This window comes from Zalophus californianus, chromosome 11 (assembly GCF_009762305.2).
Source record: "Zalophus californianus isolate mZalCal1 chromosome 11, mZalCal1.pri.v2, whole genome shotgun sequence".
In the NCBI taxonomy this organism is placed as follows: Eukaryota; Metazoa; Chordata; class Mammalia; order Carnivora; family Otariidae; genus Zalophus; species Zalophus californianus.
This window is the reverse complement of record NC_045605.1, coordinates 99,687,940-99,738,515: the sequence shown is the minus strand read 5'-3', so window position 1 is coordinate 99,738,515 and position 50,576 is coordinate 99,687,940. Positions and strand designations below refer to the sequence as shown.

Here is a 50,576-nt window from a genome sequence, read left to right as displayed (position 1 = left end):
GAAATTTTTGCATCTATGTTTATCAGAGATATTGGCCTATAGTTCTCTTTTTCTGTAGTGTCTTTATCAGGTTTTGCTATTGGTAATGCTGATCTCATAGAATGAATTTGGAAACTTTTCTACCTCTTTTATTTTTTTGGAATAATTTGAGAAGAATAGGTATTACCTCTCCTTTAAATGTTTGGTAGAATTACCTGTGAAACCATCTGGTCCTGGACTTTCGTTTTTTGGGAGTTTTTGATTATTGATTCAATTTCATTGCTGGTAATTGGTCTTTTCAAATTTTCTGTCTCTTCTTGATTCAGTTTTGGGAGGTTACATGTTTCTAGGAATTTATCCATTTCTTTTAGGTTGTCCAATTTGTTGGCATATAATTTTTCATAATATTCTCTCATAATCCTTTGTATTTCTGTGATGCTGGTTGTTATTTCTCCTCTTTCATTTCTGATTTTGTTTATTTGAGTTCTGTCTCCCTCTCTTTTTATGAGTATGGTTAAAGGTTTATCAATTTTTTGATCTTTTCAAAGAACCAGCTCCTGGTTTCATTGATCTGCTATATTGTTTTTTCAGTTTCTTTTTTTTTAAGATTTTATTTATTTATTTGAGAGAGAGAGTGAGAGAGAGCATGAGAGAGGAGAGAGTCAGAGGGAGAAGCAGACTCCCTGCTGAGCAGGGAGCCCGATGTGGGACTCTATTCCGGGACTCTGGGATCATGACCTGAGCCAAAGGCAGTCGCTTAACCAACTGAGCCACCCAGGAGCCTGTTTTTTCAGTTTCTATATCACTACTTTACTATTTCCTTCCTACTACTTGTTTTAGGTTTTGTTTGTTCTTTTTCTATGTCCTTTAGGTGTAAGGTTAGGTTGTTTATTTGAGATTTTTCTTGCTTCTTGAAATAGCCTGTATTGCTATAAAATTCCCTCAGAACAACATTTGCTTCATCGCAGAGATTTTGGACTGTTGTGTTTTCATTTTCATTTGTCTCCATGTATTTTTTGATTTCCTTTCTGATTTCTTGGTTGACCCATTCACTGTTTAGTAGTATGTTATTTAATCACATGTATTTGTGTTCTTTCCATATTTTTTCTTGTAGTTGGTTTCTCATTTCATTGAATCATGGTTAGAAAAAATGCATAGTATGACTTCAGTCTTTTTGAATTTGTTGAAGCTTCTTTTGTGGCCTAACATACGTTCTATTCTGGAGAATATTCCATGTGCACTTGAAAAGAATAATATGCAGTCTGCTGTTTTGGATAGAATCTTCTGAATTTATCTGTTAAATCCATCTATTCCAGTGTTATCATTCAAACCAAAAGATTTTTTGTTTGGATGATCTATCCATTGATGTAAGTAGGGTGTTAAAGTCTTTTACTGCTATTGTATTACTAGGGATTACTTCCTTTACATTTGTTACTAGTTGTATATGTATTTGGGTAGCACCAAACTGCTGAACACTTTCACTGTGTTGTCCTCTGAGGAGCTTTCGTTGGTGGGCAGGGCCTGTGGTTAGACCCAATATCTGTCCCAACTCCACTTCTGTAGTCAGACTGATGTGTATCATTATCCTGCCCTCTCTCACAGGCAGGAGTCACTTTGGTGTGGTGCCAGCCCCTGTCAGGCTGCTTGCACATGCTAGGATTGTGGCACCACTTTGGATGGACTCTGGCCAAGGGCATATTGGAGTGGACAGGTTCATGGGAGAATGTGGGGGCAGGGTACTTGGTGTTAGCAAGGACCAAGACAGTCCACTGCAGGAAGGGACCTGAAGCCACATGGGAAAACTCCTGTCCAGCCCAGAATGGAGATGCTCACCTGCAACTGAGTATGGCATGGGGGCACTGTTAGCAAGCTAGGTGGAGAGTGTTGCTGCTGCACTGGTTCCCACAGGTGTCCATGTATCTAGGCTGGATGTGTTGGGGGGATTGGGAAATGGCACCTACCAGGTCTTTTGTTTTGGGAGACATCTCCCAAATATCCCTGCTCTTCCAGCACATGCTCTGAGATTAGTAAATAAATCTTCCCTTATACCTCAGGCATTTTTCAGATTGCTGCTTCTATGCTGTATCTCAGCAGGGTAATTTGTTTTGCTGTCTCTTTAAAGATGGGGACTCAGTTTCTTCTTGCCCTCAACTCCCCGAGCTGAGCCCACTGATTTTTAAAGTTCCAGGTGTTAAGCACCACTGACTGTAAGAACTCACAAAGAGAGACCCCTTAGATTTTCAAAGCCAAATGTTATAGGGATTTGTCTTCCCCATGTGAATCCCCTATGTCTGAGGTGCCTGGTGTGGGGGGTCCGCTCCTCTCCCCTCTCCGCATCTACCATGTCCCTCTATCCTGTGGCCTGTTCAACAGGTCCATTTGTCTCTGGACTGCATTTTCCACCTACCTACCCTCTTCATTGTGGACTTTTCTCTACATTTAGCTGTGGAGAGTCTATTTTACCAGTCTTTGGGTCATTTTCTGGGTTATTTACACTGATGAGGCTGTGATCTAGGTGTATCCATGGGTTGAGGAGAGCCTAGGACCCTCCTATACACCATTTTTTCCCAGGAAGTCACTGCTTGTCTTTTTAATTCCTACCATTGAGGTGGTGTGAAGTGGTATCCAGCTGTAGTCATAATTTGCATTTCCTTGACAATTATAGATGTTGATATTCTTTTCCTGTCATTATTGACTGCTCATATATCTTTTATGAAGTGTCTGTTCACTTCAGATTTTTTTTAATTGGGCTGGTTTTATTTTCATCCCTGAGTTGTGGAGGATGTGCACATATTCTGAATATAGGTCCTTTGAAGAATTACTTGATGTGAATATTTTTCCTAGTCTGTGGTTTGCCTGGTCTTTGTGCTCCTCAAATCTCTCACCTACTGTACCTTGCTCTTCTGTACTCTCATTACATGATGCCACCTCAGGGTTTACAAGGAAAAACAGGCTTTCTAATTGGAATTCCCACTTTATTATATTAAAAAACAAAACTTATCTACCTTATTTTCCTCCTTTCATAGTATTAAAGCTGATGGCTAAAATTTTAGATCATGCTAAAGATTTCACAAGCAGAATTAAGTAGTGTATGTGTAGGTTAGGTAGGGATACTGGGCTCACAGGAGAATTCAGTTTTCAGAGCATCAGATTAAGGTTATACCCATGAGGAACAAAAACTCTTTTAATTGTTTTTTTTAGAATTATTCTTTATATACTCTATGGAATATACTTAAGAAATACAGTGTAAATCTTCCCACTTTGTCTTTACAAAACATGGTAAATCAGCTTTTTGTAGGTAGGTCACATTCTACATTTGTTCACCAAAAATATGTTATGTTCTTTTTTTTAATGTTGTGTTCTTTTGTGTGGACATTAGTATCCCAACAATGTGGAAAAAATTGCATCTAAATATATCCCTTCTTCATAGCACTTGCATCTAACTAACAGAATGATATATTTCTTTGTTTAGGTGTTTAAATCTGTTCCTTCTCCATGAGGTTGGTAGTGTGTTCACTGCTGTAAACACAGACCCTAGAACAGAAAAAAACAGTTTTTACAGTGTAAATGAATAGAGGGATGTGTGAATCTACAAAACAGAATTCTTTATTCTGTAACTTCTTAGTTAAATATCAAGAGGTAAACTTCACTAAATAAATGTTTCTGAATGAAATTAAGCCAGATAGCTATGGGTTTCAAGTAAAATGCTGAAACGACACCTTATCACAGTTGGTGGGACCCTAGATACCCAAATTCCTTTTTGTTCACTTGAATCACGCCAAATTATGAGTGGTTTTGATATCTGGATTTTGTTCCTTTGGCTTTTTTTTATCTTAAAGTGTGAAAAAAACATTAAATATGGGCTTCCTCAAGAAGACAGGTATTAATGTATGAATATGTATATACGTAAAATATGCAATATTATTACATTATTACACTTAATTAATACACAATATGCATGTATATTAATATATATATACAGACACATAAGTGTGAGAGAGTATGTTTGTGTATGTCAAAAGAAAGAGATAATGCAGAGACAGAATAAAAATATTTATGTAGATATTTATGTAGATATTATGTAAAGCAATCTAGGTATATTTTTCAGGTGGTAGTTCCTAGATCCAATTTATTCTGAGTTAATAGTGTCTATCAATTGCCTCTGTAGACCTAAGAATGCCCTGAAACAGTATACAAGTGAGAGGTACATCTGTATCTTTCTGGAAGAGAACATCCAATGTTTACTTTGGTTCATAAAAGTGTCTGTGACTCATTATTTTGTGTATAAGGCTGTTAACAGTAGTTCTCAAATTTCTATTGGGCAAATTATAGTAAACAAGATTATATGAAGAGATGCATAATTCATCCACATTATCACATTAACCTATGCATTATTAGTCAAGTAGATAGCTGCATATTGAAATATAAAACTTTGTTTAAATTGCCTTAAATATTTGGTATTCTAATATTGTATGTTCTTTTTTTTTAAGATTTTATTTATTTATTGGAGAGAGAGAGAGATAGCGAAAGAGAGCAGGAGCAGGGAGGAGAGGGAGAAGCAGGCTCCCCACTGAGCAGGGAGCCTGACACGGGACTAGATCCCAGGCCCCTGGGATCAGGACCTGAGCTGAAGGCAGATGCTTAACCAACTGAGCCACCCAGGCGCCCCTAATATTGTGTGCTCTTATTTTAACTAAGACCACAGTACTAAACACTTATGAAATCAATTCCTATATTTACTGTAATGTATTCATATGATTTTCTAGAACATCACCTAAAGGACCTCCAGTTAGGCTCCATTCTTATGTCTTAGTAGATTGAATAAGGTTGATTCTGTCAAACATGTTTACCATTCATACATAAAATAGATGTGAAGGAGTGACATTTATTGGTGATAAGTTCTAAACCAATGGGCAACTTTTGTTTGTATTTTGTTATATTTTTCTCAATGAATTGATATGTATGCATATTCTTATACTTCATGAAACAAAATTAGATTCATTTGCCATTTATAAGGTTAAACATTGATTTTTCACTTGATAGTATAATGTTTGTATTTTCAGACTATTTTTAGTGACCATCACTTTTAAAGTAGTATTATACACAAAATTAAGTCATACTTTTACTTAGTTACAAAGATATTGCATATCAATTGCAGAGAAGCAAATTAAAATATACTAAAGGGTGTTTCCATTTTGGAATAAAAGCAAAAGTCACGGTGATCTCTTATTAAAAATGTATTTGGTGCATTTTATTTTTACATACTTTGTGTTGCAAGCCATTATTCCATCATATTGTTGTATTCTATTATTGTTATGATTGACTCATATTTCTATGAACATACCTAATTGTTTCTTTAGGATGGGGAATTGCTGAGTTAAATGCTCTGAACAATTTTAAAGCTTTGGTTAATTTTTTCTAGGGGTAAATTTTCTCCAGGGAGTAGCAACCATTTACACTTAGGGCTAATTGTGTGAGAGTAACCATTTCGGTTTGCTTTTATTAATATTAGGACATATCATTTAAGATTGTTTGCTTCTTTGTTGTATCAACTGAGACTCTTAGGAAAGGAATATGTTTTATTTACTTTTTGATTAATTTATTTATTTGAGAAAGAGTGAGAGTGGGCTGGGGGGGCAGAGGGAGAGGGAATCTTTTTTAAAAAAATTTTTATTGTTATGTTAATCACCATACATTACATCATTAGTTTTTGATATAGTGTTCCATGATTCATTGTGCATAAAACCCAGTGCTCCACGCAGAACGTGCCCTCTTTAATACCCATCACCAGGCTAACCCATCCCCCCACCCCCTCCCCTCTAGAACCCTCAGTTTGTTTTTCAGAGTCCATCATCTCTCATGGTGTGTCTCCCCCTCCGATTTACTCCCCTTCATTCTTCCCCTCCTGCTATCTTCTTTTTTTTTCTTAACATATATTGCATTATTTGTTTCAGAGATACAGATCTGTGATTCAAGACTCTTGCACAATTCACAGCACTCACCATAGCACATACCCTCCCCAATGTCTATCAACCAGCCACCCCATCCCTCCCACCCCCCACCACTCCAGCAACCCTCAGTTTGTTTCCTGAGATTAAGAATTCCTCATATCAGTGAGGTCATATGATACATATCTTTCTCTGATTGACTTATTTCACTTAGCATAACACCCTCCAGTTCCAACCGCGTCATTGCAAATGGCAAGATCTCATTCCTTTTGATGGCTGCATAATATTCCATTGTGTATATATACCACTTCTTCTTTATCCATTCATCTGTTGATGGACATCTTGGCTCTTTCCACAGTTTGGCTATTGTGGACATTGCTGCTATAAACATTGGGGTGCATGTACCCCTTCGGATCCCTACATTTGTATCTTTATGGTAAATACCCAGTAGTGTAATTGCTGGATTGTATAGTAGCTCTATTTTCAACTGTTTGAGGAACCTCCATACTGTTTTCCAGAGTGGTTGCACCAGCTTGCATTCCCACCAACAGTGTAAGAGGGTTCCCCTTTGGGAGAGAGGGAATCTTTTTTTTAAAAATTTTTTATTGTTATGTTAATCACCATACATTACATCATTAGTTTTTGCTGTAGGGTTCCATGATTCATTGTTTGTGCATAAAACCCAGTGCTCCACGCAGACTGTGCCCTCTTTAATACCCATCACCAGGCTAACCCATCCCCCCACCCCCTCCCCTCTAGAACCCTCAGTCTGTTTTTCGGAGTCCATCGTCTCTCATGGTTCGTCTCCCCCTCTGACTTCCTCCCCTTCATTCTTTCCCTCCTGCTATCTTCTTCTTCTTCTTTTTTCTTAACATATGTTGCATTATTTGTTTCAGAAGTACAGATCTGTGATTCAACAGTCTTGCACAATTCACAGCACTCACCATAGCACATACCCTCCCCAATGTCTATCACCCAGCCTCCCCATCCCTCCCACCCCCCACCACTCCAGCAACACTCAGTTTGTTTCCTGAGATTAAGAATTCCTCATATCAGTGAGGTCATATGATACATGTCTTTCTCTGATTGACTTATTTCACTCAGCATAACACCCTCCAGTTCCATCCACGTCGTTGCAAATGGCAAGATCTCATTCCTTTTGATGGCTGCATAACATTCCATTGTGTATATATACCACATCTTCTTTATCCATTCATCTGTCGATGGACATCTTGGCTCTTTCCATCATTTGGCTATTGTGGACATTGCTGCTATAAACATTGGGGTGCACATACCCCTTCGGATCCCTACATTTGCATCTTTGGGGTAAATATCCAGGAGTGCAATTGCTGGATCATAGGGTAGCTCTAATTTCAACTGTTTGAGGACCCTCCATACTGTTTTCCAGAGTGGTTGCACCAGCTTCCATTCCCACCAACAGTGTAGGAGGGTGCCCCTTTCTGGGAGAGAGGGAATCTTAAAAGACTCCAAGCTGAGCATGGAACCCAGTGCAAGACTGAGTCTCATGATCATGACATGACTTGAAATGAAGAGTTAGACACTTAACTGACTGAGCCACCAGGCACCCCTAGAGCAGCTGTTACTTTAAAATAGTTTGTGGGTAGACAAGAACTGAAAGGTAATAGGTAGAATTATAGAACAAATAATTGTCAATATTGTAGGAACAAAATCATAAAACCTTCATATGTAGGCAATGAAAATTTTATATACAGAATGGATATCTCCCACTCACATAGGTATCTGTTTTGATTAGGGGAAACTAATGAAACAAATCATTTGGGTAATTAAAGTGTAAAAAATTTGGTTATTTGTGAAAATAGTAAAACACAGATGGTTTTCAATTCAGGCTTAGTTGACATAACAATGCTTCAAAAGTGTGTTGAGAACAAACATCTGAAATTAGAACATTGAGCCTTTTTTGAGAAGATAATCAGGTTTCATTAAAGGAAACTATGTAATATATTATATGGATGTAAGTCATTTTCATATTCATACCATATTTCATACCTCACTTTGCTGGTAAGAATAGCTCAGTGATGGTCAATATTGTTGACTTATGAACTGAAAGAAAGAACTTCTCTGCCTACTAATCAAGTGGAAGTGAGTTCTTGAGTGAGACTGAACACAGGCTCTGCTTAACTGTAACAGAAGACTTCTGGTGATGTATTTCCCAACAGTCACTATTTCCTTACAATGGTCCCATTTATTTTTTCCATTAGGATTATCACTTGGTCCCATGCTATGCATACATAAAAAATTTTACTGTTACTCCAGAGAATTGTATTCAGATACAACCAATATGGGTTGCTTTTCAATTGTTTTTGAGATTTTTTTTTCATTGGGAGACTGTCAAAATAGACTTTTTCTCCATTGTACCAAGGTTTCTCATAAACACTGCTCTCAAAGCCTGTTTCGCATCTTTGTTCCTCAAGCTGTAGATAAATGGATTCAACATGGCATTCACAAAGATACAAACCATGGCCACAATTTTCCCTTGTTCAACAGACTGCTCGTTTGCTGGTCTCAGACACGTGCAGAATAGGGACCCATAGAACATGGTGACAGTGGTCAGGTGAGAGCCACCGGTGGAGAAGGCTTTGCACTGCCCTTCGCTGGAATGGATCCTCATAATGGTGATGAAAATGAAAATATAGGAGATGAGGTTGATGAGTAGGGAACCAGTGAGTTTAGTCCCTGCAGACACAAACAGGGCAGTCTCCTTTATGTAAGTGTCAGAACATGTCAACATGAGGAGGGGTGGGTCAGCACAGTAGAAATGGCTGATGCTGTTGGGTCTGCAAAAGGACAAGTGAGAGGTCAATATTACCTGCATTGTGCCCACCGTAGCACCCCAGAGATAGGGAAAAGTGACAAGGCAGGTGCAAAGTGACCTGGACATTCTGCTGTTATAGTGCAGGGGATGGCAGATAGCCATGTACCTGTCATAGGCCATGGCACTGAGCATGTAATACTCAGTAAAGAACAGTCACAAAAACAAAACACTGGGCCAGACACCCCATGTAGGAAATGGTTTTCTTCTCAGAGAGGAAATTAACAAGCATCTGAGGAGAGAGATTAGTAGAATAAAAAATATCCACGCATGCTAAGTGGGTGAGGAGAAAGTACATGGGTGTTTGCAGCCGGGGAGTGAGTCTGATTAATGCAATCAATCCAAAGTTCTCTGTCAGTGTGATGAGGTAAATCAGGAGAAACCACAAAAAGGATGGGCTGCAGCTCTTGTTGGCTGGTCAGTCCCAGGAGGATGAACTCAGTTGCCTCAGTGCCATTGTGTGGGGCAAGTATGGCCATCTTCATATTCTCTAATATGGAACAATCTTTCAGATATAAAAACAGAAATAAATTATAGGCATTTCAAGAAGAGACAAAGTAAATGGGCACTAACAAAAACTGGTTTTGAAAAGAGAGGTTTAAATAGGTTGTTACTTCCCCCAGAGATGGAAAAGTTTCAGTAGTTGCCATCAGGTGGTTGGTGATGCTGATGAAGTGGACAATATATTTGAAGTTCATGCACCAGCTGTGCTGTCTGCTTTGCCGCTCTCACCTTCCCTCGCCTAGAACATATGGAATTTAATTTAGTTCATTGATGTCCCTAATTAGGCTATAGGATCAGAATTTTTGACACTCAAACATGACTACTGCCATAGTCTGGTCATGACATAAATGCTTAGTCAGGGAATGAGAAGAAGGGGTGACTCTCTGTAGACTGGTTGTATTGTTGTCTGCAAGGGCCAACCTTTTGTAATTGGAGTAGCATATACTCTTGAGAGCCTGTTGTGTATTTATTGATGTTCAGTTTCTTCCTAATTTCTTCCTTATCTTCCTATAGCAACATACCTCTCCTGGCTCTTTGGTGATCTGTCCCTCTTATCTCTTTTGTTCCAAACCTGTCGTTGATGGTCTCAGTTGTTTTTCACCTAATAATATCCCTTTCGATCTGATGGTCTCTTTTTATCTCACTGTATCCCAATTTATTTTATATTATATATGTCATATTCATATTTCATTTTATCTCATGCCCTTGACTTCACACCTGATATCTAAACTATCAGGAAGTCTTGTCTGCTCTACCTTCAAAAGATTACACATTGAATCTTAGAACAGCTTGTCAGCAGTTCCTCTGCTGCCACTTAGGTCTAAGATAAAAGTCTCCCTCCAGTCCTTTTTCTCATGCCACATTGTCCTTCTAGCATTTTTTGAACATGTTGAACACAATCCTACCTCAGGGCCTTTGCATATACTGATCTCTGCCTTGAAAGTTCTTCTACTAGGCCTTTGAGTGACTTATTTCATCACTTCATTTAGATCTCTCAAGTTAAGCTCCATTCCAAATAGCTCTTTAATCATGGCTCATGATCTATTTTTACTCATTTATCACTTTTGAAATTATTTATTTACATAAATAGTTTTTATTTACATATTTTGTTGTCTATCCTCCATTAAAATGTTAACCACAGGAGGGCAAGAACTTTATGTGTGCCCTATCCCTAGAACCTGGGCCAGTGCCTGAATCAGTGCCTGAATCAGTGGATACACAATAACCCTTAGGTGAACAAATGGATAAATCAAAGAGGTAACTTTGCCAACTCACATCAGCTGATTTTTCATGATGTGTAGATGTCTTACCTCCCTGATGTACCAGTGGAGACTGAGTTACTACAAAAATTATAGCTGCCATGTAAACAATGTACAAGACGAAGCACAATTATGGGTTTGTTTTTATAACATGAACTAGTGATAATAGTACTGACCTAAAACCTTGAAAATTGTCAATGAAAATTTGCAAGTTGGACTGTTGGAAACAGATAGAAGTTGACTCAGGACTGAAAAAATGAGTTACCTTTAATTTTGTAAGGCCAGGAGGATATTAAAAGTTCATACTTTTAAAGAATAACTCCATTGCTTATTAAAATAATATATTCACAAATATAACTCTTGTATCAGTGGTTATCAACTCTAGCTTGACACTGGGTTCCAATGTGGAAGTTTTGATAACACCAAAACTTGGGTTACAGATCAATTCAAGTGGGGTACACACATTGGCATATTTTTGAACAAGTTTTCCACATGATTTTAATGCACAGTGTTGAAGCACTGAAAGAGACAGTTGATATGATCTGTTTAAAGTAAATAAAAGAGGTTTATCATAGGATTTTACCCATGTTTTACTGAGAGTTTATACCTTCCCCTTACAGAGCATCCTGAGGTATTACCACAGAGTTTGCTTAAGTATAGCAAACTTGCCATCATCAATGCACACAAAATATTTCACAATTAGCATGAAGAAGGAAGTACCCCATCCTCTAACTTTAACCTTGATAGCACTCTGTTGGTTTTTGAAAGTTTGAAAAAAGAGGATCTTTCTGAGAGTCTCCATTACCCTGACTTAAGTTTTCTTGCATTCAGAAATATAAGGAAAAATAAGTAAATTTTCTTATTAATTATCACACCATTTTATTATTTACTACACAGTCCAGGGTTTTCTTTCTGGGATACGCATGGAGAAACACCTGTTGCAGAAGTAATTTGATATAGTTATATTTCAAATTATGAGCTGAAGTGAAAGAGTGGGAGAGAAGAACTCATGTGTTCTTATTCTTACTAAAGTATTCAGTGTTTTAAAAATGCCAGCGCAGATCATGTTGAAAAGCATCAAAAATTTTTTCAGTCACACATCACACTCCATAGGCTGCCATGCCAGGGGCCTCCACCAGCTGGATGCATTCCAAGTTGTTAGGAGACCCTCCCTCCTCGTCATTCAGTGTTTTTCTTTCCTTTTTTTAGTTTTTTTTTTATTATGGTATTTTAATTACCATACCTTACATCATTAGTTGTTGATGAAGTGTTCCATGATTCATTGTTTGCGTATAACACCCAGTTCTCCATTCAGTACATGCCCTCTTCAGTACCCATCACCAGGCTAACCCATCCCCCCACCCCCTCCCCTCTGGAACCCTCAGTTTGGTTTTCAGAGTCCATCAACTCTCATGGTTCCTCTCCCCCTCCTATTCCCCCCCTTCATTCTTCCCCTCCTGTTATTTTCTTCTTTTTTTTTTAACATATAATGTATTATTTGTTTCAGAGGACAGATCTGTGATTCAACAGTATTGCACAATTCACAGCGCTCACCATAGCACATACCCTCCCCAATGTCTATCACCCAGCCACCCCATCCCTCCCACACCCCACCACTCCAGCAACCCTCAGTTTGTTTCCTGAGATTAAGAATTCCTCTTATCAGTGAGGTCATATGATATATGTCTTTCTCTGATTGACTTATTTTGCTTAACATTACACCTTCCAGTTCCATCCATGTCGTTGCAAATGGCAAGATCTCATTCCTTTTGATGGCTGCATAATATTCCATTGTATATATATATACCACTCCTTCTTTATCCATTCATCTGTTGATGGACATCTTGGCTCTTTCCACAGTTTGGCTATTGTGGACATTGCTGCTATAAACATTAGGGTACATGTACCCCTTCGGATCCCTACGTTTGTATCTTTGGGGTAAATACCCAGTAGTGCAATTGCTGGAATGTATGGTAGCTCTATTTTCAACTGTTTGAGGAACCTCCATACTGTTTTTCAGAGTGGCTGCACCAGCTTGCATTCCCACCAACAGTGTAGGAGGGTTCCCCTTTCTCCACATCCCCGCCAACATCTGTAATTTCCTGACTTGTTAATTTGAGCCATTCTGACTGCTGTGAAGTGGTATCTCATTGAGGTTTTGATTTGGATTTCCCTGATGCCGAGCGATGTTGAGCACTTTTTCATGTGTCTGTTGGCCATTTGGATGTCTTCTTTGGAAAAATGTTTGTTCATGTCTTCTGCCCATTTCTTGATTGGATCATTTGTTCTTTGAGTATTGAGTTTGATAAGTTCCTTACAGATTTTGGGTACTAGCCCTTTATCTGATATGTCATTTGCAAATATCTTCTCCCATTCTATCGGTTGTCTTTTGGTTTTGTTGACTTTCTTTTGGTTTTGCTGTGCAAAAGCTTTTTATCTTGTTGAAGTCCCAATAGTTCATTTTTGCCTTTGCTTCCCTTGCCTTTGGCAATGTTTCTAGGAAGAAGTTGCTGTGGCCAAGGTCAAAGAGGTTGCTGCCTGTGTTCTCCTTTAGGATTTTGATGGACTCTTGTCTCACATTTAGGTCTTTCAACCATTGAATCTATTTTTGTGTGTGGTGTAAGGAAATGGTCCAGTTTCATTCTTCTGTATGTGGCTGTCCAAGTTTCCCAACACCATTTGTTGAAGAGACTGTCTTTTTTCCATTGGACATTCTTTCCTGCTTTGTCCAAGATGAGTTGACCATAGAGTTGAGGGTCCATTTCTGGGCTCTCTATTCTGTTCCATTGATCTATGTGTCTGTTTTTTTGCCAGTATCATACTGTCTTGATGATATTCTTCGTAGAAACGTCGCCAAAGGCAAGGGAAGCAAGGGCAAAAATGAACTATTGGGACTTCATCAAGATAAAAAGCTTTTGCACAGCAAAAGAAACAGTCAACAAAACCAAAAGACAACCAACAGTGCTTTTCCTATTCCAAGAGAAAGATTAGTGAGAAAATGAGAGGAATGAGGATAATCCAAAAGAAGACAATGATTAAATGTATAAAATCATTACAGTTCAAGTAACAGAATTACTGAAAAGAATCACAATCATGCTTAGTGTAGGTAGGAATCTAAGGTCAATGAACAATGCAGGGAGAAGAATACAAAAAAAATTCAAGCCTTAAAGAATCTTTTCTGAGAACTTTATTTAGATGGGATGCTTCCGCTGAAAAATCAATAAAATCTATTGCAATGTTGGGCAGGGACACAGTAAAGAAGGACCACTTGGCTGTCTCGACGGGTAGGGCAAGTAACTCTTGATCTCAGGGTGGTGAGTTCCAGCCCCACGTTGGGCATAGAGTTTACTTATATATATATATATATATATATATATATATATATATATATATATATATATATATATATATATGGGACATTGCTCCAGTGGCTAAGTGGGCGGTGGAACCCTCGCAGGACAGTGTGGTTTCAGGACCCTCGGGGTCACAGAAAGACTGGGGGTGCCTGAGTGTGACAGAGCTACCAGGTATCGGAGCGGGGAAGCCAGCGGCAGAGACAGAGCCCAGGCACAGGCTCTCAGCTCGGGGTTCCATTAACCGTGATCCATGGAACAATCGGGCCACTGCTCCTCCAGCAGGGAACTAACAAGTGGCAGATCCAGGGAGACTCCCCTTCCTCCCCTGGGAGGAGTGGCGCGGGAGCACACTGCAGGGATCTGCTGGATTTGGAGACTCCACATGGGGTTGGGTGCCAGAGATAGAAACGGTCTGTCACAGGCCGGGTGAGCACGGAGTGCGGACAGAGACCAGGGACACGGGAGTGACTAACTGCTTTTCTCTGGGGGCTCACTGAGGAGCAGGGCCCCGAGTTCTTGGCTCCTCTGGGGTGGAGACTGGGAGGCCACCATTTTCACGCTCCTCCTCCAAAGCTGTACAGAAAGCTTGCAGGGAACAAAAGCTCCTGAGAGCAAACCCGAGCAGCTTGCTTAGCCCAGACCGACAAGGTCGGGGCAATTCCGCCTCCAGCAAAGACATCTGGGAACCACGGCAACAGGCCCCTCCCCCAGAAGATCCGCACGAACAGCCAGCAAGCCAAGACCAAGTTTACCGATCAAGGAGAACGGGAGAACTCCAGCGCTAGGGGAATACTGCACGTAGAATTCATGGCTTTTTTTTACCATGATCATTAGTTTTTCAAAGTTAATTTTTTTAACTGTTTTTTTTTTTTAATTTTTCTTTTTCCCTTTTTCAACCAACATCTTATCAATCCCTTTTTTAAAAAAAACATTTTTTATTTTTCATTTTTAGAGTCATATTTTATCCCTCCATAGTACTTACCCTTATTTTTGGCATATACATATAAGTTGTTCTCTCGTTAAAATTTTGAGATACAGTTTCTTCTAACAGATCAAAATATACCCCAAATCACTAGTGTATGGCTTTGTTCTAGTCTCCTGCCTGATCACATTCTCTCCCTTTTCTTTTTCTTCTATTTCTTTTTTTTAAATCTTCTTCTTTCTTTTTTCAAACAACTTCTTATCGTATGAATTCCTTTTATAAATCTTTTATAATTTTCATCTTTACAGTCATCTTCCATCCCTTCATTGTATCAACCCTTATTTTGTACATATATAAGTCTTTCTTCCTTTAAAATTTTAGGAGGCACTTTCTTCTAACAGACCAAAATACGCCCAAAATCAGTGTGGCACTGATCTATGCACTAGCCTGATCATATTTGATCATATTCGGTTTTTTCGTATTGTTCTGTTTTTGTATTTATCTTTATCTTTTCCTTTTTTTTTTCTTTCTTTTCTCTTTCTTTTTTCTTTCTTTCCCTTTCTTTTCCCCTGGTTTCAGGTCTTTTCTGATTTGTATAGATTATATTTGCTGGGGACGTTGTTAACCTGTTCGCATTTTGTTCTCTCATTCATCTATTCTCCTCTGGACAAAATGACAAGATGAAAAAAAATCACCTCAGCAAAAAGAACAAGAGATAATACCATCAGCCAGGGACCTACTCAATACGGACATTAGTACGATGTCAGACCTAGAGTTCAGAATCATGACTTTAAAGATCCTAGCTGGGCTTGAAAAAAGCGTGGAAGTTATTAGAGAAACCCTTTCTGGAGAAATAAAAGAACTAAAATCTAACCAAGTCGAGATCAAAAAGGCTATTAATGAGGTGCAATCAAAAATGGGGGCACTAACTGCTAGGATAAATGAGGCAGAAGAGAGAATCAGTGATATAGAAGACCAAATGATGGAAAAAAAGAGGCTGAGAAAAAGAGAGAGAAACAACTACAGGATCACGAAGGCAGAATTCGGGAGATAAGCGATACGATAAGACGAAACAACATTAGAATAATTGGGATCCCAGAAGAAGAAGAAAGAGAGAGGGGGGCAAAGGTATATTGGAGCAAATAATAGCAGAGAACTTCCCTAATGTGGGGAAGGAAACAGGCATCAAAATCCAGGAGGCACAGAGAACCCCTCTCAAAATCAATAAAAATAGGTCAACACCCCGACATCTAATAGTAAAACTTACGAGTCTCAGAGACAAAAAGAAAATCCTGAAAGCAGCTCGGGAGAAGAGATCTGTAACCTACAATGGTAGAAACATTAGATTGGCAACAGACCTATCCACAGAGACCTGGCAGGCCAGAAAGGACTGGCATGATATCTTCAGAGCACTAAACAAGAAAAATATGCAGCCAAGAATACTATATCCGGCTAGGCTGTCATTGAAAATTGAAGGAGAGAGAAAAAGCATCCAGGACAAACAAAAACTAAAGGAATTTGCAAACACAAAACCAGCCCTCCAAGAAATATTGAAAAGGGTCCTCTAAGCAAAGAGAGAGCCTAAAAGCAGCATAGATCAGAAAGGAACACAGACAATATACAGTAGCTGTCACCTTACAGGCAATACAATGGCACTAAATTCATACCTTTCAATAGTTACCTTGAATGTACATGGGCTCAATGCCCCAATCAAAAGACACAGGCTATCAGATTGGATTTAAAAACAAGACCCATCAATATGCTGTCTGCAAGAGACTCATTTTAGAACCAAAGACACCCCCAGATTGAAAGTGAGGGGGTGGAAAACCATTTATCATGTTAATGGACACCAAAAGTAAGCTAGGGTGGCAATCCTTATATCAGACAAATTAGATTTTAAACCAAAGACTGTAATAAGAGATGAAGAAGGACACTATATCCTACTTAAAGCGTCTATCCAACAAGAAGATCTAACAATTGTAAATATCTTTGCCCGTAACATGGGAGCAGCCAGTTCTACAAGGCAATTAATAACAAAAGCAAAGAAACACATTGACAACAATACAATAATAGTGAGGGACTTTAACACCCCCCTCATTGAAATGGACAGATCATCTAAGCAAAAGATCAACAAGGAAATAAAGACTTTAAATGACACACTGGACCAAATGGACTTCACAGACATATTCAGAACATTCCATCCCAAAGCAACAGAATACACATTCTTCTCTAGTGCCCATGGAACATTCTCCAGAACAGATCACATCCTAGGTCACAAATCAGATCTCAACCAGTACCAAAAGATTGGGATTATTCCCTGCATATTTTCAGACCACAATGCTTTGAAACTAGAACTCAATCACCAGAGGAAAGTTGGAACGAACTCAAATACATGGAAGCTAAAGAGCATCCTACTAAAGAATGAATGGGTCAACCAGGAAATTAAAGAAGAATTAAAAAATATTCTTGGAAACCAATGAAAATGAAAATACAACTGTTCAAAATCTTTGGGATGCAGCAAATGCGGTCCTAAGAGGAAAGTATATAGCTATACAAGCCTTTCTCAAGAAACAAGAAAGGTCTCAAATACACAACCTAACCCTACACCTAAAGGAGCTAGAGAAAAACAGCAAATAAAGCCTAAACCAGAAGGAGAAGAGAAAAAATAAAAGATCAGAGCAGAAATCAATGACATAGAAACCAAAAGAACAGTAGAACAGATCAATGAAACTAAGAGCTGGTTCTTTGAAAGAATTAACAAGAGTGAGAAAAATAAAAAAGAGAAATGACCCAAAATCAACAAAATCATGAATGAAAGAGGAGAGATCACAACCCACACCAAAGAAATACAAACAATTATAAAAACATATTATCTGCCACTATGCCAGCAAATTAGATAACCTGGAAGAAATGGGTGCATTCCTAGAGATGTATCAACTACCAAAACTGAACCAGGAAGAAATAGAAAACCTGAACAGACCTATAACCACTCAGGAAATTGAAGCAGTCATCAAAAATCTCCCAACAAACAAAAGCTCAGGGTCAGATGGCTTCCCAGGGGAATTCTACCAAACATTTAAAGAAGAATTAATACCTATTCTTCTGAAACTGTTCCAAAAAATAGAAATGGAAGGAAAACTTCCAAACTTGTTTTATGAGGCCACCATTACCGTGATCCCAAAACCAAAGACCTCATGAGAAAGGAGAATTAAAGACCAATATCCTTGATGAACATGGATGCAAAAATTCTCACCACAGTACTAGCCAATAGGATCCAACAGTACATTAAAAGGATTATTCAGCACGACTGAGTGGGATTTATCCCTGGGCTGAAAGGTTGGTTCAACATCCACAAATCAATCAACGTGATACAATACATTAACAAAAGAAAGAACAAGAACCATATGATCCTCTCAATAATGGAGAAAAAGCATTTGACAATGTACAGCATCCTTTCTTGATCAAAACTCTTCAGAGTATAGGGATAGAGGGTACATACCTCAATATCATAAAAGCCATCTATGAAAAACCCACAGCAAATATCATTCTCAATGGGGAAAAACTGAGAGCTTTCCCCCTAAGGTCAGGAATGCGGGAGGGCTGTCCACCCTCACCATTGCTATTCAACATAGTATTAAAAGTCCTAGCCACAGCAATCAGACAACAAAAAGAAATCAAAGGCATCCATATTGGCAAAGAAGAAGTCAAACTCTCACTGTTTTCAGATGATATATACTTTATGTGGAAAACCCAAAAGACTCCACCCCAAAAGTGCTAGAACTCATACAGGAATTCAGTAAAGTGGCAGGATATAAAATCAATGCACAGAAATCAGTGGCATTCCTATACACCAACAACAAGACAGAAGAAAGAGAAATTAAGGAGTTGATCCCATTTACAATTGCACCCAAAACCATAAGATACCTAGGAATAAATCTAACTAAGGCGGCAAAGAATCTGTACTCAGAAAACTATAAAATACTGAGGAAAGAAATTGAAGAAGACACAAAGAAATGGAAAAATGTTCCATGCTTATGGATTGGAAGAACAAATATTGTGAAGATGTCAATGCTGTCTAGAGCAATCTACACATTCAATGCAATCCCTATCAAAATACCATCCACTTTTTTCAAAGAAATGGAACAAATAATCTTAAAATTTGTATGGAACCAGAAGAGACCCCGAATAGCCAGAGGAATATTGAAAAAGAAAAGCAAAGCTGGCGGCATCACAATTCCGGACTTCCAGCTCTATTACAAAGCTGTCATCATCAAGACAGTATGGTACTGGCACAAAAACAGACACATAGATCAATGGAACAGAATAGAGAGCCCAGAAATGGACCCTCAACTCTATGGTCAACTCATCTTTGACAAAGCAGGAAAGAATGTCCAATGGAAAAAAGACAGTCTCTTCAACAAATGGTGTTGGGAAACTTGGACAGCCACATACAGAAGAATGAAACTGGACCATTTCCTTACACCACACACAAAAATAGATTCAATGGTTGAAAGACCTAAATGTGAGACAAGAGTCCATCAAAATCCTAAAGGAGAACACAGGCAGCAACCTCTTTGACCTTGGCCACAGCAACTTCTTCCTAGAAACATTGCCAAAGGCAAGGGAAGCAAGGGCAAAAATGAACTATTGGGACTTCAACAAGATAAAAAGCTTTTGCACAGCAAAACCAAAAGAAAGTCAACAAAACCAAAAGACAACCGATAGAATGGGAGAAGATATTTGCAAATGACATATCAGATAAAGGGCTAGTACCCAAAATCTGTAAGGAACTTATCAAACTCAATACCCAAAGAACAAATGATCCAATCAAGAAATGGGCAGAAGACATGAACAAACATTTTTCCAAAGAAGACATCCAAATGGCCAACAGACACATGAAAAAGTGCTCAACATCGCTCGGCATCAGGGAAATCCAAATCAAAACCTCAATGAGATACCACCTCACAGCAGTCTGAATGGCTAAAATCAACAGGTCAGGAAATGACAGATGTTGGCGGGGATGTGGAGAAAGGGGAACCCTCCTACACTGTTGGTGGGAATGCAAGCTGGTGCAGCCACTCTGAAAAACAGTATGGAGGTTCCTCAAGCAGTTGAAAATAGAGCTACCATACAATCCAGCAATTGCACTACTGGGTATTTACCCCAAAGATACAAATGTAGGGATCCAAAGGGGTATGTGTATCCCAATGTTTATAGCAGCAATGTCCACAATAGCCAAACTGTGGAAAGAGCCAAGATGTCCATTAACAGATGAATGGATAAAGAAGGAGTGGTATATATATACACAATGGAATATTATGTAGTCATCAAAAGGAATGAGATCTTGCCATTTGCAGCAACTTGGATGGAACTGGAGGGTGTTATGCTGAGCAAAATAAGTCAATCAGAGAAAGACATATATCATATGACCTCAATGACATGAGGAATTCCTAATCTCAGGAAACACACTGAGGGTTGCTGGAGTCGGGGGTGGGTGGGAGGGATGGGGTGGCTGGGTGATAGACATTGGGGAAGGTACGTGCTATGGTCAGCGCTGTGAATTGTGCAAGACTGTTGAATCACAGATCTTTACCTCTGAAACAAATAATGCAATATATGTTAAGAAAAAAAAGAAGAAGATAGCAGGAGGGGAGGAAAGAATGGGGGAAATCAGAGGGGGTGACAAAGAATGAGAGCCAATGGTCTCTGAAAACCAAACTGAGGGTTCTAGAGGGGAGGGGTGTGGTAGGATGGTTAGCCTCGTGATGGGTATTAAAGAGGGCACGTTCTGCGTGGAGCACTGGGTGTTATGCACAAACAATGAATCATGGAACACTACATCAAAAACTAATGATGTAATATATGGTGAGTAACATACCAATAAAAAAATAAAAAAAAAGAAAAAAATGTATGAAATCAATAAAGCCGTATGGAAGGGAAGATGTTTTCTTGTGCCAAATTCTTATGCTCTAGGCTTTGGAGGTGGAAAACTTAAAAGGGAAGTTAGATGTATGGACTTTTTGAAATCCAAGGACTAGCTAATCTCAACATGTAAGCTTATTCTAAATCTTAGCTGTGTTGTGAAAAGGATCTGTAACTACGTTTGGGATGGTTGCAAGACCTGACCTTCTAATACATTACCAGTCACCTGCTGTCTAAGTCTGCCTGTCTATGGTTTTGTCTTAATGTGGCAATTCTTATTATAATCACTACTAATTCCATTTTTATGTTCAAAAGAGAAGATAGTAGTAAATCAAACAATATTTATTAGGAGTTCTTGATTTTCAGAACTGTCAGACTTACCTGTGGAAGGATAGTGATTTCCTAGGCTCCTGGAAGGCCGCCAAAGTAGAAATATTTATACCTGAGTGATTAACTCTGGATGACTCATGCCTGAAACCTTCATTAGGAAATCACCTATGGGACATCCTTGGGACTCCCTCTGGGGATGTTTACAAAAGACAAAAGTCATTTCTTAATGGATGGTATCCTAATTTATGGGTCAATCTTTAGATGCATGCAGTAACTTTTATTAAATGCAAAAACGTGGAGTACCAATTTCTGTATTGAGATTCTTTCTAAGGTACGAAAAAGGTATTGCATTCTTTATAATGAAGAGGTCTTTGCCATGATTCTGCTCATCATATCCCCAGCTGGAATAGTTTTTTCCCTTGTGAATAGCACTGGTGGTTTTCTCTGTCTCTATTGTGGTCCTAACCTCCTTTTTTCCCATTTCTTTTACAGGACAGTCAGTGCTCTGAGGACAGAATTAATGTAAAATCCATTTGACATCTCCTGAAGAGATCTATACAACGTTTTGGGTGCACAGTTAATGTTTAGTGAAGAGTTACTGATGAATACCCGAACAGTGATGCTAAACAGAAGGTTGTGACTTAGGGTTCCATGTAAACAGCAGCTTATCTCATTTTCATTAGTAACCTAAGATCATTTCTTCTTGTGAATTAGATTGCAAGTTGTAGGGAATAAGTGTTTAGATTCTCAGATCTCATTGAAAGGTTAGTTTGAATGAAACAGGTTCAAGTAAACTTGTTAGCATGGACTGCTTGCTTATATAGTATGTTTAGTTTATGATTCCTGATACACATTAACTCATATAATATTTCCTCTTTGGGTCTTATCTATATTAGAATTTGAAATAAGAGTAAAGTCCTAGTACTTCTGAACCAGGTTCATAATAATACTATTATGAATATAAAAAAATAATACTTTATATCTTTTATATGATTGAACTGATTTTCTTCCCCTGAAGTCTACCTTTAATGCTTGATATAGAAAATGTAGATTATGACAGAGAGAAAGTAAAGAGCCAAAGCTTGGCCCTTTGGCATGGACATACTAATGAGTGGATTAAAAAAAAAAGGAAAGAAAAAGAAAAGATTTAAGGCCTTAGGAGATCACTCTGGGACTGGCTCTCCTTGTCTCCTTGCTGTAGGCTTTGGCCCTGAATCAACATGTCAGGTAGCCAAAGCAAAGAAGACTTTGGGCTCAGCTTACTTAAACACTTGCTCCTTGGACTTGACTTAATGTTCCCACAGTTTCTTTGGTTTCCATGGGGCATGGGCAGCACCCAAATTTCAACATTTTCTGCATCCCCTAGTAGGGGAGTATGAAAATACCTAAGATGTGAACCTGAGATGTGTTGCATCGGTGAAGCTGAATACTGCACAGCAGCATTCCTGGGCCATGTCTGAAAGAACCTAAGAAGCAGGCGTGCCTGGGTGGCTCAGTCACTAAGCGTCTGCCTTCGGCTCAGGTCATGATCCCAGGGTCCTGGAATTGAGCCCTGCATTGGGCTCCCTGCTCTGCGGGAGTTTGCTTCTCTCCCTCTCCCACTCCCCCTGCTTGTGCTCCCTCTCTCGCTGTGTCTCTCTCTGTCAAATAAATAAAATCTTAAAAATAAAAAAAGAATCTAAGAAGCAGATCTAAGGTGGGGGAGGGCCTATCATTTCCTCAAGAGCCAGGGTGCTGCTGGGTGAACAGGGAAGCCTTAGCAGGCTGTGTCAGGCCAAGAGAGATTAATGACTGCAAGATACATTTGTCCTGGTCGGAGACAGCAGAGCAACCAGGCAGATCAGAGGCCCAAAAAGACCAAAGAGAAGCATAAGCATAATGGACGCAGATCAAAACCTCTCTTCCCCAGTGATAAGAGGCCTTGTGAGTCATCAAAGGAAAAAAAAAAGATTAAAATGTTAAGGATTGGGCATTTACCTTAAGAGAAAGATCAAAGAGTTATTTAAATTTTGATGGCTCTAAGTCCAAAGCTATTCTTTAAAAGAAAGTCATGCTTCACAAGTCTATGTGATATGTAATTATGTCTCAACATAAGGACTCAGGTAATATGACAAAGATATTTTGTCAAATTTTCTTCAGGAAATATGAGAGAAACATGCAAAATATTTATATATCGGTTGCCATGAACATGCAAAGAGTAAATAAAAAATCTTCACTTGTCAGATGGGCAAAAATCCCTAGTTAAACAAACAAAAATCCTATATATACTCTTTGTCATTCTGAAATGCTTTTCTGTCTAGTTGGTTCATTGAGATGGGTAGAAACTCTAGTATAATATTATTGTATTCATTATAGAAATTTGAATTGCTCACCAATCTTATGATAATTGACTTATTGTTGATGACCTTGCAAATATTTTTACAATAAACTTCAACATTATACACTCTGTATACAGGCCTTGATAGTTGAAATTATCTCTGGATTTTCATAAATGTAGTCCTGACAAATATGGTTAATTGGTTTTTTAGCAGATTCACTATTAAAAAACATACTTTGAATTTGTTTTGCCACATCTCTGCACAGCAGAAGTCTTCAGAGGAAGGGCTAAACAATTACAGAGAATTTTTAAAGTTACATTTTTCACATTTACTTTACATTATCTGCTGGTAGAGCACACACATTTGCAACTCAGTATGGCAGCTACTTTCATCTCTCGAGTATTTCTGAGATACCAGCCACTAGTGTGCTAAGCATTTTAAAATGAACATCCATCTTCATTACAAAGAAAAAGTAAAGTATATTTAAAACTTACAATATCCCTGTAATATAGATATAATTTATTTCTTACAGAGGAAAAGCCTGACACTCAGAGAAATTGAATATCTTTTCTCTAATAACACAGAGATACGATTCAAATAAAATATTCTTTTAGATATTTTCTGGCTGGCTCTGAAAACATTTCAAACCAGATCAGTTTGTTAAGATGTTTTTAAAGGCTAATAATGGATGTTTATAGGTAATTATGTTTCAGACATCCTTGAAAAATTATAAACACACACACACACACACACACACACATGCACACACACATACATGTTTCTTATGAAGAAGATTAAAGGCATGAGGAGTGCTGAAAACTACTATAGATTCCAGGCACAAAGGTTGGGTTTGGTACTAGATTGATGGTGGTTAATGAGATTAAAAAGTGCTCAGCGCCATGACTTGCTTTTCTTGTGTCATGCACTTCCCATTCATACCATTTCCCCGAAGTTGAAATTTCTTTTAAAGAAATGAATTTTAAAAGTTGTGTAATATTTTTTAAAAAGAAGGATCTCCCAATACTTTTAAAGTAACATTGAAAGCCTCTTTGAAGTTTCTTTGAATTCCTATAATTCCTTTTCACTTCTTTTTCTCCTCTTCCTCCTGTTCCTTCTTCTCAATTTAGGAAAATTTGACTCTAGGTATTTAAAAGTCAAGGATTGTGTAAGACCGTTGAATCACAGACCTGTACCTCTGAAACAAATAATACATTATATGTTAAAAAAAAAAAAGAAGATAGTGGGAAGGGAAAAATGAAGGGGGGAAAATCGGAGGGGGAAACGAACCATGAGAGACTATGGACTCTGAGAAACAAACTGAGGGTTCTAAAGATTTTATTTATTTATTTATTTATTTATTTATTTGAGAGAGAGAGAGAGAGAGAGAGAGAGAGAGAAACAGCATGAGAGGGGAGAAGGTCAGAGGGAGAAGCAGGCTCCCCGCTGAGCCGGGAGCCCGATGCGGGACTCGATCCCGGGACTCCGGGATCATGACCTGAGCCGAAGGCAGTCGCTTAACCAACTGAGCCACCCAGGCGCCCCCAAACTGAGGGTTCTAGAGGGGAGGGGGGTGGAGGGGTGGGTTAGCCTGGTGATGGGTATTGAGGAGGGCACGTACTGCATGGAGCACTGGGTGTTATATGCAAACAATGAATCGTGGAACACTACATCAAAAACTAATGATGTAATGTATGGTGATTAACATAACATAATAAAAAAAGGTGTATAATACAATGAAAATAAATAGTAACATTTATTAAAAGTCAAGGATAAATATTTGGAAGGAATGGGAATGAAAGTAGGAAGTCAAGGATAACCAGAGGTTTCTGGACTTCATAAACACATGATAGGGGTTTCCAACTGTGGTAAAAAGGATTGAGGCAGGGGTTTCTAAGTGACTTTTGGGGAAAAGTTTTGAAGGACACTTTGGATTCCATTCACAATATCCTTCACATGCTTATCTAATTAGGGTGAGTGGAGATTGGTGAGATTATGGAAAAGATTCTTGCTGCTTGCTATCTGTCCAATAATACAAGTCATCCAATTCTCTATGTGATTAATGAACATGTCCTGTCTCAATCAGATGTGCTGACTGGCCGTGGCTCTGGGAAAGGAAGGAAGGACCAAGAGTTATGTGGTCAACAGTGTCTGGGTGGCTTCAATTCAGTGGAAAGGAACAGATAAGCATGTCTCAGCCACATTGTCAAATCCAAGTCTACCTGCAACATTGCTAGTAATGACAATATCTGACTCATATGTGTAGTCCTCGGTTGATTCAGGTTCCAGAAGGAGAGTACCTCAATGGTCCTTTTGTGTTCCAGGCCAGAATCTTCGAAACTCAGATATATCCCAAGACTTTAACAAAATGACTAATCATTCTTACCATAATTGTTCATTCTGCTACTACTCCCACTGCAAGTTATTCAATAAAATAACTACTGTGTGCTGCTCTGGCCTGTGTTAGGGACATGGTATAAAACAACATTTCACTTAGACTGTTTACATGAAGAGCATTTAGTGAAAGGACAGAGAATACAGGCAAAGTTACAGAAATCAATCCAAGAAGTTGAAGCATCTGGAGGCTAGCAGCAGAAAGTTCTGAAGTGACCAGGATTATAAATCCCCAGACCCAAGGAGAGCTAGAAGCTGGAAGCAAGTCCCTGGCCACCTCCCTCCCCAACACACAGCTCAGCAGGGGTTTTCTTTAGAAGGATACAGCCACTCTGGCACCTTCACTGTGGATCTGGGAGAGAATGGGAAATAAATGGAGCTACTTTTCTCTTTTCCCCACTTTTGATATCCTGTTGGTTTCTCCCATTGGCCAAACTCAGCTGAAACTGGACACCAAAGGAGCTCTATGGATGTGATCCAAAAGGGTTAAAATCCAAGGGGACAAAGGAAGGTAGAGAAGAACAGTCAAAAGGTCTGGGTAGGGTGAAGTGACAGAGGGAGAATCACCAGCACATCTATATTACCTGTATACCTGTAATGTTCCCAGGGTACATACATAGCTATGCATAATTATTCCTATTAAAAAGACAAAGCACAAAGCTCAGAATTAGTGAATAACTAGCCCAAGTCCAACAGAAGTTAATTGATCTTCTAATGGCATGCCCCCGAGACTCCGAAACTTTCTCTGTATACCAGGCACCTTTCTACCTTACATGTTGTAAACAGGAGAACCTATTATTCCCCCAGTCAAAAAACAGTAAGACATTTAAGCATAATTTAAAATAAGTGATGAATCCCATTCCTACAGGATTCTTGGGAGATTTGATTCCCTTTTGGTATTGGGGAATGGGCCAAAATCATGTCCTCGATGAACTTAGTTAGGATTTGCAAGAGAATAAGATAGTGCCTGTATGTAGTCTGAATGATTTGCTCCTAGAAATAATTAAACTATAGGGATTTGGTCCCTATGTGACAATTCTGTTATATACTCTTCAGGTTTTTCTATTCATACTGTTATTGGGAAATCACACTACTTTCAAAGGTAGGGTTTGATATTGTGAAAATATATTTTGGAATGTAGAAAAAAAATATTTTAATCAACAAAAATAAAATTATGGACTGATGAATTAACAAATGCCTTGATTTAAATTCTAACGATCTTCTAAAAGTAGAAGTATTTATAAATGTTCAATAGAGTAGTAGTTCAAATGGAAACAGAACTAGGCCAGAAAGAAAATTCATTCCATATATAATGATTGATTGGCTCCATTTGGGAAAACACTGTTCTAGGTGCCACTGAGGCTGTAATTAATGATTAGATAAAATCTTGTCTTTGAGACTCACATTTTTATGTTGAGTGTTATTTTAGACTAGACTTGGATTTTTCATCCAATATAATAGTAGCTACAACTTATTGAGTGCATCCTACATGTCAGACATATTTGACATTTTACCTGGATTAAATCCCTCATACGAAGGAGTTGCTATGAGAACCAAATTTTATGCATGAGGAAAATTAGAGAGATGAGTAACTTGGTCAAGCCCCATAGCTAGGAAATGGACATGGGGGTTTTCTGGCAAGGAGGTCTTGCTGAAGACCTCCAGTATCTGTTCACATTGAGGACACTCAAAACCTAACCATGTATACTGTCTCTTACTTCATGAAGAAAATTAGGGAGTGGTGTTAAATAATCTTTCTAGTTCCCTCCAAGTTAATGACGCTACTCTTTCTGATTATAAGCATCCTATTGTTTAATGCTCTGTACCCCTTCATAGAGTATCAGCCACTCTTAGGTTTATGATATACATGAATTATTTAAATTTAATTTAAATAAAAAATAAAGTTAATTAAAATGTCTTTCATGCAGATTCCTTCCCTAACCCTTTTTCCACTTCAAACTGAATGATGACCACCTATCAAGAGACACCAGCCTTCTTAAAATAAAGACCAACCTTCTAGACTCTTTAGGTGCTTGCATAGTGCCAGCAAGCATCTACTTGAGAGAGTCTCAGGGTGAGGGTGAATGTCAAGAGTGCAGAGCCTCAGGTGTCCGCAGAGCCACTTTGTCTCCCTACAAATGCTTCTCTCTGAGTTTTCTTTGTTCAAATCATGTAGGATGTTGTCTTTTGTTTCTCTAAAGAAAAGTTATTTTCATAAAGTACTCAGTTAAATTATCTGAAATGTTCAAGCTTGCATTGCATCATTAACCTGCAGTAACAAATAGAGACATTAATTATTTTGACACATGATTTATGTGTCAATAAGTAGATATTTATTAAAAGTACCACCCCAGCCTCAAAGAGTACTTGTCTATTATGACAGATACTCAAATCTTAAGAACTGAGAAACATACAAAATAATTATGATTATATTGATTTAGGTGATTTGTCTTGCATTTTATTATCCTGATCAATAAGTCCAAAGTCCATATGTGCAATGAGATAATGCAATGGACAAGAATGTTGGAGGCATTTACAAAGTGCCTTACAAAGTGATCCCTGTCTATCCTTGGCCTTGTAGCTATTAGTAAGAGGCAGTTTAACATTGCCATACCTGGGTGTATATTATTGAGTTTCAATAAAATTATTATAAAGCATGGATATGTTTGTTAGTCTTTTCTTCATCATTGTCTCCTCCCCTACACCAGGGAGCATTTTAATATATGTTTTCCCTAATCTCTCCTCCAATGAATACTTGGTGTCACCAATATATTTTGTATGTGTATATCTTATAGATACATATAAAGTTTATGTACTGTACATGTATCTTTTCCTATACCAAATATATAATTGATTTTTATGCACCATGAACCAGTTTTTGGCCCTGATATTTGGCATTAATACACAAAGCAAAGGAGATCCTAGGCTGAGTCTTAAAAATTAAGTAAGTTTTGGTGATATGAGGGCCGTCTGAGTAGAGGAGACACAAAGGGAAAGGACATGCATTGCAGAGTTAGGGAACAAACTGTTTGAAATGATCTTGAGTTCAGAGGGACAGAAGGACAAGTTCTTCAGGGATATGCGGCATTCCATTCAGCTGCGCAAAACAGATGAGGATTTATATACAACCATCAAAAATACACCGAGAAACAAAGGATTGTAATGTTCAAAAAACAACAGCATTTAAAGAAATTGTAAGTGAACTAATGTAATAAATCTTGCAGAGAAGATAAAATCTTTTCAACATGAAGACTTGCAGAAAGGCATTTAAAATAGGACCGCCTTTCTAAAAGGAGCTCTATACTAATTTAGAGGCTTAAAGTATCAGTTGCATGCTTACTAAACTATTTCTTTATGTCGCAAGTGTTTTTACAAATTTTGGAGAAGACTCATCAGATGACATGATGGGGGTAAGGGACATGTGACAAAAGACATACATTTTTCTTTCCTTTCTTTTAGCCCCCATTTGAAGCCAAGGACACACAATGTTAAAGAAAAACTACACAGCAGTGACTGAGTTTATTCTCCTGGGACTGACAGATGGGGCTGAGTTACAGCCCATCCTTTTTGTGGTCTTCCTACTCATCTACCTTATCACAGTAATCGGCAACGTGAGCATGATTTTGTTAATCAGAAGTGACTCGACACTTCACACTCCAATGTACTTCTTCCTCAGTCACCTCTCCTTTGTGGATCTCTGTTATGCCACCAATGTCACTCCACAGATGCTGGTTCATTTCTTATCCAAGAGAAAATCCATTTCCTTCCTGGGTTGCCTTATACAATTCCACTTTTTCATTGCCCTGGTGATCACTGATTATTATATGCTCACAGTGATGGCCTATGACCGCTACATGGCCATCTGCAAACCCTTGTTGTATAGCAGCAAGATGTCCCGATGTGTCTGCCTCTCTCTCATTGCCACCCCTTATATTTATGGCTTTGCAAATGGTCTGGCACAGACCATCCTGGTGCTTCACCTCTCCTTCTGTGGACCCAATGAAATCAACCACTTTTACTGTGCAGACCCACCCCTCATAGTCCTTGCCTGTTCAGATACTTATGTCAAAGAAACTGCCATGTTCGTTGTGGCTGGCTCCAACCTTATTTGTTCACTCACCATCATTCTCATCTCCTACATTTTCATTTTCTCAGCCATTCTGCGCATCCGATCTGCTGAGGGGAGGCGCAAAGCCTTCTCCACCTGCGGGTCCCATTTGACGGCTGTCACCATCTTTTATGGGACACTGTTCTGCATGTACCTGAGACCCCCTTCTGAAACATCTGTAGAACAGGGGAAGATTGTCGCAGTGTTTTATATCTTTGTAAGTCCTATGTTAAACCCTTTGATCTATAGCCTGAGGAACAAAGATGTTAAAAGAGCAATCAGGAAAGTTTTCCAAAAGAAGTTGTTAAATTAAGTAGACACTTTGGTCACAAGTATATATATATATCTTATTATCTGACGAATTAATGAGCATTTAAAATTAGCAAATCACTTTTGGTCATTACATATATTTTTGTCTTTCATAATTTGCCTATTAGACTTAGAAGAAGATAGCAAAATATTTGCTAGCATTTAAAGTGCCATCTCAGTGAATAATAATAATAATAATAATAATAAATATTGCATAAGAATTGAAAGACAAGACTGAGGTTTTTGCTATTGTTCAAAAGATTCTATCAATAAATTTGTATTGGTACAAAGTTATAAAAGACAGGATTTCCAAATGATGCTATATCAATGACCATCTGTTCAATTTTTATAGTGCTTAATAATTTTCAAACTAATATCTGGAAACTTCTCAACCATAAACATTTTTTTTCTTGTTTCTTTTTGCCTTTATACAGATCATGTAGTAATGAAGATGTCTGGGTATCTTAGATTACTCTAAGAAATATCTTTACAGTGATAATACTGGTTCAGCGGAATCCTCGTTCATAAGCATTTTGATAGCCTGGCATATTTTACTTAGAAGTTTTTTTTTTTTTTTAAATCAACATCCACCCTCATTATAAAACTGGTTTTGTGGTTTCACTTATTAATTTTTCATTAAGAACTATTTCCAACATATATGGAAAAATAGAAAATAGTGTAAAGACCACCTGTGCAAGTGTAACTGATCATCATTAAGTCTTCATCCATGCCTGTTTGTTTCCGACATTTCACATACTCAGATGTTCTCAAATTGAGCCCTCCCTGCCTCATTCTGTTCCTCTCTCCATTGCCTGCACTCAACTCTCATTGAATTTAATGTTTCTTAATCCCTATGTAGAATTCTAACATTTGCTTGTGTTTATGTATTCACAGAATTAAATATTGTTACTTTGCTAGATTTAAAATTTGTTATAAATGAATTATGCTCTCCTTCTGCAAGTTATTCTATTTTCACTAAATATTGTTAGATTCTTCCCTGCTGGTTCATGTAACATCAGTTTTCACTGAGATAGTCTACGTCAGTATATAAACATACCACAGACTATCTATCCATTCTATTATTGATAGATGAATACATTTTTCCTGTTCCTGGATAATATGAAAATCTAGAAATGCATTTTCCTCTGAAATTCTGAGTGTGTACCAGTTCAAGAGATCCTCTCATGTACACTCACTCCTTGGAGGGTAATTTCTGGGTCATAAGAAAAAACATCTTTAAATTTAGAGGATATTGCCAAATTGCTCTACCAATTTGCTCTCCTGCAAACAGTGTGCGAGACTGGTCTTTACTCCATATTCTTGCCAATACTATATATTATCAGACTTTCATAATGCTTTCCAATCTGATGGGTGTAAATGGATTCTCCTTTCTTGTTTAAGCTTTTGTGTTGTCATTACAAGCGAGGTGAAGTGTTTTTAAGTGCTTTGATACTAATTGCAGGGTTTTCTTTTTTTTTCCAATTCTATGTCTGCATTCTTTGTTCATTGTTCAACTGGGTTATTTTATCTTCATTTTGTACATTTGTAATAGCTCCTTATGTATTCTGCACTAGGTAATAACCTTTTAATGATAAATGCAATGTCCATACTTCAAACTGTTTTTAGCTTGTACTTCACTTTTGTGCCTGATATACTTGGTAGGGTAGAAATTTTTCACTTTAACATAGTTCAAAATTTACTCTTCTCTTTATGGTTGTGCTTTGTATGTCTTGTCTAAATTCTTTCTTAATATAAAGATATTCTCTTATATTTTCTTTCAATGCTTTGTTTTGCATATTTAAGTCTTTATTTTTGTTGATATCATAAATGTTGCAAAACAGTCTTTAATCCTGATTTTTGATGAAAGTAATACATTTTCTGTTTTTTAAATACTCCATATGGTTCTCATTAAGATGTTGGTGAAAATTCTGTCATGTATCAAGTTTTGGATTTGTATCAGTCTGGTCGTCTATTGTGGGACCAATCTGTCAATTCCTTCATCAATGCAGACTATTTATAAAAAATAAAATAAAAATTTTATAAAAAGTCAATTTTCAACTGATGCTGAAAAAATATATAAAAATAAATTTTATAAAGCTTACAAAAATTTAAAAAATCTTCTGACAGAAGATACGATTACGATGTATAGAAATACTTCATTCTCCAGAGTTCAAGTCTGTTATTTTCCCAGAAGGCATGTGATACCCACTTCAATGAACCAATGGTGGTGGCAACAAGAATGAAAAGAGAAAAAGCTATTCATAGTCTATATTGAGGTCTGTGTCCATCCTTTTATTTGGTACTTGCCATTATAGGTCTTCCTGACCTAGGGCTTAGCATATGTGGCAATTTGTCATCAGTTCTGCATGCCTTGCTCATCTTTTCTTTCTTTTGTAAACTGGTTTAATTCCCAAACCTGAATCTCTCACATCCAGATGTAAGAGTTCACAAAGAACATGGCAACAAAAGTGGGTTCTTATGTTTTTCCCTCTTCAGGTATTACAGGTGGTCCATTTCCTGCTGGACAATTTGCACACCCATCCATATCATGGCACCCTACTGCTCACCTTTGGCATTTTCTCCTGAGACTACAAGTCCTGAAAGTCAACAGTGTCAAAAATCACTCTAGAAGAAACTGGGGCTGGGTACAGCAGCGTTCTATGAGGTCAAGGTCAATCCTGTTGATTTTTTAAAAAAGATTTTCATATCCCTACAAATGTTTTAATGTTTCATATCTAAACACTGAGAGATGGTTGTGGATTTGTTTATTTGTTTGTAATTTTTTCCTATTTTATTAGCTCATGTCAATTAATGAACTAGTCTTTTGTACTTTCTCCCAACTTTGTTGATTAAAATCTAAAAGTGTATTTTGCCTGCTATTCATATATCTTCAGCAGTATTTTTTATTGTTTTTGGTTACTTGACGCCTATTATGTACATTTTTACCCTTGACTTTCAGGCTCTGAGTCCTTTTAATCACTGAATTTCATATTTTATTGTGAAAATATATATCTAGTAATATTTTCTAACAGTTTATTTTGTTCTTTGAAAACATTTTCTCTATGTTTTTTCCCCTCTCCTACCACAAATTAAATTGTGTTCTCTAAATGCTTTTTTAGTTTTTGGTTCTACTTTTTGTTTGATTATTATATGTTGTACTTTCTATTTTTAGTAAATTTCTTTAAATTTGGATAGGCATAATGACTTAACTAAGTCTTCATTAGTCATATTTACTTGGAATAATAAAAAGATTATGGAATATTTTAATTCTGAGTACTCCTGCTTCTATCTTATATGGTGTCATGAAGAAGTACATACTATATGATGGATAATAAATTATCATTTAATAATAAACTGTTTAAATATTATGTTATATATGACTGAAATTATAACTGTATTGAATATTTATTTAATATTAATGTTCCTTTAGTATTAGCCATTTTTGTCAATGACTCTCTTACTGTTCCCTTTGCATCCACTTTTCATCCTGGGTCTAGTTTTCTTCTACATGATTTATACCCTTAATTATTAGTCCTCAATGACAGTTTCTGTGAGAGAAACTTCTGTGAGAGAAATTGTTTTTATTTGTCTGAAACTGTTTGTTTTTAACTTTAACTCCCAAAGAGGAATTCTTTGAGAGTTAGGGTATGGATCGAGATAGACCAGGATTTCCTTTCAACACACAGAAAATATTTCATTTTCTGGCCTGTAGTAATTTGTTCTAGAGAGGATAATATTACTAGATTATCCATTATTTCTCTGTAGGTTACTTTCTTCTCATTTTAAATTTGATGTTTTTTAGTTTCAGTTTTTGTCTTTGTTGGTATTAGTTATATTTATCCTGCTCCATCTTTGGTGGCTCATTGGCCGATTTCTCCAAGTTAAGCCCTATCCTCTGAGTATGTTTTCACAGTGTCACGGACCTTTAATGTACAGGACTTTTCACAACTACAAGTTAACAGTTGTATGATATTTGTTTGATTGATTCATGATTGTGTCATCCCCAGATTGTCAGGTCCAGAAGGCAAGGTCCATATCTGGTTTTGCTCACTATTATAAAGCCAGTATTTTCCCCAAATCTAGCATATAGGTGATTCTCAATAGATATATATTGAGTTGATAAACTATCATTATGTTCTTTGCATTATAATTATTTCATTGCAAGCTCTACTTTCTACCACTTTCCACCATGATCTTCATGAATTCTTACCAATTGAAAACCCAACTGTGAAACTTTACATATCCCTGCCTCATCCCTCCCACCATGAAGCAGAAACTGTTTAAGGACACAAATCCTTTCACTTTCTCTTATACTCTCTATGATGACAGAACAATGGTAAGCACAAAGCTTTCCCTGAGTGTTTTTAACCCTGTGGATGATTGAGTGAATGAGTGAATGAATGCCAGTAAGCCTGGAGAACGTTTAGCATGGTGTGAGCTTGTCACGTTTCTTTGCTAAACTATCAACTATGTGATATCAAGGGCTATCCATTGGCCTGTTTGAATCCCAGGCTCACAATTTATAATTTGCTTCTACCAGGGAAAGTTACTTAATCTCTCTTAGCCTCAGTTTCCCATCTGTTAAATGAAGATAATAGTATTGACACCCCATGGAGTAGTGTAAGAAATAACTGAACTAATGCTTGCAAGGTGCTAAGCTTAATACCCAGCACAAATTAAGTGTCCAATGCCTGTAACCTATAATTAATTACCCCCATTCTGATTTCTTTCCTGTGGTTTCTTAAATAAATTAGCCACTGATTCCATTTCATCTCCCTACAGATTTCATTTGTGAGGGAAAAAGAAGTATGCTCCATAAAATGCAAAGTTCCTTGGGAGGGAATAACCAAGATTTGTTGTGTGCTCACAGAATTAAGTGCATATTACATACTCCTTGTATTATTCAGCAAGTATCTGTTGATGAACTATTATGTCCCAGGGCCTGGGCTAGATGCTGAGATCACAGTCCTTGCCTGTATGGGTTTGTGGTGTATGTCATGGTGGCAAGAGAGATATTGGCAGGTAATGAAACAGAGTGTGTTAGACAGGGATGGGGGCAGATCTCTAAGAACACATGGCAGAGTGCTCAGGTCTCGTTTCTGTGGAGGCAGAGAAAGCATCTTTTGAGAGACATCTATTTCAGCTTGTCCTACTGCTAGAAGCAGCTTGAATCTGATGGGAATGAGGAAGGTGCTGAGTGGGGGGGAAGCTCAGGGAATATTTAAAGCCAGAGGTGGACAGAGGACAAAGTGTGACAGCAGGTTGAGGCATGGCAGCTACCTACAATTGAAAATGGAGTCCACTCGGCATGTGAAGGTGGCCATCGAATTCTAACCTTCCATTTAGTAGTTATGTGGCACTGGGGGAGTTAGTCCCTCACTGCTGCTTTAGTGGAGCCTCTGTCTATTCAGCTGAACATTCAGGATGGAGTCTCTGCCTCTTAGGGTTATTTTGAGGACATGCAAGTACCTATGTGAAAGTTGTCCAGACATAGGAAGTGCTCACCAAGCCGTTTGCCACTGCCCTGTGTGTTTCACAATTCTACCTGTGACTGACCATCTCCAAGACTTTGATATTCTGAGAGGTCTGGAGTTTAGGAGAGGAAACAGTTTTAGTGTGAAAGAAAGAAATGGAAAAAATCAGATGACCATCAAAATTTCAAGATGAACTTTTTTGATGTGCCTTCCCCAGAGCTCTTAGGGCAAATAGGAAATTTGAAATTATGGAAAATAAGACCGAGGCATATGATTAGCTTTCTGATCCCAGAGTGTCCTAATTAATCCCCAGAGGCCTGATTCCCCATGTAACACTCATTCATGCTATTCTCAAGTTCTTCTGTGACTTGCTTGATGACCTGTCCCTACCTCCCACATCCTGGTATAAATGCAGCTACATTTAGTAGCTTAGAAAGGCCTCAGTGAACTTCTTTAATCAGAGGTGAGAAAATAGGTGCATTTCACAACTAGAAGTAAGTATGTGTGTTTTTATGTTCTTTATTTTTAGTCAAGAGGAGATGGCAAAAATCTCAAACTGAGGCACAGCAATTTGCACCTTGTTTGTGTGAAATATGCAAACTTTTCAGGCATGGGTTAGAGCTTACTCTAACAGAAAGTTCTTAGAGTTGAAGCCAGGAGATCTATGAGACCCTTACTTTTATCTATCATCTATCTATCTATCTATCATCTATCTATCTATCTACCTATCATCTATCTATCTATCTATCATCTATTATCTATCTATCATCTATCTATCTATCTATCTATCATCTATCTATCATCTATCTATCTATCTATCATCTATCTATCTATCTATCTATCTATCTACCTATCATCTATCTATCTATCTATCATCTATCTATCTATCTATCATCTATCTATCTATCGTCTATCTATCTATTTACTTTTTGGCAAGATTTTGAGTGTGTGAATTTATCCTCTTTGTGGATCCATAGTTTCAGTGGTTTCATTAGATTTTTTAATGAGATTTGCATTTAAAAAAAAAGGAAGAAGTCTAAGGCCCGTTCTGTCACTGAATTCTTGCTAAGGGTTCTTCCTTAACTTTTCTTCCTTTTTTTCAGAAACAAAGTCTTTTCTCATTCTCTTGTAAAAGAATGGGCTACAAAATTGTCTAGACAGCTAGATGAATTGAGCTGTGTTGCCCTCTAGCACATTTTCTCCAGGGCTGAATCCTTGCCTGAGGTTTTTTTTTTTTCCTTTTATCCTTTTTCTTCTTTTTACTTCTTTTCACGGGGGTGCTCTCCTCCTTCTATATCCCTATCATCAGCTCTGTTAGTCTCTGTGTTCCGGGAACACCTCGCTTCATGGGCAAGAACCTTGTGCAGCTGACCTTACCCTGATTTCAGAGGCATGTTAAGCTAGGTTTCATGCCCTGAATTAGTTCCACGCTTTACCACCTGCAGCTTTGTACTGTCCTTTTGCAACTCCTTTGCTGGTTCTTTCCTCGTTAGTTAGGGACTTTTCTTGGTTGTAAACTACTAAACCCACAACTCATTACTCAGAAGATGTTTACCTTTCACTCTGGCTTGACCCAGGCAGCTGGGTCATCTGTGATGTTCTTTTTTAGCAAACATGTTATTCATTGTCTTTTTTGTGCCTGTCTTAACTTATCAGGACTTCTGCTCTACTTTCAAGTGGGTGTTTCTGGATCCCACACAAGTCACTGAGCTTGTGGGTCAAGACCATTTCAGATTCCATAGGCAGTCATTAAGTGACATGCAACAAATGAGTTTTTCTGCAAATGAGCCTCTCAAGTCCAATTTCCTGTCGTGCCTTTTATAAATCTGAAATTTGCACATCCTGATCTTTTTCTTTCCATTTTTCTGGGAACACTATCTCCACTCTTTCTAGGGTTTCCTGGGTGCAAACGAATATGAAATTATCTCCTAAGCCATCCTGTTGATGTCATTTAAAGAAATATGCTGTTTGAAGGGTAATTTCCTGCTAGACACTTCTGGAAGAGTAGCTGCAACTCTCCACTGACTCCTGTTCTGCAGTGAAGGGCATTGCTATTCTTGGTAGGAAACTCATAAGTGGAGATGAATCAGGCTTTGAAAGAAGTTAATCATTTACATTTTAGGGAACATCTAAGCTGGGACTTTTTCACTCCTCTGCATGAAACCTGTACACATACACACATCCCTAGCAGTTCCAAAGAAAGATCACATATGGTACCTTTGCCTCCGTTCTTTATTCTCCTTAGAACACCTTTCTTAAAATAAGCTTACTGCTTGTGCTCATCTTCCTTCAGTTTGTTGCTAAAAACGGTCACCTTTTCACGAGTACTTCAGTGATGTTACTATTTAAAAGTTGAACACCCTCTCCACAAAACTCCATTTTCTTAATTTTTCTCTATAACACTGCCATTCGAATTACCATTTACTTACTTTCACTACTCTGTCTCTTTCCACTAGATGCGAATGCTAGAAGGGCATGGATTTTTGAAGGTTCTGTTCATTTTGGCATCCGCAGGGCCTAATCACATGATATGTTGAGTATCAATAAACACTTATTTTATGAACATCTAGTTTGATGTCCACAATGACTTTAGAGGCAGGCAGAAGTTATCATTCCCATTTACAAATGAGGAAATGAAAACTCATGGTTAAGGGTCATTGCTCATTATTAGTAACTGTTACTAGCGTATTCAACAAATGTTAAGTACTTACCCTTCTGGATAAAGGAGATGAAGCACAAAAAGACATTGTCATTGGCTCTCTAAAACTTAGACTAAACTAAGTTTCAGTGCCTCATTTTGAAATGAGATAAGAATTGGGCCAGTTTTAAAAAATTGATTATGAGAAAAAGGGCAAAAAAAGGCATTTGAGAGGAAGGAAGAGGAAGTTCAACACTAGTAATGATGTAAAGGAGAGCTAAAAAAGCCATGGGGATTGTCATACCTCTAGACAGATAAAGTTGTGATTAACAACTTAAATACTAACTATGCAAAACTGGTTTCTTTATCGACACATTGTCATCACTGTAGACTGCAAAATACAGAGTGAGAATTAATATGATTTGATGATTCTTTGTTCATTTATTTGCCATAAGTTTACAAGACCACTGTGACTGTGCCTTTTAAAATTGTGACTGGGAACATCTGCTTTATAATCTCCTGGATAGTTGTTACATATGAAGATCCCCATATCCCACATAAGAGGTTCTTAAACAAACTTTCTGTGACTTTTCTTGATTAAGAAGCTTTCCAGGAAATTTCTTTGTACACTAAAATTCACAAAGCTCTTAATTCTTCTAAGGACATGACGTCATGTCAAGCTCCGTGGGGATACAGAGAGGAGTAAACACTTGTAAGTAATTAATTTTTCATGCTTACCCTGTTTTTTTTTCTTTTCTTTTTAAAATTCAGTTCATAAAAACTACTTAGAAGTCAGAGCGCACAGGGTGTCTGGGTGGCTCAGTCGGTGGAGCATGCGACTCTTGATTTCGGCTCATGTCGTGGTCTCAGTGTTGTGGGATTAAGGCCCCCATCCGGCCCTGAGCTCAGCATCGAAGCTGCTTGAGATTCTTTATCTCCCTCTGCTGCATCCCCCCTCCCCGGCTGCCCCACCCCAATAAATAAATAAATAAAATCTTAAAAAAAAAAGAAGTCACAGTGTAACAATGAGCTAGACTTTGTCTCTGCGCCTGTGGAAGGAATATATGAGGAGTGGAAAGTAGACACATTATGGTTATGTAATGTGCTACAAAATGAATGAGAAGTATGTAGGGTGTGCAGGAAGCATAAAACATACCGAACCTTATAGGATAAGTAGAGTTTGAGAGGCAAAAAATATTGCAGAGAGCAAGAGGTTATGTAGCTCAGTTGTATATATATGGATAATTATAGTTATAATTATAGTTATCTATAGGTACACCTGAAGGTGTAACTGTAGGTGTCTATATAGAGAAATATAATAGTAATTCAATACAAAAACAAATGACATAATGGATTAGTAGAAGTACAGAATGTGTTTAGGGTAGTATTCATTTTGAATGACACATGGAGGTACAGAGAAAAATTACTTCAATAGTCAGTAATATGATCTGTACCTTCCTGTCTGCTTTGTTTCTGTTGTTTCTAGTGCAGGTCCAGACTCTCAGAAAATGTCTATCACAAATGACAGTGCAATAAGAGAATTCATTCTTCTGGGGCTTACAGATCGTCCCGAGCTCCAACCTCTCCTCTTTGTGCTGTTTCTGTGTGTGTACCTCGCTACCCTCTTGGGCAACCTGGGCATGATACTATTGATCAGGCTGGACTCTCATCTTCACACACCCATGTATTTCTTCCTCACTAATTTGGCCTTTGTAGACTTGTGCTATACCTCAAATGCCACCCCGCAGATGTTGACTAATTTCTTATCAGAGAAGAAGACCATCTCCTTTGCTGGCTGCTTTACACAGTGTTACACCTTCATCGCGCTTCTCCTCACTGAGTTTTACATGCTGGCAGCAATGGCCTATGACCGCTACGTGGCCGTATGTAACCCTCTGCGCTATAGTATGAAAATGTCCAGGCGTGTCTGCATTGGCTTAGCCTCATTTCCTTATGTCTATGGCTTCTCGGATGGGCTTTTGCAGGCCATCCTGACCTTCCGCTTGAGCTTCTGTAGATCCAATGTCATCAACCACTTCTATTGTGCTGACCCGCCACTGATTAAGGTTTCTTGCTCTGATACTCGTGTCAAAGAGCATGCCATGCTCATATCAGCTGGCTTCAACCTCTCCAACTCCCTCAGCATCATCCTGGTGTCCTATGGCTTCATTATCGCTGCCATCCTCCGGATCAAATCAGCAGAGGGAAGGCACAAGGCATTCTCCACCTGTGCTTCCCACATGATGGCTGTGACCCTATTTTATGGGACACTCTTCTGCATGTATGTAAGACCACCAACAGATAAGACTGTTGCTGAATCCAAAATCATAGCTGTCTTCTACACCTTTGTAAGTCCGCTGCTTAATCCATTGATATACAGTCTGCGGAACAAAGATGTAAAGCAAGCCTTGAAGAATGTCCTCAGAAGAAATATGGTCACTAAGACGGGACTGCCTCCAGTTTCCAATAAATCATAACTAAATCTTTGGCTTAAATAGCTTTGCATTCTGATGATGTATTTTGATATTCTCTATGAATATGCCTCAAATATCTCAGCTAAAAATCTCAGGTCTGGGAAAAAATGAGCTTCACTTATTAATCTAAGCTCTTGTCCCTCAACATTGGTCCACAGACCAGCAGCAACAGCATCATCTTGGGGTTTGTTAGAAATTTAACACCACATTCTGCACCTAGATCCACTATATCCAAATCTGGGTTTCAATCACATCATAGGTGATTTGTAAGCACATTAAATTTGAGGAACATTGTTTTAAGTGAAAATTCCCACTTGATATGGCATGGAACATTCCTGTATTCTTATTGTTTACAAAGATAAACAGGATAAAGATGCTCTCATCTCAGTTCCTTGGATTTATTATATTCTTATTACTCTCTATTTTTTGGGACTAGGAGTCTTTATGAAACACATCCTTCTGTACTTCTCTGAGCTACTAAATAAAACCAAAAACCATGGGTCATGAGAGTGGTTCCTGTTTCTTGTGAATATACTTTTATAATGGTCAGTATGAAATGGGAAGAGAGGAATAAAGTGATCCTTTTTTTTTTCTTCTGAGTTTGTGGATCCTGTCTGTGGCCTCTGAACTATAGAGACTGACTTCTTCCTTCTGACCTGCAAGCCTGAATCTACACACTCAGGTCTAGGAAAAGAAAGAATACTTTCTGTGTCACTTGGATTTTAAAAATTGAGGATGACTTGGCATTATCTTTTATCTTCTTTTCTATATTTTTAAGTGAAAGTTTGGATTATTGATTTGAGTTTTACTTCTTTTCTCATATAAATGTTTATGTATTTTATCTAAACACTACTTTAGCTGAAAACAACTAAATTTGGTATTTTTTACATTCAGTTTGCAAAATTTTCTTATTTTCCCAGTGCCTTCTTCTTTAACCAATGGGCTATGTAGAAGACCACACTTAATTACCATATATTTGGAACTTTAAAAGATATTTCATTGTTATTTATTTGTAATTTAGTTCTGTTGTCAGAAAACATATTCCTTATGATTTTAATCTTGGAAATTTACTAAGTCTAGTGTTTTTTTCCAGCTTTATTGAGATGTAATTGACATATAACATTGTGTAAGCTTAGGTGTACAATTTGATGATTTGATACATGTATATGTTGTGAAATGATTATCAAAAGACTATTAGTTAACACATCTATCATGTCACATAAGCATGATTTTTTGTGTGTGTGTAGTGGTGGTAGTGGTGAAAACATTGAAGATCTACTCTTTTAGCACTTTCCAGTATACAGTACAGTATTGTTAATTGTAGTCACTTTGTTGTACATTAGATTCCCCAGAACTTATTCATCTTATAACTGAAGGTTTGTTGCCTTTGACCAACATCTCCCCATTTCTCACATCTCCAACCCTACCAACCAACATTGTACTCTGTTTCTGTGAGTCTGACTTTTTTAGATTCCACATAAAGGTTAGATCATATAGTCTTAGTCTCTGACTTATTTCACTTAGCCTAGTACCCTCAAGGCTCATCCATCTTGACACAAATGGCAATTTCCATTTTTTAATGGTAGGATAATCCTTCATTGTACATCATCTTTATTCCTTCATCTGCAAATGGACACTTGTTTCCATGTCTTGACTATTGTGATTAATGCTGCAATGCATGTGAGGGTGCAGATAATCTCTTCAAGATCATGATTTCATTTCCTCTGCATATATCCCCAGAAAGAGGGGCTTACTGGATCACATGAGAGTTCTATTTTTGATTTTTTGAGGAAGTTCCCTACTGTTTCCATATTGACTGCACCGATTTACATTCCCATCAGCAAATGTACACGGGTTCCTTTTTCTCCACATCCTCTCCAGCACTTGTTACCTCTTGTCTTTTTGATAATAGCCATTCTAATAGCTGTGAAGTTATATCTCACTGGGCTTTCATTTGCATTTCTCTGATGTTTTCTAATGTGGAGCACTTTTTCATTACCTGTTGGATATTTGCATGTTTTCTTGGGAAAAATTTATTCAGGTCCTTTGCCCCCTTCTTAACTGGTTCTTTGTTTTTTGTATTGAGTTGCATAAGTTCTTTATACTTTTTGGATGTTCACCTCTTCTTCGGTATATTGTTTGCAAATATTTTCTCCCAATCCACAGGTTGTCTTTTCATTTTCTTGATTGTTTCTTTTGCTGTGTAGAAGCTTTTAAGTTTGATGTAGTCTAATTTGCCTTTTGTTGTTCGTGCTTTGGTGTCATATACAAAGAAACATTGCCAAGACCAATGCCAAGTAACTTTTTTCCTATGGCAGGTCTTATACATAAGTCCTTAATTCATTTCAAGTTAATTTGTGTGTGTGTGTGGTATAAGACAGAGGTCCAATTTAATTGTTCTGCATGTGGTTATCCAGTTTCACCCAGTCTCACTGAAGAGACTATCCTTTTCATATTGAGTATTTTTGACTCCCTTGTCAAATATTAGTTGACCTTATATGCATGGGTTTATTTCTAGGCTCACAATTCTGTTTCATTGGTGTATGTATCTGTTTTTTTTTTTCATTTTGTTTTGTTTCATTTTATGCCAGGACCATACTGTTTTCATTACTATAGCTTTGTAAAATAATTTGAAATCAGGAAGTGTGATGCCTCTGGTTTTGTCCTTTCTCTTGTTTGCTTTGGCTATTTGAGGTCTTTTGTGGTTCCATATGAACTTTAGGACTATTTACTTTGTTTCTGTGAAAATGTCATTGGATTTTTTTATTGGAATGGCATTGAATCCACAGATGGCTTTGGGGTGTATGGACATTTTAACAATTTTAACTCTCTTTGAATCCATAAACACTTGATATCTTTTTTATTTATGTCTTCTTCAATTTCTTTCATCAAAGACTTGTTTCTGGTGTACAGATCTTTAATGTTTTGGTTAAATTTATTCCTATTTTATTTTTCTTGGTGTTATTTTAGATGAGAGTTTTTCTTTATTTCTTCCTCAAATAGTTCATTGTTAGTATATAAAAATGCAACTTATTTTTTGCATTTTGATTTTGTATTCTGCATAAACTTACTGAATTCACTTATTCTAACCGTTGTTTGATAGTGTTTTTAGATTTTTCTATGTATAAGATCATATCATCTGCAGAGACAATTTTACTTCTTTCTTTCTGATACTGGATGCTTTTTTCTTGCCTAATTGTTCTAGCTTGGACTTCCAGTATTATGTTGAATGAGAGTGGTGATAGTGGTCACCCTTGTCTTATTTCTGACCATAGAGGAAAACTTTCAAATTTTCACCATTGAGTATGATATTAGCTGTGGACTTTTCATATATAGCCTTTATTATATTCATGTATGCTCTTTCTACACCCAATTTGTTGAGAGTTTTTATGATAAGATGGTGAGTATTATAAAGTGCTTTTTATGCATCTATTGAGATGATCATATAATTTTAATTTTTTATTCTATTAATGGATACATCTTTTTCTTCACAAATAACAAATCCCTCTGGATAAAGTGTACTATATAATAGATAATGGGTACAAATAAATTTGAATTTTGCTTTTAAAATTTGATATATGCCCTTTGAGCATGTGATTTAACTTCTTTTATCCTTAACTTACTTTTATTTGGTAATAATAATAAAATATTATAGGTTTTATAAAATGTTACTTTAGTACTGTGTAACTTACATGCAATAAAATATGTCCACTTTAAGTACAATTCAATGTGTTTTGACAATGTGTATATCCATAAACTGCCACCACAGTTGATATATAGAACATTTCATCACTTCCGAAATTGCCTTTTTTTAAAATTTTTTTATTGTTATGTTAATCACCATATATTACATAATTTGTTTTGGTGTAGTGTTCCATGATTCATTGTTTGTTCATAACACCCAGTGCTCCATGCAGAATGTGCCCTCTTTAATACCCATCACCAGGGCAACCCATCCCCCTATCCTCCTCCCCTCTAGAAACCTCAGTTTGTTTTTCAGAGTCCATCATCTCTCCTGGTTCGTCTCCCCCTCTGACTTACTCCCCTTCATTCTTCCTCTCCTGCTATCTTCTTCTTTTTCTTTTTTCTTAAAATATGTTGCGTTATTTGTTTCAGAAGTACAGATCTGTGATTCAACAGTCTTACACAATTCACAGTGCTCACCGTAGCACATATCTTCCCCAATGTCTATCACCCAGCCACCCCATCACTCCCACCCCCGACCACTCCAGCAACCCTCAGTTTGTTCCTGAGATTAAGAATTCCTCATATCAGTGAGGTCATATGATACATGTCTTTCTCTGATTGACTTATTTCACTCAGCATAACACCCTCCAGTTCCATCCATGTCGTTGCAAATGGCAAGATCTCATTCCTTTTGATGGCTGCATAATATTCCATTGTGTATATATACCACTTCTTCTTTATCCATTCATCTATCGATGGACATCTTGGCTCTTTCCACAGTTTGGCTATTGTGGACATTGCTGCTATAAACATTGGGGTGCACGTACCCCTTCGGGTCCCTACATTTGTATCTTTGGGGTAAATACCCAGTAGTGCAATTTCTTTTTTTTTTTTTAATTTTTTTATTGTTATGTTAATCACCATATATTACATCATTAGTTTTTGGTGCAGTGTTCCATGATTCATTGTTTGTTCATAACACCCAGTGCTCCATGCAGAACGTGCCCTCCTCAATACCCATCACCAGGCTAACCCATCCCCCTACCCCCCTCCCCTCTAGAACCCTCAGTTTGTTTTTCAGAGTCCATCATCTCTCATGGTTCGTCTCCCCCTCTGAAATACTCCCCTTTTCTTCCTCTCCTGTTATCTTCTTCTTTTTCTTTTTTCTTAAAATATGTTGCGTTATTTGTTTCAGAAGTACAGAACTGTGATTCAACAGTCTTGCACAATTCACAGTGCTCACCGTAGCACATACCCTCCCCAATGTCTATCACCCAGCCACCCCATCCCTCCCACCCCCAACCACTCCAGTAACACTCAGTTTCTTTCCTGAGATTAAGAATTCCTCATATCAGTGAGGTCATGTGATACATGTCTTTCTCTGATTGACTTATTTCACTCAGCATAACACCCTCCAGTTCCATCCACGTCATTGCAAATGGCAAGATCTCATTCCTTTTGATGGCTGCATAATATTCCATTGTGTATATATACCACTTCTTCTTTATCCATTCATCTGTCGATGGACATCTTGGCTCTTTCCACAGTTTGGCTATGGTGGACATTGCTGCTATAAACATTGGGGTAGACGTACCCCTTCGGGTCCCTACCTTTGTATCTTTGGGGTAAATACCCAGTAGTGCAATTGCTGGATCGAACGGTAGCTCTAATTTCAACTGTTTGAGGAACCTCCATACTGTTTTCCAGAGGGGTTGCACCAGCTTGCATTCCCACCAACAGTGTAGGAGGGTTCCCCTTTCTCCACATCCCCGCCAACATCTGTCGTTCCCTGACTTGTTAATTTTAGCCATTCTGACGGGTGTGAGGTGGTATCTCATTGAGGTTTTGATTTGGATTTCCCTGATGCCGAGCGATGTTGAGCACTTTTTCATGTGCCTGTTGGCCATTTGAATGTCTTCTTTGGAGAAATGTCTGTTCATGTCTTCTGCCCATTTCTTGATTGGATTATTTGTTCTTTGGGTGTTGAGTTGGATAAGTTCTTTATAGATTTTGGATACTAGCCCTTTATCTGATATGTCATTTGCAAATATTTTCTCCCATTCTGTCGGTTGTCTTTTGGTTTTGTGGACTGTTTCTTTTGCTGTGCAGAAGCTTTTTATCTTGATGAAATCCCAATAGTTCATTTTTGCCCTGGCTTCCCGTGCCTTTGGTGATGTTTCTAGGAAGAAGTTGCTGCGGCTGAGGTCGAAAAGGTTGCTACCTGTGTTCTCCTTTAGGATTTGGATGGACTCCTGTCTCACGTTTAGGTCTTTCAACCATTTGGAGTCTATTTTTGTGTGTGGTATAAGGAAATGGTCCAGTTTCATTCTTCTGCATGTGGCTGTCCAATTTTCCCAACACCATTTGTTGAAGAGACTGTCTTTTTGCCATTGGACATTCTTTCCTGCTTTGTCAAAAATAAGTTGACCATAGAGTTGAGGGTCCATTTCTGGGCTCTCAATTCTGTTCCATTGATCTATGTGTCTGTTTTTGTGCCAGTACCATACTGTCTTGATGATGACAGCTTTGTAATAGAGCTGGAAGTCCGGAATTGTGATGCCGCCAGCTTTGCTTTTCTTTTTCAGTATTCCTCTGGCTATTCTGGGTCTCTTCTGGTTCCATACAAATTTTAGGATTATTTGTTCCATTTCTTTGAAAAAAGTGGATGGTATTTTGATGGGGATTGCATTGAATGTGTAGATTGCTCTAGGTAGCATTGACATCTTCACAATGTTGATTCTCCCAATCCATGAGCATGGAACGTTTTTCCATTTCTTTGTGTCTTCTTCAATTTCTTTCAGGAGTATTTTATAGTTTTCTGAGTACAGATCCTTTGCCTCTTTGGTTAGATTTATTCCTAGGTATCTAATGGTTTTGGGTGCAATTGTAAATGGGATCGACTCCTTGATTTGTCTCTCTTCTGTCTTGTTGTTGGTGTATAGGAATGCCACTGATTTCTGTGCATTGATTTTATATCCTGCCACTTTACTGAATTCCTGTATGAGTTCTAGCAGTTTTGGGGTGGAGTCTTTTGGGTTTTCCACATACAGTATCATATCATCTGCAAAGAGTGAGAGTTTGACTTCCTCTTTGCCGATTTGGATGCCTTTGATTTCTTTTTGTTGTCTGATTGCTGTGGCTAGGACTTCTAATACTATGTTGAATAGCAGTGGTGAGAGTGGGCATCCCTGCCGCGTTCCTGACCTTAGGGGAAAAGCTCTCAGCCTTTCCCCATTGAGAATGATATTCGCTGTAGGTTTTTCATAGAAGGCTTTTATGATATTGAGGTATGTACCCTCTATCCCTATACTCTGAAGAGTTTTGATCAAGAAAGGATGTTGTACTTTGTCAAATGCTTTTTCTGCATCTATTGAGAGGATCATATGATTCTTGTTCTTTCTTTTGTTAATGTATTGTATCATGTTGATTGATTTGCGGATGTTGAACCAGCCTTGCAGCCCAGGAATAAATCCCACTTGGTCATGGTGAATAATCCTTTTAATGTACTGTTGGATCCTATTGGCTAGTATTTTGGTGAGAATTTTTGCATCCATGTTCATCAAGGATATTGGTCTGTAATTCTCTTTTTTGATGGGGTCTTTGTCTGGTTTTGGGATCAAGGTAATGCTGGCCCCATAAAATGAGTTTGGAAGTTTCCCTTCCATTTCTATTTTTTGGAACAGTTTCAGGAGAATAGGTATTAATTCTTCTTGAAAGGTCTGATAGAATTCCCCTGGGAAGCCATCTGGCCCTGGGCTTTTGTTTCTTGGGAGGTTTTTGATGACTGTTTCAATTTCCTTTGTGGTTATAGGTCTGTTCAGGTTTTCTATTTCTTCCTGGTTCAATTTTGGTAGTTGATACATCTCTAGGAATGCACCCGTTTCTTCCAGGTTATCTAATTTGCTGGCATAGAGTTGCTCATAATATGTTCTTATAATTGTTTGTATTTCTTTGGTGTTGGTTGTGATCTCTCCTCTTTCATTCATGATTTTGTTGATTTGGGTCATTTCTTTTTTCTTTTTGATCAGTCTGGCCAGGGGTTTATCAATCTTGTTAATTCTTTCAAAGAACCAGCTCCTAGTTTCGTTGATCTGTTCTACTGTTCTTTTGGTTTCTAGTTCATTGATTTCTGCTCTGATCTTTATGATTTCTCTTCTCCTGCTGGGTTTAGGCTTTCTTTGCTGTTCTTTCTCCAGCTCCTTTAGGTGTAGGGTTAGGTTGTGTATTTGAGACCTTTCTTGTTTCTTGAGAAAGGCTTGTATTGCTATATACTTTCCTCTCAGGACTGCCTTTGCTGTATCCCAAAGATTTTGAACAGTTGTGTTTTCATTTTCATTGGTTTCCATGAATTTTTTTAATTCTTCTTTAATTTCTTGGTTGACCCATTCATTCTTTAGTAGGATGCTCTTTAGCCTCCATGTATTTGAGTTCTTTCCAACTTTCCTCTTGTGGTTGAGTTCTAGTTTCAAAGCATTGTGGTCTGAAAATATGCAGGGAATGATCCCAATCTTTTGGTACCGATTGAGACCTGATTTGTGACCTAGGATGTGATCAATTCTGGAGAATGTTCCATGGGCACTAGAGAAGAATGTGTATTCCGTTGCTTTGGGATGGAATGTTCTGAATATGTCTGTGAAGTCCATTTGGTCCAGTGTGTCATTTAAAGTCTTTATTTCCTTGTTGATCTTTTGCTTAGATGATCTGTCCATTTCAGTCAGGGGGGTGTTAAAGTCCCCCACTATTATTGTATTGTTGTCAATGTGTTTCTTTGCTTTTGTTATTAATTGCCTTATATAATTGGCTGCTCCCATGTTCGGGGCATAGATATTTACAATTGTTAGATCTTCTTGTTGGATAGACCCTTTAAGTAGGATATAGTGTCCTTCCTCATCTCTTATTACAGTCTTTGTTTTAAAATCTAGTTTGTCTGATATAAGGATTGCCACCCCAGCTTTCTTTTGGTGTCCATTAGCATGGTAAATGGTTTTCCACCCCCTCACTTTCAATCTGGGGGTGTCTTTGGGTGTAAAATGAGTCTCTTGCAGACAGCATATTGATGGGTCTTGTTTTTTAATCCAATCTGATAGCCTGTGTCTTTTGATTGGGGCATTTAGCCCATTTACATTCAGGGTAACTATTGAAAGGTATGAATTTAGTGCCATTGTATTACCTGTAAGGTGACTGTTAACTGTCTGTTGTCTGTGTTCGTTTCTGCTCTTTGCTGTTTTTAGGTTCTCTCTTTGCTTAGAGGACCCCTCTCAATATTTCTTGGAGGGCTGGTTTCGTGTTTGCAAATTCCTTTAGTTTTTGTTTGTTCTGGAAGCTTTTTATCTCTCCTTCTATTTTCAATGATAGCCTAGCTGGATATAGTATTCTTGGCTGCATATTTTTCTCGTTTAGTGCTCTGAAGATATCTTGCCAGTCCTTTCTGGCCTGCCAGGTCTCTGTGGATAGGTCTGTTGCCAATCTAATGTTTCTACCATTGTAGGTTACATATCTCTTCTCCCGAGCTGCTTTCAGGATTTTCTCTTTGTCTCTGAGACTCGTAAGTTTTACTATTAGATGTCGGGGTGTTGACCTATTTTTATTGATTTTGAGAGGGGTTCTCTGTGCCTCCTGGATTTTAATGCCTGTTTCCTTCCTCACATTAGGGAAGTTCTCTGCTATAATTTGCTCCAATATACCTTCTGCCCCTCTCTCTCTCTCTTCTTCTTCTGGGATCCCAATTATTCTAATGTTGTTTCGTCTTATCGTATCACTTATCTCTCGAATTCTGCCCTCGTGATCCTGTAGTTGTTTCTCTCTCTTTTTCTCAGCCTCTTTATTTTCCATCATTTGGTCTTCTATATCGCTGATTCTCTCTTCTGCCTCATTTATCCTAGCATTTAGTGCCCCCATTTTTGATTGCACCTCATCAATAGCCTTTTTGATTTCGATTTGGTTAGATTTTAGTTCTTTTATTTCTCCAGAAAGGGTTTCTCTAATAACTTCCACGCTTTTTTCAAGCCCAGCTAGTATCTTTAAAGTCATGATTCTGAACTCTAGGTCCGACATCGTACTAATGTCTGTATTGAGTAGGTCCCTGGCTGATGGTACTACCTCTTGT

General features: G+C 37.9%; 2 protein-coding genes across 2 annotated transcripts; one reads left to right on the top strand and one right to left on the bottom strand.

Annotated features, from left to right (window-relative positions):
* Window positions 1–8,283: 8,283 nt before the first annotated feature.
* On the bottom strand, window positions 8,284–9,257 carry LOC113913556 (olfactory receptor 5M11-like). The gene is given in 3 exon segments (XM_035723138.1): window positions 8,284–8,926; window positions 8,928–9,161; window positions 9,163–9,257. Coding segments are annotated over 3 exon segments (972 nt in total).
* Window positions 9,258–29,265: 20,008 nt separating this feature from the next.
* LOC113914856 (olfactory receptor 5M11) lies at window positions 29,266–40,786 on the top strand. The gene is made up of 2 exons (XM_027580430.2): window positions 29,266–29,865; window positions 39,815–40,786. Exons 1-2 carry the CDS (start codon window positions 29,266–29,268, stop codon window positions 40,784–40,786), a joined length of 1,572 nt encoding a protein of 523 aa, XP_027436231.2.
* Window positions 40,787–50,576: the final 9,790 nt, after the last annotated feature.

Bases quoted from the DNA above. Each gene is read 5' to 3' on its own strand.
- LOC113914856 (XM_027580430.2), top strand. From the start codon at position 29,266: ATGTTAAAGAAAAACTACACAGCAGTGACTGAGTTTATTCTCCTGGGA. The intron at 29,866-39,814 runs GTTGTGGCTGGC...CCAGACTCTCAG, and splicing joins TCAAAGAAACTGCCATGTTC to AAAATGTCTATCACAAATGA.